Consider the following 72,089-nt stretch of genomic DNA (forward strand, 5'->3'; position numbering starts at 1 on the left):
AGTTTTGTATGTATTTGAATGCACAAAGACAAGGGTATAGAATAATAATACCAGGCTGTTAATCTTGACCCCAGAGGCTTGGGGATGGGTGACATGGGGAACATAGAATAAGGAGGGCATCCTGCTGGCTTGTGATAATAACCTTTTCTACAATAGATTGTCTTAGTATTCAATTGTTCAAAAAGTATGTGTTACTATTGTAGTTTAAATAACATCGATAAATGAAAAAGACATTGTGATGAAGGAAGAAAATAAAATTACTACTTAAGGTGAATGCTTTCAACATGGTTGGGGAAGCAAGACAGATCCAGGGAAATTATTTATTGTGAGTCCCTGGGGGGAAATTTCACGTACAAACATACACTGAAATCCAAAACAAACATAGTAAGCCTTTACTTTGCAATAGCCTGGGGACTAGCGTTTTTCACAATGTGGCTTTCAAATTACCTCCTTTAGGATCACTGGGGAAACAATGAAAAGGAGTATTCCCAAACTCAATCCCAGAATTTCCAAATTACAGCCTGGAGAGATAAAATCTAAAAATTTACATTTTTAACAAGTCCTTTTATCTCCCAGAGATAATTCTCATGAGGAAAAAAAGGACCTGAGAGACAAAGCTTTCACCCAGTGATTCCAAGAGTTGACAGATCATAAAAATCACCCATTTAAAAAAGTATGATCCAGCAAGTTTGGGCAACACAGCCTCAGGCAATGTCAGCAGATCCTCCTGCAAACAATCAGCACAGCCAAGAAACAGGACCAATGCTTTACTGCAACATGATTATAATTCTACAGTAATATTAATAGTGTTTATGCAACAGACACAGGAAAGTGAGATCACGGGTTGTTTGGGTGAGATATTTATGCTAATATTTTCTCACACTTAGAGTCTCTCTTTTCACAGAGTCCACCTTATTATAACTATTATCTTCTTCCTAGCACATAGCTAACTCCCCTCCCCATTATTTTTGGACTTTTTGTCATTCAGAGATTATCGAATGACATAGCCAGAAATTCTGTTCCTTCTATAAAATTTCCTGAAGGGGAACTCCTTGGCCTTTGTTAGCAACAAAATAAAAATAATCCCCAGCTACTAGAGGAACTATTTGAGCAGAATTTGGATCAGTGAGGACTTACATATTTTTCCTTGCTGAGCTCAGAGCATCATGAGTGATTCGGCCTAACAGCTCAGTTACCAATCTCTAACAGGTAGACAATAGACTGCAAATTCAGTTTAAGTTCTATCTCAGACTATAGTTTTGGACATGTCATTTCACTGTGCCTCAGTGACCTTGTCATATGAAGAATATGGACTTGAGGAACTTTACAGATGTATTTAACAGCCTTCTGTAAGTTTTAAGATATTTGCTGGAAGATAGTTCTACAGCAAATGCAATGCTCTCTAGAAACTTAAAGGATTTTAGTAATGCAGAGATAAATAATAAATCAGCAAGTATTCTGGTTATACTCTAGCCTTTATACCATATTTGGGGGGATTGCCTTTTTGCAACACTTTTAGCTGTGTAGTGTGTGACAGGAATTCTGTAGGGAGGCCCCCTGTCTGCATCATAACCCACAAAATTTGCAAAATGTTTGCTGGTAGGAGATTAAAAAAAACAAAGAAGGCTTGGAGCTTTGCATATTAAGTGGCAAGGGGAAGAAATGAGGCATCATTCTCTGCCGAGAATTTGTAGAAATTAGAAAAAGCATTCTGGCCATGCATTTGGTTGGGGCTTAAACTAAGTTTACAGAAATTCTCAAGGAGCAGAGAAACTCCTAAAGTCATCTAGCTGACTTCTCTGTATGTTAATGATCAAGAATTAATACAGTATTAAGAATCTGAGAATGTACATGTGGATCCAAAATAAATGACAGCACGTCTGGGTCAAATGCAGGCTTCCATACCAATAAGGAAATGTAATCATCTGAAGAATAACATCATCATACTTTACAAGAATGAGCAAATTTGGTTCTCTGATAGTTATGTACAAATCGGCTCCAGTAGATGGCAATATGCCAAGTCTGTACCTAATGTAAAGTGTTTTTGTCATGTAGAAAACATCAATTGGCAAAGCCATTTGTATTATTTCGAGAAACACAATTTAAGTAGAAATAAGTAATATAAAAGCTATTTCATAATTGACTTTCAACATTTACATATTTGTTCACCAGATATTTATTGAGCACCTGCTATATGCATTCCACAGCAGAGGGCCTACATAAGAATTTGTTCTTGAAGAAACTCAGTCAATAGGGAAGCAGAGTTTTTGACACATGAGAAAGTTAAAACGAAAAGGAAAATTCTAATATTTTTTTCATTGGCTAGAAGAGAATTTCAAAAGCTGAAGTGTCCTTGGTTATAATGTAGGGACTACATTGAACCTACTAAGTCACAAATAACAAAAGCTATAATATCTCATGTAACAGAAAGATCTCTCTGAATTTAGTAGTCAGTAAAGCCTTTACACAATGAAAAAGTTAGCTTTGGTTGGTATTACAGTGTAAACAATGATGTGGAGGTTAAAATGTTAGGACATCATCAGGTCTGCTAAGCTTTGGGGAAAGAACACTGAGAAATTTTGCAGACAGGAAAGGAAAAAGAACCAGGATCCTATGGTCTACACCTCTCTAACTACGAGACATTGGGCAGGTGCTTAGCATCTTTGAATGTCTGCTTTTGGATTATAAAGTAGAAATTATATCTACCCTGTCTTCCTCACAGCTGTGCTATAAAATCAAATAAGTTCTTATATATAAAAGTAAAACAAATATTTTAAAGTTTCATATAAATATAATTTTCTTTTTGTTACTATCAGAGATTGACCTATATTTTTTAAAGATTTTATGTATTTATTTTTAGAGAGAGGGGAAGGGAAGGAAAAAGAGAGGAAGAGAAACATCAATGTTTGGTTGTCACCCACACTCTCCCATACCCGGCATGTGCCCTGACTGGGAATTAAACCGGGGACCCTTTGGTTCACAGACCAGCACTCAATCCACTGAGCCACACCAGCTAGGACCAACCTACACTTTTAAGATGAAGAACCTCTTGGGTTCTCCAGGAAGACTTACTGGAGTTCATCTTAGCCATCATGCAGTCTAATACTGGTGATTTCTCTAACACTTACCTACTCTCTCAACTTCACCAGTTTAACTTTTCCTGTGCAGTTTAGGGTTTTGATATTTTAGTAAGAACACTTTTGAGGGTCCTTACCACCTGTTACCTAAACATGACACTGCCTCCTGCTATCCACTCATGCTCAGGTGACACTGGCTTGGCCCATGCTTAGACATAGGCCAAGCATGGTAGACCAGCTTGCTGGTAGACCATGCATAGCTCTACCATAGCTGCTATGAAAATTACCAAAAATAAATCTGCAGTGTAAAGTACATCCTCAACCCTAGATTGTGTGTCTAGCTTTATTTCATGAAGAAAAGGAACCAAAAGGCTTTTAAGCACATATTGGGAAGGTGGCAAATTACATATACAAAGTTTACATATATTATCTCATGAGTATTCCTAACACTCTTAATAAGTATTAATTAATTTATGGCATAGCTTATTCCAGAAAGGAATTAGGGCAGTTTTTAAAAAATGCATACAACATGATAAATTTAGATTTTAAAAATAGTAAGAGAAAATAAGATGAATGTAAAATGAAAGTAGGAAATATATGATATACCCAAGAGTGAGGTTAATATATCAAACCATGCCTCAGAGTTATTTATCTTGATTAAAGAGAAGCCAAAAATGTATCTGCGCATATTTTATAACATCCTAAAGAAAAAGAAAATGCAATCTATTTCATAAATTTTAATTTTAATATAATTAAAATTTTCATTTTCATTTCTTCCATAAATACATATTGAGTATCTACTATGTGAATGGTAAAGTAAGTGTAGTTTAATCAGCTACCAGTAGAGCAGTGATGGAAAAAATTTCTGCTTCTTGAAGTCTGCACACTTGTAATGGAGACAGGCGATACCCAAATAATTCTATACTATAACATCAGGTATTAGTGAATGATAGGGGGAAATTTAGGTGTGGAACAGAGAGTGACTAACAGAGGAGGTGTAGCGATTTTAAAACAGGTAGCCAGCCAATAAGGCATCTTTTTAAATTTAATTATTGTTCAAATAAAGTTTTCTGTCTTTTACTCCCATCCCAGCCCACCCCTCAGTGCTCTCCACCTCCCTCCCATTTCCAACCTCCTTAGTTGTTGTCCATGTGTTCTTTATACTTGTTCCTGTGAATCCTTCCCCTTTTTCCTGTGATTCTCTCCCTTCTCACCTCTGGTCCCTGTCAGCCTGTTCTGTATNCTCTTGAAGTTTGCACACTTGTAATGGAGACAGGCGATACCCAAATAATTCTATACTATAACATCAGGTATTAGTGAATGATAGAGGGAAATTTAGGTGTGGAACAGAGAGTGACGAACAGAGGAGGTGTAGCGATTTTAAAACAGGTAGCCAGCCAATAAGGCATCTTTTTAAATTTAATTATTGTTCAAATAAAGTTTTCTGTCTTTTACTCCCATCCCAGCCCACCCCTCAGTGCTCTCCACCTCCCTCCCATTTCCAAACTCCTTAGTTGTTGTCCATGTGTTCTTTATACTTGTTCCTGTGAATCCTTCCCCTTTTTCCTGTGATTCTCTCCCTTCTCACCTCTGGTCCCTGTCAGCCTGTTCTGTATTTCAGTGTCTTTGGTTATATATTTCGCCTGCTTGTTTGTTTTGTTGTTTAGGTTCCTGCTAAAGGTGAGATAACATTTGAGCAAAGATATGAGTGAAACTGATGTCATTTTCATTTGACAAGTAGCTAGTGAAGATTTTAAATAAGGAATGATCTGATCTAATTTAGATATAAAAAGAATCCCTCTAGCTCCATGCAGAAGGGACTGTGGGCACACAAGAGACAAAGGGAGGAGAGAGCTAGGAAGGTATCCTAGTAAGAGGCCATGATGACTTGGACAAGACTGACACCAATGAAGGTGATGAATGGTTGGGTTTGAAATATATTGTGAAAGCGTTTTACCTGTGGATTGGAAGTGGGGTGTGAAGAAAAGAGCAGTGTGTAAGAAGACCCCTAAGCTTTTATCTTGAACAAATGAGTGTGACCCTATTTATTGACAGGAATATGCTGGGAAAGAAATAGGTTAAGAAGAAAAATCAAGTCATTAATTTTGATATGCCTACTGGATATCTAAATGAAGATGGCTGAAAAGCACACATTTGAAGAAAGAAGAAGTCAAGGCTGAAGATACGTATGTGTCACAAATGTTTACATAGTATTAAATATTAAATTCACATTTTATATAGGACTAGATAAGATTCCTAGGGAGAAAGTACAGACAGAAACAAGAACATGCCTAAGTGCTCAGTCCCAGAGGCATTTTAACATTCAGAAATAGAGAAGGTATTTTCTCTTCACATATCATCTCCTGCTAATGTGATAAATCATTCCAGTTTGCTCAGGAATGAAGGCTTTCCCAGGATGCAGGGCTCTGTGCTAAAATCAGAAAGTCTCAGGTGAACTTGGATGAGCTGGTCACCCTAAACCCTCGGTCCACCAATTTTCCACTATTCTTTCCCTGCTCTAAGCCCCAGAAGGCTGACCTGTGCAGAATGCTCTACCCCCCAGCTCCCTTCTCTCGGTCTTCCTAGGGTTCAGCAAATGAGAAGCATCAGCAGATTAGAGGTGGGAGGGGAGAAAGAAATGTATGCATATTTATGCATTTATTTCAGTCCCTCCCCATCTCTCTGAAAAAAAAAATGACTCCTGTACAGCATCCCTTTTCCATGGACCTAAGGCCTGGCTGCAATTATGCACTCAGGGCTAAGGGTGGTAACAGCTTCTTGCTGATACGAATCATCAGGTGCTTCACAGGCCTTTACTGCTCCCTCTAACCTGTTTGCACTTCTCTAAACAGCCCCAGGGTTAAAGTTTCCGTGGGCAAACCTGGTTAAGGGGAACTAATGCACAGTTTGGGAAGCACAGGGCAGTCCAACACAAAAGAGGCCTGGAAAGTCAAAGAAACAGACAGACAGGACAAAGAGGCCAGGAGGGCTAAGAATTATCAATGTTAGTGATTTTCAATTTGGTAATACCTTCTTCTTAAATGTGTATTAGAGACCTGTGGGCATTTATTGTGGTCTCGTAACAGTTGGAAGGGTGCTACAGGCATTTAGTGGGCAGGAACTAGGAATGCTAGAAATTCTCCTATATTCCAGGTAGTCCCAGAGTATCAATTATTTTGGGTGGTTCCAATTATCAAAGAATTGCCTCATTTCTCAGTCGATTTTGTAATGTCCGGTTAAACATTCATGTGAGTGGGGGGTAGTGGAAAAATGTGATCTAAGCTTAGTTCCTATTTTAACACAAAGTATTTTTGCACAGATTTAATGTATATTTTACCTTTTCAATAAATGTAAATATCATGTAAATCAAAGGAAGGTTTTATGGGTTTATTGGGAAATTTACCAAAGTAATTTATCATTTCAGAATAAATTATGTTATGACAGCATGGTACTTAATTACCCATTATAACACAGCCATTTCAGTCTGTAATTCTGTATTTATTGCAAGCAGATTACTATTTGTTTATGTATTCTAGTACAGGTGTGCTTGAGCAGTCATATATTAAAGTACATATTATGTATATTATACATTCTTTTTTCTCATATTACATTTGGGTAATTATATTAATTTTTTACTACTGTGTATATTGTTAGATGATATCTATGAAATTCCTTTCAAAATAGTAAAGGGAATATAAAACATAAATATTTGTTATGGTGGAAGTATTGTTACAGTGGGCCCAATACAATTGAGAATAACTGATAAACATGGCATCTATGAAAATAACTGATAAACATGAAATCTATGAAAATGATGACCATTTACTGGCAAAGAGAGTTAAGTATTAAAAATGGTCAGTGAACCAGAAGGAATGGCTAGGACAGTGGCTCTGAAATTTGGCTTCACCATCAACCCCCTGGGGAGCTTCTGTAAGTCCTAATTCCCAGGCTGGCCACATTAGAATATCTCAGAGTAAGGCGTGGGCATCGGTACTTTAAAAATCCCTCAGTGCAGCCAAGTTTGAGAACCACTGAATCAAAAAATCAGGAGAAAATTACAACAAGGAGGAAGTGAAGGTGTTGAAGTCTGATGGTAAGCCGTTTTAAAAATCAGTGGCTTTTAGGATTGGGGGAAGAAAAGAATGGTCCAAAATTGACAATGGGGAGACAGGTGAACCCCCACTCCAATTCTGGGTCTGCAGAAAATAGCAGCCTCCTTTGAAAGGTCTTCTGGAAAACTGAAACCCTCAGGAGTGACAGGTTCCATTATGAACAATAATTGCAAATAAGAGGAATGAGGTAAGGGGGACATGTAAGGACAAGGTGGGGATATAGGGATGTCTGCTAAGTTCCAGGGGCATAGTAAGTAGAAGGACACAGAGTGGCAGGTAAGGGGACAAATTTAAGTCATATTAGGAAATGGACAGAGAGCGCATTGATAAAACAAAAAAATTGCCAGGAGTGGTCTGGGAGAGAAAGAAAGATGGAATACTGAGGGGGTCAATCTCGATGTCTTTAGAGGAAGATGGGCAACCCATTCTAATTATGTCTCCTGTAGCAGATACTGTCCATGTCCTGACTAGAGCCTCTGGGATTCCTTTGACCTCTCCTGGTATCCCACTCCTAGCTTCTTTGTGTTTTTGCTTATAGAGGCTGGAACCTGCAACTCTCTTCAATGGGTTGCCCTTGACTTAGGGGAGCCACCTGGCAGAGCTGAAAATGCCTAGGGGCTTACACTCCACAGGGATAGCCTTAGCCAATCAGGGGCTAGGGCAGAAACATGAAGACCAGGCTCCTTTGCCTCATCGGGAAAAACTCTAGGCCTTTATTTTTATTCTAGAGTTTTCCTATACAATCAAGCTGAAATTATCCTCCGTACTTGGCCTAAAATTGTTCCTTTGCTTGGCTTCTTCGCCTTCCCTGTCCTGCTTCTCCTACTTCCTTACCAGTTTCTCCTTGAAAATACTTTAATAAATCACTTGCTCTTGAGATCAGCTTCTGGGAAACTTTACCCAAGACAGCCTTTTCTTATGATGGTCAGGAAGCAGCATGAGTTAGCAGAATCAGGAGGTACCCTGGGAGACTCTCAGAGCACCCACTGAGGATGGTGTGTCACTGAGCACATGGAGGACAGTGCAAGTAGAATTACCAAGATGACAACTTCTGGTTCATCACATGGGTCCTTGTGAAAAGGGCAAAATTCTCAGTAACACCTTTCAGGGACGCTAACACCAACTTTCAGAAGGATGTTCTCCCCACCATCATTCATCATTCAATATAATCAAATGCTGTCATTCAACCTACTGTGTAGCCTGTGTACCCACCTATCCAATAGTGGGGCTTCATTTAGAGATAGATTTTAGAGTACTTAGAAATAGAGAAATTTATCCATCAGATAATCCCCCTAAAAGATAGCTTAAAGGAGCTAAGCTTTTAATAATATTGAGCATCAGTCAGTTCAAAGTTATAGTTTTCTGATTAGCATTCATGACTAAATCTAAGTTGCTGATTAAGTGAAGAGCAACACATTTTAAGCGTCAGTCAAGGTGGTGCTATAATTGTCAGAAATCATAAAATGGCATAAATGATGAAGCATATGTATTAAGAATTAATGCATCCACCTGATTTCTACTGTGTCTTGTCCTCTCCAATATTCAATGTTTTGGAAGCCGAGTTCAAATAATTGTATCAAAAGACAGACTTTGTATGTAAATTTCCAAAACTATCACAGGAACAGAGACTTTCACAACCACTGCTTCTTACTGGCTTTGCTTCCTCTCTCCAGTAGTGCACTTTACGTTCCAAAGCAAAGGGAAAGGAGAAAATATGTTGGAACATAGTATGTAAGTGGAAGAATTGGAGAGATAATGGGTACAAATAACTAAAAAAAACATTCTGGTGTGAGGGAATATCTTGAGACGTGAAGTGATGGCTCTAATGTAGATTTTTTCTTCAATAGATTCCAAGCTTAATACCAATACGAAGCCAACTTTTAATTACCAGCATGGTAATAAGAAGATGTGATTGCAACAGTGAAATTATCAAACTCCTTTTCTCCCTCTTCTAGTGGAAAGGCATTCCTGACACCAGAACTAGAAAAGTGATCAGTGTGAAGTGTATTATGTAAAGTTGCCAGACCTTCAGCTCTCTTACTACCTTTCTTCAGGAAACAGTTCACTGAAATGAGGGAACCCCAGCAGTAGGGCAGTGAAGGGTAGATTGCTGTCAGTGGAGCTGGGGATGGGGAGGAAGAATCCCCACTGTGGAGTGGGAGGAAGATGTCTCAATAAGACCGTTTACCCAGGGAACTAACTGCACAGGGAATAATCCTCCAAGGAGCCCGGAGGGAATGGGAAAATGAGCATTTGGCAGCCAACTGTAGAGTCACAGTTCGATGAAGGAGGAACAATCCTCAGATGAAGAATCCTCAGGTTCACCACTTTCCAACAGGTACTCCAATAGGCAGAACTCCTTCCTTGCTCCTTTCCACCCACCTCAATGCACATGCATAGGCACAGGACCATGGGATATGGAGGAGAGATGGGAAAGAGGAATCAGGAAACAACTGAAATAATTTTCAGCAATCTTGGAAGCCAAGTATAAACTGAATGCTGGGGCTTAGAAAATTTTTCAGTCACAATTGAAATAAAAAATTTGCTACCCAAAGTGAGCACAAGCAATTAAAGTGCCATTTGTCAACACTGTATCATCATCTCAATACACTGAAATTTGCCAGCCAATATCTGTTACTAGTGATAACAGGAAAAAATACCCTCTTTACAACGCCGAGCTACAACCTTGCTTTTCTGTAACAGTCTGACCTCTGTCAGTAACCTGAACTTCAAAAGACTTTGGCCTTTCATCCACCTGAGCTTTTACTAGAGGAATAGAGTTGCGGAGCAGCAAGAACTACACTGGTCTAGTGTCACTCTGGATCCATCATACACCAATTTCATGACCTCAGGCAAGTTTCTGTCTTTTATAAACATCTCTGAGTCTTAATTTTCTAATGTTTAAATGGGGTTGATAGTACTTATCTAAATAGTAAACACTAGAGCTCAAGAAATATTTGTTTATGCCTTGGCTGGTGTAGGTCAGTGGATTGAGCATGGGCCTGTGAAGCAAAGGGTCGCCAGTTCAAGTCCCAGTCAGGGCACATGCCTGGGTTGCAGGCCAGGTCCCCAGTAGAGGACACATGAGAGGGTACCACACATTGATGTGTGTCTCCCTTTCTTTCTCCCTCCCTTCCCTTCTCTCTAAAAATAAATAAATAAATAAACATCTTTTAAAAAAAAGAAGTATTTGTTTTCATCCCACCCTTAGCCTCTAGACTAATTCCAAACGCTACATTTTTCAAATAGTGGACATACACAGCACTGCCCTCTGTATTGTCTTTTTAATCTGTGAGTTGTTCCCTTTTTAATCATGCTAAGGAAGTAAACAGGTAGCTTCCCTCTACGATTGTTTAAAGTTTCCATCTTGAAGTGATATTTAACATTTAGACAGCTATTGTACTATATGCCTAGAAAGTGTGCAGTTTAGAGCCCCGAATTGCTGGAGCTTGTTAAATCTGTGCCCTAACAGCTTTGCAGAGCATGAACCCACGACTTAGTGTTACGCTTTTTCTGTGTGCAGATTTGTCTTCCTTCGCTGTTACTTGAGTTAGCCCGTTTAACCTTTTTTAAGACAACAGTATATTTGCATTTTGGCCTAGCTCCGTTATAACAAATTCTCGCTCTGTCTCATGACAGGTTTTCTCAGGCTGCCATCTAAGTGTCCTGTATCCTGTCGGATTTCCTACTTAAATATTTGCATTTTTCCTCTTCCTTTCTTACGGCTCATCTTCCTCCTAGTTCTTGGTGGTGATTATGCCCTGACCCTCAAAGGCTCTAATTTGCATGCCCCAGTAACCTTATAGTTAGCTGCTGTAATACTCCACAGCAGTGCCTGGAGTCCATAAACAGTTCCCTGTGGCAAATCATACCTATAAACATTTTATAAGAAGGGTAAGTCAACATGTTTAAACAGGCTCTCTCAGAAACGACCTGTATGATTTATGGAGTAGAATAGAAATACTGCTTTCCTGAAGCATTTTTTCATCCCACTGATACTATAGTTGCTTCATTGTCCAGTGACTGCTTTGCTCAGGTAAGAGATACAAGAGGAAAAACAGATTTTCAGTTATTCTTCTGGGATCTATAATCCATTTCTTTCTGCATCGTTATATGAGTATAAATAGCTCTGGGCCACATCTCTTGAAATCCCCTTCCAATTTTTCTTGACCTTGGGCTATCACATTAGTAAGTTACTTCTGTGCCTTAGTTTCCCTCATCTGTAAAATGAGGATGACAATAGCAATCTCTTTCTTCAGGTCATTTGTTTTGAAGGTTGAATGAGTTTGTAGATAAAATGTGCTTAGAATAACTCTGGCCCTCAGTAGGCACTCAGTCAGTGTTAGTTATAATTTTCACCCTAGTTATAATTTTCACTCCTTCTATAACCAGTTCAGTGCCTTTCTCATCTCCTCCACAGCCTGTTGAGTTAATAGGGCAAAGGAAGGTGGAGGGTAACAACCAAGGAGGGAAGCAGTCCTGTCGTTCAGTTCACTCACCTCGGGTTGACTGTCACCTTTGAGTATTTTGTTTCAGTCCAATGTTTAGCCACATGTAGCTGTTCATTACTCTCCTGTCCCTATCACCTCATGGATATCCTATATATCTCCTGAACCTCATTATCTTAAACAAAACATGCTCATTTTACTCTCAGATGTATTATTACTAACACAGGGGTGAAGCATCAAATTAGGAGGAATCAGAGCTAAAAGAAAGCAAGGTGTGAACAGGTAAGGATAATAAGTAAAACACCACTTTCCAGTACCAATTTCCACTGCTCATTGCCCTATATCCCTCTTTTAGTCGTAACTGTGGGAATAGCTGAGAGCTTTACTAGAAAGCCAAATAGATGTCCTGGCTCTACGGATGACACTATGTTCTGGTCATTAAGAGAGCAGCACACCACTCCCAGATGCAACAGACATCAATTGGAAATAATATTTCCCTAGATCTAACCTATTCAATAAGCACATATTGACTATCCAATATGTGCACTGAGGTGTGAAATAATAAACAAAATACAGTAATTTGCCTTCAAGTAGTTAGTGCTCTAGTAGGAGAAATAAGCCAAGTATGCAAATAGCCATAATATAAGGCAGAAATTATTAAGTGCTGTAGGAAATACATAAATAAAAATGTCTCCAGAAGAATCTGAAAAAGTGTAGTCAGTTCCCATGAGTCTACCATGAAATTTATTATTTTTGCATCAGAATTTCTACTGAAATAGCTACTTCCCCTTCAGATGAAAGTTGACAAAGTGCCTGGTCTGAACAAGCTGTCCTGAATTCTATGTCGGATGCAAAGGTTAAGAGATGACCTACAGTTGTGTCAGGAATGTAAGACATACAGACACACAATCATATAAAAGAATGAATGTTAGAAGGAACATTGGAACACAGAGGAAAGCGTTTCCAGTTCAAGCCCACCCTCAGGTCGTGAGTGGTCTACTGTCATCACTCTGCAGGTCTAATTGCCTTTGCTCTTTCCTCTGGCAGTGTCCCCTTCCTCACACTGTGGCGAGGATGATTTAAAATATAAAAACCAGACCATGGCTCTTCCCTGTCTATGGCCCTTTAAAGGCCTCCTATGGCCCATGAAGTCAAACCTAGGCATTTTCCACTGCCTCCAGAGCCAGTGCAGGGTGGGGGCCTGGGCCTGCCTACTTCTGTATACTCACCTCACACTGCCTGTCCTCTCCACTGCATCCATGCTGGCCCCTTGCTGGTCCTTGGTCTTGTCAAGCATGTCCCCTTGTCAGCACCTTTGTACTTGCTGTTCCCTTTTCCTAGGACTTTCTTCTTTGTACTCTAATCACAGGTTGTACCTTGAGTCCAGCCTTGCCTTTTGAGAGCCCTCCACTCCCTCAACCTGGTAATAAGCAGCTGCCAATGTTTCTTCCTGTACCTCTGTCATTGGCTTGATACTCTGCTGGCCTTTCAGGTGCTCTGGGACGGAGCTTTCCCTGTACTGCTCTTAGGACAGACCTCAGAGCAGGCTTCTTAAGTCTCTTATTGGGGTGAAGTAGCCACATGTACCATTGCTTGGGCAGTGGTTTAGACAGTGTCTTGTCAAAGTGTGGTGACGCGAGGGCTGGGTGTGAAACCTATGCTATATTTCCAATGCTTTCCCACATTACCTGTGTGACCTCAGTCAAGTTACCTAACCTCTGTCTTTGAATCTCCATAGGTCCACACTTCGTTCCTTTATTCCTCCATTTCTTCACCCCATGTGTACTTACTGACAGCCTACTTTACGCATGGTACCATGCTAGTCCCAAGGGCTAAGCATGAATAAGACACCCACCATTTATGTTTTTAGGAGCTTACATTTGAGCACATGAGATAAACATTATGCATTTTATCCCATGTACAGATGGAATAACAAACTTCCTCCCAGGCCACTGACTGGGTGAGTCCTCTGGAAAGGGGAGAAAATAAATACTGAATTTTTCCAAATTCTATTACAAAAACCAGAGGAAAAGACCACCCTTCACAGGAACTTAAAATGGCTCAAGGTACAGGGCAAACTGTCATTTCAAAGCCTCCATGATTGGTTATTTTGCTTGTTGCTTGTTATTTTGCTTGTCGTCCCCGAAGAGTAGATGGCTTTATGTAAATAGGCACAATAACAGACCTGCTTTTTGGACACTTATTTTGAACAGGGGAGCACGTGACATGCTCCAAAAGCAGGGAGCAAACAAAAGAAATGTGTAATCTGTCTGTACAAACCCGCATCTTCATGAGAAGTAAACTGTACAGAGTAAGTCAGATTTAGGAAAAGGTTTTTATTCCTTAATACGAACTTAAATGAAGTCTATGAGAATTTTTGTTTTCCCCTGGAGAAAGGGAGGGAGGGAGGGAGGGAGAAGTAGTCCAAAAATTCCTACCAAGAGATTTAAAAAAGAAAGACAAAAGTGGAAACTCTGCTGAGGTTAGGTGCCTTGAAATGAAAACCCTCTCTGAGTGGTTTTACAGAATGCCTTCATGATTTCATTTCAGACAGACCTCATATTTGAATAAACATCCCACTGGTTTGTATGCCTTGTCTAAATCTTGTAGATAAGAGAGGCAAGAATTCTAAAGCAAGATCAGCACTTCTGAATAAGGAGTTGAACAAATAAATCAAAGTTCACTCAGGACAGTCTGAGGAGAAGATTTTGCTCTCCCAAGTGCAAATGGCAGACCTCAAGACTGGAAAATCAGATTAGGAATGAAAGCGCCTATAGGAAAAATCTATGTGAAATGCTTTCTTACACTTTTTTAATAGTGATATTTCACCTAGAGGTTCAATATGCTTTTCTCCTGTACTATAATTTCCTCTGGTAATCCCTAAGTCTTCAGAAAAGTGAGCTCTCCGTGGACTGCCTTTTGTTAGTAGGACTGTGGGTAATTGGGTTAAATGCAGGTCAGTAAAGAGAATGGTGGCTTTTTTTACCTCCTACTGGGCTGGCGTCAAGTTCTGAAGGGGGAAGTGGCCCTAGCACCCCACAGTAGAGGCAAGGCTTTGCTGAGAATGGAAAAGAGGCGCCCTTGATCTGGTACAGCCAAAGCCAAGTAAGTGGATTCAGAATGGCCAGGAGCCAAACATTCAGTTTCCCCAAATACACCCGAGGTAGAAGATTCTCAAAAGGGTGAAGCTGACATTTAGGATACAAGCACAAACACAAAATTACATTTGTGGTGAGTATTCCCGGAGAAAGCCCAAGGTACTAGGGCAGAAAAGAATGGAGGGACTAACTTAATTCTCAAGAGTCTGAAAAATAAGTAGGATTTATCAAGCTGAAGAGGATCATACCAAGAACAAGACCCCTTGTGAGCAGAACAGGGTGAAAGCTGAGAGGCGTTCACAGAACTGAAAGAAACCCCAAATAGCCACGCCGGTCACCCTGAGACAGGATGAGTGCAGCTGGCAGGGACAGGCCCTACGAGGATTTGTAGGACAGTTTTAAAAGGTTGAATTATGTCCTAACGCAAGCAGGTTGAACATTTCCTCTAGGTCTCTAAGCAACGGTGCCATTAACAATGGGAAGTAGTGAATTAATGTTATGGCTTGCAATAGAAGGAACGCACAGCCCCTTGAGCGACCAGAAAGAGAATGTACACTCTGAGAGTGATCATGGAGGATTAATATAGAATTTATAGGTCAAGAGAGTGGAACAGAGTACTTAGACAAGAAGAAAGAGATCACGCATGGTCGGAAAGATGACAATGACCATTATTATCATAACAAGGCTAAGCTAAGTCTGTCTGTAAGGTACAACTCCTGACTCCCCCTCCCACTATAATTATTATTTGTACTTGAAAAATATCTCAATTAAAATTATTTCCTTTTCAATGTCATGTGTAATTAAATATTTTTAAGACAAAATAAAATTTAATTTTCTTTGACAACTCTATTGCAGGACAATTACTATCTTTATTGTCCAACCATTGAAATGCCTTCAGTATTGAAGGTTTACTCATTAATATAAATAACTTTTCAAGAAACACGGGTTAGATATTTTTCCACTTAATTATTTATGAGCCATATGAGTATAGACACAATTAAGAAAAAAATAATTCATGATTTCCTGCCCACTTGTCCTAGATTAACGGACCACTTATAATTTTTAAGAGTAATCTGAAGTGATATTTGTCAAGTGAAAACTTTCATTCTAGATCATTTTTATTCAGAAAAGTAATTCTCTGGGTTGGAATGCTTGGAGCTGTAAGTGACATAAAAGTAACTCTGTCATTTAATCAATAATGGGTGCACAATTGTACCTAACAAGACAGGTGGCTCACAGCACAAGGACCTCAGCCAGGACGTGGGTGCCCCCACCTTTCTGCTGGGCCACACACAGTAGGTCAGATACAGGTAGCAGGATGGAGACAGCAGCACCTAGCGTCATGTGCAGACACATCAGCACCTGTACTAGAAGAGAAAGGTTTTTTTTGAAGTCTCTTTTTACTGGGAAGAAAAAGTCTCCCCAAAACTCTCTAATGACCATCTTTCCCTTCATCAGACACATCAAGGTGACATGTCCACGTATAAATAAAGCAGTCACTGGGAAGATAACTAGGATCAAAGTGGTTTTCAAGACCATTGTGATTTATGTCCCAAGGCAATATAAGTTGTGTCTTTCCTGAATAGAAAGGAAGGTGAATGCTGGAAAAAAACTGATAATTTCCTAGAAAGGAAGAAAAAGGAAAAGACAATTTAGGGAATGGAAAGAGGCAGAAAAAGAATAATTCTGAAATTAGAGTTCCTGTTTAAAAAGTGAACACATTGTGTAAGGAGAACAAACAAGAGGGTGCTCTGTATCTCTAGGCCTGAAGGGGCAAGGAGAGTGATCCCCAAACCCAGAAGGAGGTCATGTTGATAGCCCTCCCCCTAGTTGAGGGTCCCCACTGGCCAATGTCCCTGGGAAGCCAGAGACAAGTAGTTCATACGTGCCTCAGTCTCATGTGGCAGGGTGAAAGGGATGGGGGAGGGTCTGTGTGCAGTTGCACAAGTAGCAAAATCAAGAGAACCAGTAACTAAAACCATTCTCCCTGTCTTTGGAAATGAAAACCATGCAACACATGCAGTTTCAAGCAAAAGACAAATCAAGTTACTTTTAACATGAAGTTTTTCTTTTTCCCTTCCTTTTCCTTTTACTCAAAGTATATCTAAAACAATCATTGTTTCCTTTAGTTAGCAACAATTTTTTTGCTTTATCATTTAGAAATATATTAGCAACCACTGAAAATGGTCATACACACGATCTAATAAAGGGGAACCCAGTACATCCATTGCACATCGTATATGTTGGACAAAAGACCTTCATAGAATAAAGTCATGGGAGACCAGACAGGTAAGGAACGGTTTGATTAAATTGTTAAAGACAGTTTACATTTTGAAATGGTTTTCAAAGACCTTTTCAAAAACCAAAAAAAATCCTAACCTACACAGAACAGTGTTAACTTATTTATGCCCCCCGCTGGATTTGTTCTCAGATTCTTTACAGGATCTTCTAGCATTCTTCAGATTAGTTTAGAGTTTTCTGCCCTCCAACTCCTGCAGCACCAGGAGGAACGGAAAGACAGGAAGGCACCTAGAAACCACAGGAAGGACAAGCAAAGCCCGACCCCGCCGGGTTTCAGGTCTGCAGCCAGCCACTCTCCCTTCTGCCCCTTGCTGCTCTGACACAAGAACAATAAACTCCAACCAGGACATCCGCTGGGATCCTCAACTATTACACTCCATCTGGGATCTATCAACTATTACACTTCACTGTGAAGAGCCTCATTTTGTCTCGCTTCTGACTGAACTACTATCGGACGTTTCATGCTGCTGGTATTAAGGTGCAGGTACCATGCTTCATCGATTGACTCCGTATTTTAAAACATGATGGTTTTAGGTGAAAGATCCAGAGAATGGATAAAATCGTTATTCAGGCCTCATTATGTGGTGCTAATTGATTTTTAGTACCTCTTTTAAGCCAAAGAAATTTAAATGGGCTAATTTGGGATAGCTGTTAGCAACACTTAATCTTTTCAGGCCTGAAATTCATACTTTATGGCTAAAATGAAGAAATCTCTTTGGAACGCTTGACATCAAATAAAATATAAAGAGATAAGTTGGACTTTATTTTAAAAACACTAATTCTCTAATAGTTATTTGGGTCTTTTTGCTAATAAAAAGGTGAGATAATCAGTCCACAAATGTGAGATCCACAAGAACCCATACTTTCTGTTTGCCCACTAATGAATTCTCAGTGCTGCAAACAGTGTCGGGCCCACCACAGCCACACAGTTAATGTATGCTGAATAATGAATGAATAGCTAAAGACCCGAACACTACCAAACAATTTAAGTATCAAAAATATAGTTAACCTACTTCAGGTGATAAATACTAAAATAATATAAATAAGAACTACACTTTTCAATATTTACTCTTTACCAACCTGAGCTGGATGTTTTATTCATAACACCTTATCGAATTCTTCCATTAATAGGTAGTAAAATTCCATTCATTAGAAGAAAAAGTTGAGATATATGGGAGCTAATATTCAATGAATCCAGGATTCATGTTCTTATCTGTCTCCGACGTCCAATCCCATAAGCATAAGCTACACCTGCATCTTGAATCAGAAGCCATTTCTGAGTTGGGCCCAGACAGGTTTAGATTTGAGTGTCTAGGAGGCCACTTTCCTCTGAGTAACAGCCCACAAGTGATTTAATTTCCCTGGGCTTCAGGTTTTGATTTTTTGTTTTTTGTTTTTTTTTATCTGCAGGATGTATTTAATCACCCTATTTCATAAGGAATTTATTAGAATTAGATGGGACATTCTTATGAAGTTGTCTAGTACATAATCGCAAAAACACAATGAAGTTGAAATATTATATTGTGAAATAAAAATGTATAGAAATGTGATCTATGTAATTCCAACATTGAAAACACTTACTGTCATGTGTTTTTTGTTTTGTTTTGGGGTTTTTTTTTGGAGGGGGGTGGGACTGAAAAAGATATCTTATTCGTAGGACCCTAGACTCCCTTTCAGTTGGCAACTCAGAGAGCTCTTTCTAGTCAATCTTCAAGACCCATTCTCAGGGAGTATTAGCCACTATTGATAACTAATCAAGGAAACATGAGCGGTAAGACGGCTATTCCTGTCCCATACATTTATAGCTGTATTTTTGAAGCCCGTAGAGAGCACAGAAAAATAAAGAAGAGAACATTGCCTGCTAATTTCTTTTTACTAACTCTTAGTTATTAGCTCTTTTTGTTTATTAAATTTTCCATTTCTTCATAAGACCACAGACATTTTCCTTTATTGTTTCATTTTTCCATATTATAGGTGAGCACTAGGCATCCTCTGGGATCTATCCTCTCTGTTCTACTTGTACTGAAGGGCATTTTTAATTACTTAAACCTTTCCATTTTTTTCTGAGAATTATTACATACCAGAGTAGAATGAACACAATGTCTAAGTCAGTTTGTCTGAGTTCCTCATTTCCTTGAGGGTTTCCAGCTCAGGGAGGGCATGCCGTGATGGACAGAAAAAAAAAATAATGACAACAACAAAAGATCAAGAGGAAGGAAAAATTAGCATACCCATTCTGTTGTTGTTTTAGGAATTATTAACTTCTTATAAATCTCTCACAGACGGGAGACAAAGAAGTGATGTATTGATATAATGGTTAGAAGAAAAAGTACTAATGGGGAGAAGAAGGCATAAGATGATAAGAACTTCCAGGTGCCAATTTTAAAAGTGTTTGCGTATGAACCAAATAGACGTAAAACAGGAGTCCAGGTGAGACAAAGGAGGGTGCTCTGGATTTGATGGAGAAAACAAGAGGATAATTCTAAGAATCCTTTCAGAAAACAAGTTGGATTAATGCACTGTTTCTCTACTTAGACTGGTTTCGATGATCACCTGGGAAGCTATTTAAAATGTTTATGAGGGCCCAGCTGCCCAGGCTCCCCCTCAGGACATTGACATCCGGATCTCTGAGCACAGGACCTGAGCACTCATGACGGTTAAAACTCCTGGTGATTCCCATGAGCGGCTGAGGATGAGAGCCCCTGGGCTCAACGGGGAGATTCAGTGCATGATTCCTCCGGTCACTTTGAGTTACACAGAAGCTTTTAATGGGCAAAGTCATTATTTTTTAAAGTGACAGTAATTGACCAAGCCCATTTTCTTGTATGAGTTCACTGACTGAGTCTCCAGATAACTCCAGCCCATTGTCAGTAGAACTGGTGACAATGCTGTGCGTAAGAAATGAATCGCAGCTCTGACAAACCAGGGGCTGTGGGATGTCTGCACTTTCTCTCAGCTCCTGAACACCTAGACCCCTGAGAGCAGCTGTAGGTAGAGTCTATCTGCCCTCTTTCCAGCTGCCCAAGGAAGCACTTGCCACCCCAAGCAGCTGTCCCAGGGCAGAACTGAATGAACCTCTACCAGCAATCACCAACAGCTGCTGCAGTCAGCGGCCACTGGAAGGTGAAGGGTGGTGGTGGGGAGCACTTCCGAAGTCCCTGTCATTTCTCGGGGAACCCCATGATCACATCCCAGTGTTCATGTGGGTGGATGGAATACAAAAAGGAAAAAGCTTGCAAAACAACTGCAAATAAATATCTACAAATAAAGTTAACAATTAAGAAGGACACATTTTGACAAGAAACTATTAATAACTTGCCATTTACTTGGAAACTTAAAAATCTGACATTTTAAAAAATGGTCTTGAAACACTGCGATATATTTCAAAGTCACAGGACTAGCTTATTCTTGTCCCAACCATTGTTCCTGTTTTTTAAAAAAATATGGGAATTAGTAAATTTTCTTTTTCATACTTGTCAGGTTTTAGAAACATGACCTAAGGCTTTTCATTTTTTAAGCTACAACGGTCGTCGGGGAAGGGTGGGGTGGAGGGATTGAGCAAAAAGGAAAAAGGACTCTTGGACATGGACAAGTAGTGTGTGGATCGCTGGGGGGAGGGGTTTAAGGGGACTAAATGGTAATGGGAAAAAATACAAACAAAATTAAGTAAAAAATTAAAAAGCTACTTTGAATGCATAATTCTTTCAAACAGTGGCAGTTTACATTATTTTTAAAAGGGGTTTTTTAGTGAATTGGAAACTACATTCAAAGGTGTTAAATTCTGGGGTTTAAGACATGTATTTCAATTTCTCTGGCACCTAATGAATGTTTCTACGTACTGGGAGTGAGTAGACTTCACAACACAGAAAGCACCAAGGTCTTACGCCTACTTTAACACTTAATTTTAATCTCTTACCCCATGATGATTGTTCTTACTTTACTCTCTTGCTCATAGATTTTTATACCTTTAACATCTTATCGCCTGAGTTTATCACATTTTTAGTTTATTATCTTTTTAGGTCAAGCTATGGCAGGTTAACTAACATAGCTATAGTTAAAAGTATAAATGAAGAATAGTTTTAAAGGAATCCCATAACTTCATGTACTTTTATGATTCAAGGTCTATAGTTTCAAAATGACACCTCTTGATTCTTTTCTATCTTAAAGCCTCAGATGTATCAGTAAAGTTGCAAATATAGTATTTTACCTCCACTACCAATGTCTTTTTGAGATTAATTTTTTTCCTCAAGGTAAAACATATTTTTTAATAAGATTGTCCAAGGGAGAATATATACTTACAAATACACCTTTGAAGTAAAGAAAAGCAGATTTAGGAAGAATCTGGAGAATTAAGGAAAGTTCAAAGAAGCATAAAGTAGATAATCAAAAGGCAGGAAATGGAACAAACATGGAGCTAGGGAGGAATAAGAACTATATTAGCCAGAACAACTTCTGTTACAAATCGTAGGATTCAACACAAAATGCTCTCAGCAAAATATTAAGTATTAATACTTTAGAAGGAGACATTCCTAGTTGAACCACATTTTTGAAAGCTACCTTTAGAAATCTGGTCCTTCCTTTCTCACCCCTGTTTTCCTTTGTTGGCCTTCATTCCCGGCCAGGCCTATGAAGTGATGACACAGGTTACAGGAAGACCCAGGCAGACAGGGCACCAGATTGGCCACCATGGGGAGAGAGAGCGCCTCTTTTAAATGTATCTACTCTAGGGACTCAATTTCACTGAACCAAATTGGATAAAAAGCCCTTCTCTGAGCTAAACTGTGGCCAGGAAATATACTGAAATATCTAGGGCACCTGCTGATTCCTAGATCTGGAGAAGGGTATGGTCATTTCTACCTGAAGCACGTGGATGAAAGTGGAGAAAGGTTGTAACCCAGAAGAAAATCTCTGAGTTATGGACAGGAACACACACACACACAGAGAGAGAGACACAGACACACAGACACTGATATCAATTTAGCACCACATATGGTGTCCTTAAAATAGGATAATTCAGGGAAGATTTGATAAAAGACCATTTACATAATAAAGACGTGAGCAGAATGCAGAAAAAAAACCCACAGAGAAATGAGAACAAGAGGAGACAACAGTGACCAGAACCTGGAAGAAGAGACTCTTCCAGAAATGATCACTTTGAGAGAAGCAATAGGCTTTGTCAAAGGACAGAGCCAGCACAAGGCAACGTGGCGCACAGGAAGCCAGGGGAACAGATACCCAGTGTTTCCCTTCTCCCTCTCCCCGATCTCTGCCAGGGATCCCCACTGGCCAAACCCAACAAGAAAGCCAGATGGCAAGGGAGCTCCCAAGGCATGATAAACACGAGAGAAAGTGGATCTGCCAGAGCAAACATAAGGTATTTAGCACATACAATCACTACAAAGAGATAGTTTATTATAGTGTTCAGCTTTAAATGTATAGCAAAACAAATTCCATTACAATAAGTGGCATGGAAATAAAGATATCTGTACAACTTAGAGGAAACCCAGCCTCAACCCCCTATCATCTCTAGTCCCAACATTTATTTCTCTATTTTTCCTCATAGCCAGTTTTCTTGAAAGAATAGTTAACATGCCTGCTTCTATTGTACTTTCTCATAGCTCTCATTGTACTCTCATTGTGGAGTGAATCTCCACAATAGCGATTTGGCTTCCCCCCCTACATTCTATAGCAGTGTTTTTTCCAAATGCAATCCCCAGACCAGCAGCATCAATATCTCCTGGACACTTGTTACAGGTGGAAATTCAACTGACTTCATCCAAGATCTGCTCCACTGAAAACTCTGAGAAGTTGGGATACAGCAATCTGTGTTTTAGCAAGCCCTCCCAGTGATTCTGATGCACAATAAAGTTTGAGAATCATTACACTTCAGAAAAAGCTATTTCTAAGATTTCGATGGACTCCACCATGCTAGAGTCCATGAATACTTTTGTCTTCATCTTGCTTGACCTTGACATTTCTGTATGAGATCTGGCAACGTGATATGATCTCTCCTGCAGGAGAGATCATGTTCTTTGTCCTCCCATACCTCTAAGGTCATAAAGCAGAAATATACATCCTTAGAAATATCAGGACGAAAACCACTGTCATACCCCAACTCATTATCTCCCAAACCTCCCTAATACTAGTGAGTGCCTGACTGATAACAAGCAGAATTAGTGAAGTAAAAAATAACACTTCTCATGGAAACCGCCCCCCTTTTTTTTAAGTTACTGGTCTGCAAGCTTTACTTTATGTTCTTCCTTTCTCCTGCTTCCTCCATGCACGGAACTCAGGATGACACCACGGGAAGGTGAAACCTATAGTTTTCCAGCCATTGTGCCTGCTAATGGGAAGAGTAGCATCATTCAAGGAGGAAATAAGAAAAGGGCCCATTTTGGCCTCAAGTCTAAGCCAAATTTTCCAATCTAACTTTATCAACAAATAATGCTGATATCCACAAAATAGAGGAAGAGTATGGTCATCATCCTAAATCCCTAACACAAGATGTACTGACTGGAAAATTGTAAGGGTAGATTCAAGACTTAATACCTTTTGATTAAAATAAGACAGGAAAAAAATGAACACTCTACTGTAGCTGAAATGAATACTTTAACAAGTGGTGTCTTCTTAGTTCTTTGAATTTTGAAGTCAGCAGGGGCATATATTTTAGTGGGAATATACATGAGGGTGGCTAGTGTTAACAGGCTTGGGCTACGCAGCTGGACTTGAGTAGACATTGACAAGTGGCCAGTCGGAGCTTTATGCATGACTGTAACTAGTGGGCTTGAGCTGAAAATCGTAACAGGGTTAAACCAGGAAAGAGATGTGTCTAAGTCATGATGGGCATTTCAAAGCCTTTGGATAGAACAAGCAGAAATTTGATCATAACTGCAAATGCAGTGATCTTTCCTGGGGCCAGGGAAGACTCCCTTCGGGATTTCAACTGGAGATTCCTATCATTTACTCTAGGACTTGGGTCCACAGAGCACAAGAAAGACCTTTGCTAGAACTAGTTAGGGCTACTATCAGAGTCAGCAGACTTTCTCTTTTTTTTTTTTGTCTAAATATTTTTATTTGAAACAAATAGGTGCACCAAGCAAGCATTTAATTTTCTCCACTCCAGATTAAAACAGAGCACAGTAGGGGCAAACATCATTTGGCAGGACAGTTCCAATACGTGAACATCCTCTACTCACTCACTGTGGTTGGGGTAACTTTACTTATAAGCTGTCATTCTTACACAAAGTATTAACCCCAAAGTACTAACATCAAACACAAGGAAGTGGTCTTAATTTCATGTGTGGGGCAGTATGTTCTATAAATGCCAAAAGGTGGGAGAAGCACAAACACAACTCACTCTTTAAAAAAACTAAATAGAAATCTTCCATCTGCCCTTTCTCCCATAATAGAAAGTAGTGCTGGAGTATGATACCCAGATTGAGTTTTTATCTGGCCCACTTACAAGGTGTTCCACATGACTTGCTTCATTAGGGTTATGGATAATAGTCCATTCACTATGAAGAGGTCTATCTATTCCTTCCTCCTCTTCTTGCCTTCATGCTCATGTTCCTTGGGGCAGCTGCTAGGGGTCTTTTAGAGTCACAGTGCTGGTTGGCTTCTTCCAAAAACTTGCCCAAACCAAAAGGATCTTCCTCAAACTGAACTGGTCCTTCTTGCCTACTATGGTCTGAACGAGAAAACTCCTTATCGGGAACAAATATGCTGGTCTTTATTCTGACTTCTAGGTCATCACCATATGTGGCCTTATCCAAATTTTTACTGGGTCTATAAATATCCTAGGCCATATCTTTACCACCTCTCTAGGCTTGATCATAAACATTGTAAATTTCTTCTTCTCCACCTGCAAAACCACTGTCCATACCCTTGGATTGGTTGAACACCCTTTGGTCATGTTGAACTTCATTGGAAGTCTGAGGATTGGGCACACCAAGTGCAATGGCCTCACTGATATCTCGATTTTCATTCCTCTGTAGTTTTGACCTCTTATCAGGAGATGCCCTGGAAAGATTCTGATCGTGCTTTCTTTTCACCTGTTGCAGCTAATTTCGTCCCTCTCACGTGCCTCCCCATCCTCTTTTTCCACATGAATTTTGACCCCAGCTCTTTTTTCCCTGGCTTTCTGGGCCATTTCTCAAAGTTTCTCTTCATGTTTCTCTTTTTCTTTTTGAGCCATCTTTCTCTCTATTTGAGCACACATTTCCACAGCTTCACGGGCATTTGTATCAGAGGGTTTCAGCCAGTTTGGCAAAATTTTCACTGATGTAAACGGTCTGCAATCCTCTTCCATCAGCAGCCAGATGTTTGTCTAATGGAATTGTACAACCCTTTGCATTTTTCAAGTTTAAAATACAAGGAGAAATCTTCCATTCTTGTTGTTTCTTCCCAGTCATCCTTTGGCTAGGAGAATGCATGACAGGTATAGGAGGAGAAGGTGGTCCCCCAGGGAATTTTCTTATTAATCTTGAACCTTGGAGGCTCCACTGGATCTTTCTGCATTTCCACCATCCGAATAACCCTCTGTTTTGCTCCAGAGTTAAAAGCCACTACTTGCTGAGATGGTATGTATCTGATATACTAAGCAGGAGCCAGTTTATCAGGTGCTTGCACTGGTGTGGCCACAACAACCTTCTGTGATACAGATTTTTCTAAGGCCACCCTTGTCTTTTTTGTTATCTTTAATAGTTTCTTCATCACGCCTTTGCAGGTCTGGGTCATCTGCATTCACGACTTCCTTGGGAACCAGGTCAGTGTACTTACTATAAATGACCTTGTTTTTTGACTGTCCTTGTCCAGCAATTGCATTGTATTTAATTTTTCCTTCAGCACCCACCTGAATGGCCAGTGCATTTGACATTTTTTTCTTCCATCCCATATCCAGTGGATACTGAGCCACATGGGTCTCTGGAAAAGCACCTCCATCTCCAAAACCCTCTAATAACCGAGGTATCCAGCCCTTCTGGTACCTGTACGGGGGAGGTTCCCTGCAGGAGGACACTCGGCTGTCATGATCTCTGGGATCTGGCCTTTTCTTTAGCCTCAAGCTGGTCCTAAGACAGCTGAGTAGGTGCAGATAAAAAGCTAGTGAGCACCATCTTCTCAGAATGAGCAGACTTTCATGCATGTACCTTTGCAAGGTAACTCAGCCTGAAATATGAAGCACAGTGCCGAATGAAGTAAGCATCTTCTAGTCTGTAGGGGTGAAGATTTTTGGAGTCCTGAACATTGGCAGAAGAAATCTAAGATCGTGTGTTCCCAGACTTATCTTGTTTCTTTTTTTTTTGGTTAATTTTATTTATTTTTATTATTTTTTTATTTTTTGGTATATTTAATTATTGTTCAAGTACAGTTTTCTGTCTTATATTCCCAACTTCACCCACCCCCCCTTGGTGCTCCCCACCTCCCTCCCAGCTACTGCTAAATGACCCATAATGAAAAAATAACCTAGTCCTGCTAAAAAAGAATATAAGTGTTGGGAGAACTGGACAACTATGTGCAAAAAAAAAAAAGAAACCTGAACACCAACTTACACCATATACCAAAATAAATTCAAGATGGATAGAAGAATTAAATATAAGCCATGACACCATTAAAGTCCTAGAGGAGAACATAGGCAGAAAAATCTCAGATATTTCACACAGCAACATTTTTACTGATATGTCCTCTAGAGCAAGGGACATAAAGGAAGGAATAAACAAGTGGGATCTCATCAAAATTAAAAGCTTCTGCATGGCTAAAGAGAACCAACTGTATGGGAAAACATATTTGCCAATGATACCTCAGACAAAGGTTTAATCTCTAAAATATACAAAGAACTTACATGACTCCACTCTAAGAAGACAAGCAACCCAATTAAAAAATTGGAAAAGGACTTGAACAGACACCTCTCCAAGGAGAACATACAGAGTATCCAGAGACACATGAAAAGATGCTCAATATCGCTAGCTGTCAGAGAGATGCAAATTAAAGCCACAATGAGATACCACTTTACACCGGTTAGAATGGCTATCATAAACAAAGCAATAAACAACAAATGTTGGAGAGGTTGTGGGGAAAAGGGGACCCTAGTTCACTGTTGGCGGGATTGCAGACTGGTACAACCACTATGGAATTTTCTAAGAAAACTAAAAATGAATATGCCCTTTGACCCAGCAATTCCACTGCTAGGATTATATCCTAAGAGCCCTGAAACACCAATCCAAAAGAACCTATGTACCCCGAGGTTCATAGCAGCACAATTTACAATAGCCAAGAGTTGGAAGCAACCTAGATGCCCATCAGTAAATGAATGGATCCAAAAACTATGGCACATTTACACAATGGAATTCTATGCAGCAGAAAGAAAGAAGGAGCTCCTACCCTTTGCAACAGCATGGATAGAACTCAAAAGCATTATGCTGAGTGAAATAAGCCAGGCGGTGAAAGAAAAATACCATATGATCTCACCTTTAACAGGAACCTAAACAACAAAACAAACAAACAAGCAAAATATAACCAAAGACACTGAAATACAGAACAGGCTGACAGGGACCAGAGGGGAGCGGGGAGAGAATTTCAGGGGAAAAGTGGAAGGATTCACAGGAACAAGTATAAAGGACACATGGACAAAAACTAAGGCGGGTGGGCTGGGATGGGAGTAGAAGACAGAAAACTGTACTTGAGCAATAATTAAATTTTAAAAATTAAAAAAAAAGAATGTAAGTGATACAGATGAAGCCACAAAAATCATAAAGATTAATCAAAAACAAGGGAATGAAAAATTTTAAAAGTTTCTTTTGAAGAAACACTGACACAGGTGATTGGTTTTCAAAAGAATTTTTGAATATTTGATAACTCTGGGCTTGCAGATACAGAAACTATTGATAGCCAACTGACCATTATTATAGAGAAGTTAAAACCAAAAGTATTTCTATCATTTTTTTTCTATCTGTCCTCCAGATACCACTAAATGCATGATTCTTGACTGACATCTGTGGTGAGAGTCTGTATGGTATTATATTCTAAACCTTCGTTGTATTATTTTCCTAGGATTGCTGCTGTGAGCCTATGGATTTTTTAGCTTTCTCAGTCATGTGAATGAGCAAGTAGTACTGTGATGATTCAGTTTATTCTATCGATTCTCAGCTCCTTTAAAGGAGCCAGTGGAAGACACTATAGGTTGCAGCTCCTGAGAACATCCTCACTTACTTAAAACCCCAACTCAATTGAAAATCATCACAATAAAATGTAGTGGAGAACCAAATTCTGCATTTTAATTCTCTGGGGATTTAATTTTTTTTCAGGACTAGACAATAACTTTATACACTCTCATGCCAGGTCCCGGTGCTAAGCTGCATGGGCACGGCTCCAATTCATTCATAAGCATCTCATCATAGAGCCTGCTCAGGGTCCTTAGGGCAAGACTAGGCTTCCCATACAGCCCAACTTATTGCAATACTGCTTTATTAAAAAGAAGATATATATGCAGCTTTGGGAGGAAAATTTTTGCAAATATCAAAAAGAATGATACTTTCCAACTCTTGGTGGGTAATGGGTATGCAAAGCAGAACAAAGTGCTCTTTGTAGGAACTGAAGGACTTCCAAGTATCTGAGAAGCATGTGAGAAAACCCTAACCATTCTACTTACACAAACTGGCCAGTTGGGGTGCTCAGGAGGGGCCAAGTGAACTGAGGGGTGGGGAGCAGGGGGCTGTCATCAGTATCCATTCGCACAAGCCTTCCAGCTCCAGGAGTGGTTCCACACAAGTCCTAGGACCTCAGCAACATCTGAGATGTCCATCATTACACAGCTGCCATCCTCCTCCTCTGTGTCTGCCTGGAAGCCATCCAGGTGCCCAGCTCCTACTTGCCCATAATGCCTGCGCTTCTTCGTTAACTGGGTGATGCACATCCTGCCCGCCGACTTCCTCTTCAGCAAGACGAGTGTCCCCTGGCTGGGCCCTGTGGCCAGGACACTGCCACTGTCCTCCCTTGTGGCCAAGGTGACCGTGGTGACATAACTCCACTGGCACGGTACAGGCAGGTGCTCCTGATCAAAGTTCTTTAAGCAATTGTGGGTGGACAAACCAGCACATCCTGAAATCTGGCCTCTTCTCACACACTTTGTTCTCAGAAATAATCCACTTGAGCCTGGCCTTGGAGGATGGTGTTGTCCTCACTGGTGGTGGGGTCTGTGAGCAGGAAGAGCCAAGGTTCAGAGGGCTTGCACATCTGTTCTCGGGGCTCCTGGTGTCCTTGCTGAGCAGTCCTTGGCAGCAGCACTCTTGGAACTCTCAAATGATCACTTTGCTCCCATTCATATTCCCGTGGGACAGAGAGAGCAGCTGGGCCAACTGTGCTGGTTCTTCTTCTCTCTTGGAGGCCTTAGGCATCAGCTCCTCTTCAGAAGGGACTGTCTTCTAGAAGGCATGCCACAACTGCTCTAGCACCTTCAGCTGGCGCTATCGTCATTGTCTTCAGCCTAGATGCAGCCAACCTTCATGGACTGGAGCACGTGGAACTGCTTTCCCTTGGCTAAAAACGCATCCCACTCCTTGGCCTTCAGCTTCTGAAGGACCTTGTGGTTCTCAGGATCAGCGCATTCCTCAGTTACCCTCTCATCCTCAGACAAGTACTCATGGGGCACCAAAACACCATGATCCTTATCTTCATCATCTCCTACTTCATCACCATCATCCACCTTCACTGCGAGACAGAGACTCTCCCAGCTCCTCCTCTTCCCACTGTCTACATCATAGTCCAGGAACTTCCTGTCTTGGGCCTGGGGGTCCCTTGGATGGATGACCATCACCCTCTTATTCCACATCCCCATTATGCTAGTCGGTGATTCTCAGAAAACCGTAAGAGCTTTATCCTGTCAAACTTCTTCCTTTCAGGAACACCACCTACTTTGCTGCTCTCCGTGATGTGCAGACAGCTATGGAGGTGGGGAATGGGCTAGGGCTGCTGTGCTGATTTTCAGAAGGAATCCATCCCTCAGGTGAGCTGGTAGAAGAGGAAGAGCTCGGGGATGAATGGCTGAAGACAGTCTTCTTCAGGGCCAGACTCCAGCATTTCACTCTCCGAGGGTATGCCCTGGTCCAGAGGAGTTGCTGGAGACTTGGCTCCAGGTTGGATACCCAGTATATCCTGCAGCACCACCACGGGCACCTCCCTTTTGACCAAGCTGTCCCCAGCTTTACTCCAACCATCCTGGTCCTTCTCTGAGCATGTTCTCAGATCATCTATCAATGTGGGGCAGCTTTGAGCTGCTTTCTGCCCATCTCCACTTCTTTCTGTGCCCCCTGAGCCAGCACCCTCCTCCGTTTTATACAGAATGTCTAAAGGAGTCTCCTCAGGAAACGCCACGCTGCCCTTCTCACTAACCTTTAGCAGCACTCGCTCATCTTCAGCTTCTTTCCTGACCCCATTTATCTCCTCCAAGGAGGCACAGGCTACCGAATTTAGTTAACTGCCGTCTGCAATGTCATTTGGCTGGTCACTCAAGTCCTCCCTCAAATCAATGACTGTGGTCTTGCCAACAGTGGTTTTGACTCTACTTCTTAAAAAGTTATCTAAGCCCTGGCTAGTGTAGCTCAGTGGATTGAGTGCGGGCCTGTGAACCATGCAATCACGGTTCGATTCCCAGTCAGGGCACATGCCTGGGTTGCAGGCCAGTTCCCAGCAGGGGACTCATGAGAGGCAACCATACATTGATATTTCTCTCCTTCTCTCCTTCCCTTCCCCTCTAAAGATAAATAAATAAAATCTTTTTTAAAAAGTTATCTAAGAGAAACTTCTCATTGAAAAGCTTTGGCCTAAAATCTAAGTCAGAACCCATATAGAAGTTGTTCTTCAAGTTGTCCCAAAAGGTTTCTACATCAGGAACTTGGCTTTGTGTGGGAGAACTTGAAGGGCTTTTTGTGTTGTCCGACCCATCCTTGGTTTTCTCCTTTGGGGCAGATTCAGGTGCTTGAAGGACAAACAAGCTAGGTTTCAGGTTTGATCTCTGGTCAGGATGCAAACAGGAAGCAATCAATCGATGTTTCTCTCACATCAATTTTTTCCTCTCTCTCTCCCTCCATTCCTCTCTCTCATAATAAATTCTTTACTGGAAACATCCAAATCCATTGCTGTGGCCACTCCCCTGGTGCCTGGTGCCCGTACACTGGCTCCTCCAGCATCATTCCAGCAGGAGCTCAAAGTCCTTGAGAATTTCATTTAGAAGCAAATTTATTCTGGGCATTAACTTCTCCTCAGTAATTTAATAATTAGAGGGCATTCTGATTGTGCAAATCTGGGTCATATTTTTACTGCTGGCATTGTGCTATCTGGAGCATTTTTGTATCAAAATTTGACTGAATATATAACTCCTATTGAATTATATAAGTGAATACAATTTGAAATGGGGAATAGAATAGGGAATACATTTATAATTCATCATAGTAGATAGATTTTTGAATGTATTCTCCACCTCTTTCATATCATTCTGCAGCAAAGTCTGAATTCTTCACTGTGGTTCAAAGACGATAACAAGGAACAACGGATGGTGATAGGGGCTGACTTCACAAAGATGGGAACAAGACTGGACTTACGAATTGTAGTTCTCTCCTACACCCCAAGTTTCTCACAGGCTTGGCTATCAAGCCAAAGTGTCAAGAGATAGAGAGCCGTGGAATATAAGAGGATCATTCTCTGACACATTATATTCCATCTTCAACCCCTAACATGGGAATTCCTGCCTCCTCCAATCTCATCACTCATTGTTCCCAATAGAGGAAAAAGTAACAGATATTGGTGAGAGCTACCCTTTCATGGGGAGAGTAAAAGTGATATTAAATTCCTTGTGAACTCCCTCATTTATAAAATAGTATCTTCCTTTGGCTCCTGTGACTCGATTCTCTTCAAATACTTCTCCCATCTCTTTTGTCTATTCTTTCTCAGTATCTCCTTCTACACATCAGTGGGTTCTCCAGAGCACCATTTTTGGTGTTTTCAGAGTGAACTTTTTAAAATGCAAACAGAGACAGCATTCTCTGCCTTAAAATTTTTTCCATGGATTCATTTAGCTTTCAGAGTAAAAACTAAACTCTTTAGCTTAGTCTGTGAAGCTATTCATGATCTGGTTCCTGATGTCCTCTTGGAAATAAATGAGACATGATCATCTTTACAGATTTGATATACCAGTTTGACAGCAATGTAGATGAACATAACAGGTATCCAGAAAATATTTGTGAATTAATGAATGAAAGAATGAGGATATGTGATCCTAACTGAAGGATGCATTGGAAAAAGTAAAGAAGGAAGAGGAACTAGAGATAATAAGCTGGTAAATCTGGAGCAAGGGTAAGTAATTAAGCAGAGGAGGGATATTATAGTTGGTGGTATCATTTTTCAAGAAAGAATCATAAGGAAGAACAATTTTAAGAAAGAATTCTTGAGTTCAGTTTTAGAAATACAGGTTTCCAATCATAGTCCAATATGAATTCTTTGTTCCACGCATTTGAAATCATCTACCTGCACACATAATTCATCTTTATCTATATTTCACTCCTATTCTGATGGGCTTGAGTGCACTTCCCCCCCTTTTTGTTCTTGACCATTTTTCATTCTTTGAAATTCATTTTACATCCTTTCCTCTTGATCCAGAGTCAAATTACATTAACAAATTTTACACCCGTCCATCCATTAATCTACTCAATATGTAAGTACCTACTTAATAATTTGTTAAATAATAATATTTATTAAGTACCTACCATGTGTCATGCACTGTCCCTGCTCTGTACCCCCTACTTCTAAAATAATGCTTAATACAAGACTATACTTTCAGGGGTCATTTCCATCGTTTGTTAAAATAATACTTAATACACTACACTATAGTACTTGATTTACAATACATCTGCCCCACAGATTATAAACTCTTTGAATGTAGGTACACTGCCTTATTTGACTTAATCTTCTAATCACTGAGCTTGTTACAAGCACATAGAAGCTGCTTAGAAAATGACTGTAAAAAAATGAATGCAAGAAACCTATGATAGTTATAGACGTTAATCTCTGGACAACATTCTCTTTGAAAATCAGATCCTAGTAGATTCTTCTCTGACAAAGACAAGAAAACAGACATAACATAAATGTCAAATGTCAGAAATCAAATCAAATTTTGCATCAAGCTGAATGAAGTGGACATTATTGGGGCTAATAAGTAAAAGAAACAGAAGAAGCAGTTGTAACAGGACATCTCTCCAGTCAAATTCATAACAGCTAAACCACCTGAAGTGTCTTTATGTACCATTAAGAGTGAATTTCTCCGAGCCAGAGTTGATGTCATAAAAGAATACAATTCAATTAAATAATTTTAGTGTTATCTTTAGTAGGCATTTATTGAATTGTGAATGAATCTTCCATTATCTCAAAATATATCACAACTTTATTATAACTGCAATTCTATAATTTTCTTTTGCTATTAAATATTACAGTCTTAAAAATTCCCAGAGGACTACTGTTTATCAAGTTATACTTTTCCCATATTGTCCAGATATAAATAAACAAGTTACATAAAAATTCCCATTTGATTTTATTGCTACATTTAATAGTAACTTGTCTAAGTTTCTCCAATGAAGATCAAGATCTTTTTTATTAATAACTAGTAAATTTGTTTAACTTAAAATTTTTCTCGTAGGCATAAGTTCACTCATTTGTTAGTATTTCTTTATTACAAATACTCCTGAAATTTGTCTCATTTATTTTTACATGTACCAATTAGAGAAGAGATTAAGCATACTCTATTTGAGGGCAGAATTGCAAACACACATAATATTGTACTACAAAAGTAGTGGAATTTAGCTTTAAATATAAGTTCAAATTACATTCATAAGTCAATAAAAATGTATAAATATATTTAAAGACCATAGCATTTCCACTGGCCTAAAATTCTCACTTATTGATCAGAGGGATTTGAAGATCTAGTGATGCATGAGGGAAATTTTATAGAGTATGACAAATTGGTTATGAGAGTCAAGAAAGGTTTCTAGTCTGGTTGACTAGGAAAAAGAATAGATAACAGAAAGATCGAAATGAGAAAGAGACAATTTTACTAAAACATGAATGAGTTTGGCCTTAGAGACATTGAGCTGGATGTTGCAGCAGGATACCAGAATGACAATAAACATTTGTACCATACGTAGAGCTTTGAGAGTGGAATCCAAGGAGTTAGCAACTGAAGTAAAATGCATGTCTGAGAGTCTATTATATAAGATAAGAATGTATAACATGGATGAGAACTCAGAGAGTGGTGGTTTAGAACAAGAAGAAGGCAGAAGTAATCATGGAGAAAGTAAAGAAGCAGGAATCAAAAAAACAGTGAATGTGGTCAAACAGCACTGGAAGAGGGCAGAGTTCACTCAGGTGAGTCTAGAGTCAAAAGCTGCCCAACACTTGGGCAACACTGGAGATTCTCAGCTCAGTCTGGGACATGATTGTCAACATACCACTTTCCTCCACTCTACCATCATCTTTATCAGTGACCCCTTTTCCCCTGATAGTAGACGGATTGCTAAGGTGCGGTTCACTCCATGAAACGCTGCACTCCAAGTAACTATACTGGCTACAGGAAGAGTTTTTTCTCCTGCAGGGGCTTTGCGATAATGATCCTCTTTAAAAAGCAGGAACTCTTTTCACTGCAAGAGGGCATCCTCTGTCGCCCTCCAAAAGAGACCAACCTTGCTTGATTTCCCTTGCTTTAAGGCAGGAGGGGTGTGTGAATCAGAATAGGCTAGGCTGCTCTAAGAACCCCAAACCTAAGTGGATTAACAAAACAAAAGTTCATTTATCTTCCTCTCACAAAGTCTTTGCACTTGGGTGACCCTCCAGGGCAACTGTCCTCTCTGTACTCACTCAGCAATCCAAGACACTTGGATCTCATATAAGGCCACTGTTTCAACATGCGGTCCATATGGACCTCACCACAGGAATAAAAAGAAGCCAGCAGGTTGCACAGGGGGGTGGAGGGTTTATTCTGTGTCCATTTGGCCAATCTCAAACTACGTTTTTCAGAATCCCTTTCCCCTTTAAGTTTTCCAGTTAGAGGTGGCCAACATAAAAATACCCCCCAAATTTAGAAGGCAGAAGTGAAAAAGCAGTGATTACACTCTGAAAGTCGTCATAGCTAGAGACAGTGAGAGACGGATGCAGAGCATTAGCACATCCCTCCTGTCTTTGCTCTCCCCGCACTGAAAATAGATGCAGAGGGGCAGAAGGTTTTATCTCCTTACTCACCTTCGCTCCATGTCCTGGCTACCAGCCTTTCTAATCAACAGTAATACCAAGCCCACAACCAGTCATAGAGGCACCCGCCTTCCACAGACTTTTCCTGCTGTTTTCCTTCACATCCCACACTGGCCGATGGGCGCATCCAGGTTCACACATTCTCTCACAAATACCAATTTAGCCACCTGTGCCGGCGCTTCAGAAAAACTGGTTTGTGGTTTTCACTGATCTCCAAATCGCTCTTTTGTTTTTTATTTCTTTATCTCCTGTAAGTGTTTAAAGTCTTGTTCCATTAATACTCAAAATGGTCCTATTTCTCTGCCACTAACTGCTATAATTATTGGTACCAAGAGTGGTTCCAGGGGAACAGAACTTTAAGAATGAGAAAAAAATTATCTGACTGAATAATAATAACGGCATTGATGACCCTGCTGGTAGTGATAAAGGGATCTCTGGTATTTTGTAACATGCAGTAGCAAAAAAAATACCACTTAAACTATCGTCTTTACTCAGAGGCCTATAGAAGGCAAGGCACTGAGTGACCAGCATTTGCTCTTATAGAAAATTACAATACAAATAAAAGTATAGATCTAAATGGTTGTTCCAAATGCATTAGAAAACATGGAGGAAAAAATGATGGGCTCAGGAAGTTAAATTTCCATCTCAAAGACTGGTAAGGAAACAAACATTTCTCCATCTGCTTCAAATAGGTACCCTGGTTTCCTTAGTTGTAGGTGAAGATTTCTGGGGGAAAAAGCCCAAATTCCAGACCCCCAGTTGACTGAAATACAACTCCAGTCAAAGTTCCAACTTGATAGGAAAGCATTAATTGTGACAGAGCAGGACCTAAAAAGTATGCTGGGCAGATTCCCAGGAAGTATGGAACCTCATCTCCCTAGACTGTGCTGGTCTTCCTTTGCCAGTAAGGGCAGCCCTTTCCCCTTGTTCAAGTGTGGAGATAGCCTCTCTTGATCAAGGGATCTACCTATTCAAGACCGACTCCCAACAGCTCTCCTTGCTTCTACAGCCGGACTTAAATCCTGGCAATCCCTGAGAGGTCAGGTTCAAACTAATGACCACATGGATGCAAAGATTCGTAAGGTATGGTAGTCATTTTTTGTTAATCAATAGAAGCCTGAGTAGATATTTATGACAATGGAGATATGTAAGCATGTTGAGTTGTAGTAGAAGAAAAATTACGTTTGTTTGGGCTAAATTTGTTGATGTGGCAGGGGTTAATTGAAACTTTTAACTATTACTATAATGAGCAGCAGAGCCAGAGCAGTAATTAAAATGATATGACCAACAGAGATCCTTGGCATTTGACAATTTATAATGTTGTACCTAATATGAGCCAAGTACTGAAGTCTTACTTGATTTGTATAAACAAAAATTATCTTGGAAAGAAGAATGAATGTCTGACTCAAATTATTAAAAGTCATAGCTTTTAACCCAGTCCAAGAGCAACCTGAGTGAAAGAAAGGCTGAGGCCCTTGAGGAAGGACCCTGGTATGTTGCCAAATAATATGTTATAAATATTTTTCTTAGCCCTTCCTGAGGGACATGGAGTGTTTTACCAGAGTGGCCATGCATTGTAGAGGACGGAATAACCAGATCTTGGGGGAATTATTGGACACTGGTTCTGAATGGAGAAAATTTCTAGAGAACTAAAACACCACAGTGGACCAGCCAGTCACAGCACAGGCCACTGAAGTCAGGCAATTAACGACATTTTGACTCAGGCCTCTCTCACCGTAATCCCAGTGTAGCCTTCAAACCAATCCATGGTTCTTCCCCGACCTCTGGACCACATTATTGGATAAAAACATAATAAGCAATTGGTATAGTCTCTGCAATGTTTTCCTTTTTTATTTTCCTTTCTTCTGTTCCCCTAACATAATATGTGTTAAAAGCAATTAACCTAATATGTTAAAATATGTTAGACGGTATCAAAGGAGTGTGACTTACCTAGCAAAAGAATGAACACCCCCAAAATGAATGAAGTGACTATGAGACTTTGTGTCCTTGTTTGGGAGAACATATTAAATGTCAGCATGTTTTCAGGTGCATGTAGATGCATCGTTTTAGGTAAAACCATGAGTTAGCTATAAGATAAATGTGGTTGAAAGCAGTGTGAATGGATGCCACGCTGACAAGAGCTGGTCTGCAGCTGTTTTGTATTTTATCAAGTGGGCTATTTGGAACTATAGTTCCCAGAATCTTCTCCTGTATGGTTCTCAGTTAGAAGGAGTCCAAAGGAAAATCAGTGTGATTTGGAAAGAGAAGTGAAGCTGTAGCCATTATTCTTTGGGTGGCATCCTAGTCCAAGGCGGTGAGACACACAAAGATCTCCCAGATCTCAGCTTGTCTCTAACCTTCTTGATGTCAAGAGACAGACGTAGACATACCAATAGACTCCACCAGTCCTCACTCTCCCCTACTCTGCATTCAGCTCTACTTCCACACTGCTAACTCTGCTAGTAGACAGGAATCCTAATCATCACCACACACAAAAACAGTAACCTTCCAGAGATTGTTCCTCCAGTTCTCTGTCACAGTTCTACTCTAGCAGCTATAGACGTGTCGTTTCACAAACTCTCTGGCAAACTGATTTGTCCACCCATGCCAGGGCCTCAGAGGGGCTGGTTAGCGCCTCTATTCCCCAGCTTCTCCCACAGTTGTGCAAAGTCTGTTCCTGTCACAAATCCCTACTCCACAGTAGTCAGGGAGTGTCTGTTTCCCTTAATGTGGCCTGGCTGATACAGGAGATTCTCACATCTGCAGCCACAGGGGGAGAGTCCAAAGGCCAGAGTGTCCATGGGGTACTTACCTGCCAGGGAGCTGGGGAAGATTGGAGAACTCTGACAAGCAAGCTATAGTGATGGCAACCATTTAGTTTTCATTTTTAAATGCTAAGTTATCATTTTAAAGAAAGAAAAGATAATGGCTATGTACTAATTATTTTTAAAACTGCCGGGAATATACAAGAGGGTAGCCCCTCAAAATGGAATTCGTTTATTAAACTAGTGTATTTATTCTTACATGTTTAAACTTCAGTCACCTTCAAAGTACTCTCCATTTGATGCAATACACCTATTGAGACATTTTTTTGCTGCTCACTGCTCAAAACAGTTTTTGAACTTGTCAATTTTGATGCCCTTTATGCTTCTGTTTTTTGTTTTACCTCTTCCACATCAGCAAAACCTTTCTTTTTGAGGACTTTTTTCATCCAAGGAAACAAAACAAACAAACAAACAAACAAACAAAAGTCTTCTGGGACAAGATTGGGTGAGTAGGCAGGGTGGAGCATGGGGTCATACCATTTTTGGTGAAAAACTGCTGAAGACTCGGTGTGGAGTGGACAGGTGTACTCGTAAATCACCCATCATGAAATGGACAAATGAGTTGAAAGAGTCTTTAAAAAAAATTCACTGAGGCCGAACACAGCCTCTCACAACAGCACCGGCTGGTACACTGATATAGATGGGTTCCTAGAACTCTAGCCTAGTGAGGTAAGTCTGTACTATGGGGGCCTGTCCTCCAGAAGATAGTTCTGGTCAGTTTGGTGTCCCCCTTGTAAAAGCTGTATCTTACATAATCAAGACATTCCTTTCATCCCTGCCCCCCAGTGATCCACTTAAAAGGAGCCCCCCCTTTTTTTCTACACAGGGAATAGAACGAAAGGTTTGGATTGAAGTTTTATTACACTTCTCTAGAGCAATAAAAACACTCTACCCCTATCCCATCCCAGGACACAAACTGTAAAGGTGAGTAAAAGGCCATAAAAATGCCTTTTGAGAGAACAGGTTTAGCATCCTTGTTAACAACAACAAAAAAAGAAAAGTAAAAATTAGGACTCAATGGTGAGTAAACAGAGCAAAGAGCATCCTGCTAACAAGCTAAACAGAGGGAAGAGAGAGGAAAGCTACCTAAGACAGAAATAAAGTCCTTATAAGATTTTCCTTATAAGATTTCCTTATAAAGTCCTTATGAGATGGGAGGATCTTAAAAGTGTTTATAGAACACAAGAATGATTTTGGTGAAATCAACTCCACAACAGCAAAAAAAAAATAACCAAGACTTCAATGGTTCATACATAAAAGATGAATGACTAGAATAAAGAACATAAGGAGAAGAGCTACTTAAAAATAAGAGACTAGCCGCGGCTGTTGTAGCTCAGTGGACTGAGCACAGGCCTGTGAACCACACGATCGCGGTTCAATTCCCAGTCAGGGCACATGCCTGGGTTGCAGGCCAGTTCCCAGCAGGGGAATCATGAGAGGCAACCATACATTGATATTTCTCTCCTTCTCTCCTTCACTTCCCCTCTAAAGATAAATAAACAAAATCTTTAAAAAAAATAAATAAGAGACCCCACCTCCCTTGTGAACAGAGAGGGAAAATAAGAGCAGGAGCAGGAATAGAGCAATTCCAAACAGAAAAAAAAAATTCAACTCCTCTTTTTCTATCTCTTTCTCTCTTTCTCTCCCTGCCCCAACATGAACACACACAAAGGGGTTTTTTTGTTTGTTTCAATAAGCACAATAAATCATTAACTCAAATCAAATTTTAAAAAGGAACAACTTACCTATCTTAAGGTATGTCCTGGTTGAATCTACATTAACATTAGAAGTGTGAGGCTAACAAAGATGCCCTCCCCTTCCTGTCACTACCATTACACCCTGACTCACAAACAGAAAGACAGATGGAAAGCATGAGAGAGGAAAGACAGACAGACAGACAGAGAGAGAGAGAGAGAGAGAGAGACTGACTCTGAGTGATTTGCATGGATAGAAACTGACCTGCACAGAGGAATTTGGGGGATGGAGAAAAGAGATATAAATAGCACAGTATCTCAATACATTAGTTAGGAAATTATCTAAACCCATCATCACTTTTAGTGTGATTTTATTTAATTACAGCCAACAAAATGTGATTTCCAAATAAAGGGAAAAACATAATTAAGAAGAACATTAAAATATAGCCTATTCTTTAGTGGTCACTCTAGAATATCATAACTAAACAGTCTATTGGCAGGCTTTGAAGAAAATGATGAAATTTGGCTTATAGCTGAAGCTCTGCTACCAAAAAAATCAAAGCATAATTATTGTAAGAATTATGATGTAACACAGTGCATCAATTTAACTCTTTGTCTTTAAAACCTCCATAAAAATCAATCACACTGTTATACACTATTTTCAGGTGGTAATAATAGTAATACTGCTAATAATAATAACGAACATTACTGAGAGAACCCTGTGTTAGGTACTTCACTAAGTGTTATACTTATTTCATTTAATCCTCCTTAACCCTAGAAGGGAAGCACCACTATTACCTCCACCTCACAGATAAAACTGAAGTTAAGATATTAAGTGATTCCCAGGTTTTCAGCCATTACCAAGGCAGGGTGTGAGGGTTTCCTCATCCACAAGGGCCTTGTGAGGAAGTGCTCGAACTCTCTCCCGATCGGAGAACTGTTTCCAGAGCAGCCCGATGTTCAGCTTACTGGGGATAAAGAGCTACAGGCCACAGTGGAGCGGGCTGGCCTCATTTCTTCTTCAGCCCAACCCTGTCTTCTTCCTGCTGCACCTGCCACGTGTCCTGCTGTTGAATGGTGCTGCCTGGCTCACTCTTTGGATCTTTGACACATCCTCGTGCCCCTCCTCCACTGAGCAGTGCTGCTCAGCACAGTGCCTGCCCAGGCTGGCTGGCTGCAGCATGACCTTGGCCGCCCGTCTGTGTTCTGCACCTCTGTGTGGAACCACCTGCTACACCATTTCCTGATTGGCCTCCTGAAGGGGACCCCTGCCAGCTGGTGGAGCCACACGCACTTTCAGAGCCATGCCAAGCCCCACTGTTCCCACAAAGCCCAAGATATCAACTTGTACCCTTTCTTCTTTATCTGGGGAAAGATCCTCTCTATGAAACTTAAGAAACAGACGAAAAAGCACATGCCATACACCCACTAGCAAAAATACTTCTTGATTGGGCCCCCAGCCTTGCTGCCTCTCTACAACCAGTAGTATATCTTCTATTTTGTCATCCAGTGGGAAAAGTGGGTGGGCTTGGCCTAGATAATCACCTTCTACATCCTCAGCTTCTTCTCTTCTGTGCCATTGTCGGGAGCGAAAGGCCTCCTGGGCCTTTTCTTCATGGTCAGGTTCCCAGAAAGTGACTGGTCTGTGTGGGTGACACAGATGAACCAAAGTCCCATGCACGCTGATCACCACCTTCACCCAGCTCCAGGCAACACACAACGTCCACAAGTGCACCTTCAATGACTGGTTCAGCAGACACCTTGACTTCCAGGCTGCACACCATCTTTTCCCCACAATGTTAACACAGTTACCACAAAGTGGCTCCCGTGATGCACTCCCTGTGTGCCAAGCACAGCACAGAGTACCAGTCCAAACCCCTGCACTCAGCCTTTGCTGACATTGTTCACTCACTGAAGGAGTCCTGGCAACTCTGGCTAGATGCCTATCTTCACCCATAACAAACAGCCCCTCGCCCCATCTGGAACAGGAGCCTTTAGAGCCAAAGCAGAGGGGAGTTTGAGGGACAATACTGCCACAGTTCCAATCTTCGGAGGCGGTTGGTTTGAGGAGCTAAAGACTTTGCCTCAAACCCCTCCCCTTTATCTTCTAGGTGGGTAGGTCTACGACCCAACGAGGGTGGGAGAGTATGCCAGCCCCCTGGGAGAAGAGATGGAGCTGCCGGGGCAGGCATGTGAGTTTTGTGTATTTTTTCTAGTGTGTCAAATAGAAATGGTTGGTGAGCAAAGAGGGAGTCAGAAAGGTGTCAGAATAGGGAGGATCGACTGAGCCCAGAAATCAGGAGGAGAATTGGCAGTAAAATTCCATCCAGGAAAGGGGTAAGCTCACGTTACCAATCCACTTCTCAGCGTCTCCCCCACCCTTGCTTGCAAACCTCAGATGTGCACAGGCCAGAGGGAACCTTCGGTTAGAGCAGCTGAACCTTTTGAGCGAGATTTAGAAAGGAAGCATTAGTGCTTAGAATTCTGAGGCCCAGCATAACGCAGTGTCTGGGAGAGCCGCTTGCTTTAGAGCTGTGATCTCTGTTTGCCTCAGGCTCCTGGAGAAGTGATTTCTCCACTTTTAGAAGCGGGCAGGGTAAAGGCCAGGACTGTGGTATTGAAGACATCTGGCCCTGAAGGACCCTGCACTACTGATTTTGGTCCCATGTCCCACCCAGCACACGAAGGGAACATTAGGTCCTCGATCTTGCCAAATGCCCACCAGAGAGTTGCTGATCATTAAAACTCCCTTCAGCTTTCGCTTCACCTCTTCTAACCAGCACCCAGGGAGCAAAACACTCCTACAACACGGAGTTCACTTCTTGTTCCATAAAGAAGTGAGCAGATGGGGCAACTTAATTTCCTCCTCCTAAGAAACAAATGTGGGCTCCGAATGGCTTCTCTCTACTTCCCTATGATTCCGAGTTTACTACTTATAGCAGTCGCTGAGCACAGGTGACCAAGCTGGGAGATAACTACCAGTCACGACAAAAGCACAAGTTCGATTGGAAAGAATATAGGGCTGTAAGAAATTTTCTTAACTTACGCTATTTACAGCAGTACTTTGGAGCAGGAGCAGTGGGGTTAACTGTAATCACTTGATAGAAATGGGAAGATAAAGGCACCAAAGCTTAGGATCACCTGTTGCTGTCCTTAGGCATCTTACTCTGTCAACTCTATTCAAATGCCTTCTCTGTGAGACAGCAGGTAGGGATTAGGATAATCTCTTATCAGTCTGATACTGAAATGCAAATTTTTAATCTCCTGTTTTTAAAAGGTAAAATTGGTTTCACCCATCTCTAAAGAGCAAGCACAGGATTGTGCCCCAGGCGTCTCACCTTAACTCCACAGGTTGTTGTCAGCATCCACACCCTCTTCCCTTCCCACGCCACTGGTCCAGGTGAGAGGATTATTCACCCATTCAACAGTATCCACCAGAAGCGTTTTGAGCATTTGGAATGTTAGGAGGAGGGAAGCTCTGATTAGATGGACGAAGCAGATCCCTGGGGGAGTCTGCATTTAGTTTGGGGAGAGAAAGGTGATCAGGGAGATGATGTGCCAACAGGAGTTAAGATGGCACTAGAGGCACCACCGATGGGAAGGGTGTGGTGGTTACTTAGAAGTTTATCAAAGCAAAAAAAAAAAAAAAAAAGACTGAAAAACCAAATAGATGGGGGAGAACAGGCTGCAAAAGAGTTTATATCTTTTTCCATTTGGGTAGGGCCTGGGTTAAATGAGAAGCAGAGTTGGAGCTTTCTATTTTCATTGGCTTCCTCGCTCCAGAACAGGTGCTGATCTTTTCCCACCCCTCCGTTCCCTGCTACCTAAGGTTTAGGTGAGATGTCCCCACGCTGTCAGGCTCTCTGGATTTGGGCCCAGGCTGAGCAAACCCCGTGAAGCTGACTGAGCCATATCCAGATCCTCTGAGCACCTCACACCTGTGGCCTCTCTCCTTGTCCTAGACCAGTGTGGTCTCACGTGGCCAAAAAGGGACACACCAGTGACAAAAGGCTCAGACTGTTACAATGGTAACATGAATGATCTCAGATCCAATGACAGATGAGAAAACAGGTTTATCTATAAGCTGTCTCCAGTCACAGACTGTGGCAGAATCCACATTTGAACTCGATTTTGGAAAACTCCAGGTTCTGTGTTTGTCTTTGTTACTTTCACCTTCCTACTCCTGTGACAGAGGTGTTTTCTTTAACTACGCTCAGCACGAGGATCCTTTCTGTAAGTCCAATTTTGTTATCACATCCTGAAAAAGTAAAGCTAAAAAATAAAGTTAATTTGGCCAAAAAAAAAACCCCCCCGCAAAAAGACACTAAGTGATTAACTCAAGGTTGCATAGTAAGAAAAGAAAGAACAGCTTTCTGACATGCAATTCCAGGTTCCCCGTCACTAACATATGCCACGTTCTTCCACTCTGACTTGCAGAAATGTTCATCCAACTATAAGCACTAGGCAACCCCCAGCAAAAATGTCTTTCATACAGATTTCATAAATTTTTCATGAAGGCAAATCTGTTATGAATCTTCATATATTATGAAGGCACTTTTGATTATTTTGATTATTTTCCTGGCCTTATCCTATCATCTTTCAAAAAGACAGTCTCTCTGAAGTCCAGGTTTAATTTAAATTCAGCCCAAGCTGAAAAAAGTTTGCCACTCTCCTGAGTACTACCAATTTCTGGTGCAGAACTGCTGATCTAGTTCTAAGTAAGAGACAAATTCGCATGTAATCTTTTGGGAACAAGATGAGTTACTGTTTATGTCCCATATATATATAGAATGTTGCCTTTTCAAATAAACCATGTCTTATAGCAAATGTTTAAGGAATAAAAATGCTTGTGCTACACTTTAGAAAAAAATGACCCAGGCCCTGGCTGGTGTAGCTCAGTGGATTGAGCACAGGCCTGTGAACCAGAGGATCGAGGTTCGATTCCCAGTCAGGGCACATGCCTGGGTTGCGGGCCGGTTCTCTGCAGGCCAACTCCCAGCAGGGGACGCACGAAAGGCAACCATACATTGATGTTTCTCTCCCTCTCTCCTTCCCCTCTAAAGATAAATAAATAAATAAAATATTTTTAAAAAATGACCCATACGACTTCAACCTTGATTTTTATATCTTATAGTGAATGCCTCATGTAGGTTCACTCTTAAGAAAATACTACAATATCACAGACTCAACCCTATATACATCTTCAATTTGGAAACTAAAATGGGTAGGTAGAAAGTAGCTGTCTCTACTTACACTAAATCTGATAAAGAAGAGGAGAAAGCTCATAATTATATAACCACAGGATATTAGATAATTTTTACTGACTATTGTATTGATGGCATATACACATTAATTTTGATTGATATAATAAAGCATCAGCAACACTAAAAAACCTACTGATTAGAGATATCAAAAATATAACTTGTGACACAAAGTTCAGATTTAGCAAATGCCCCCAAGATTCTTATTGTTTTGTAGCATTTATAAACATAAATTATTTAAAGGACTACTATAAAGTTCAGAAATTATTACAAAATATGGTATAAAACTCCAAAAGGTAAATACTGAATGGTAGAGAAAACAGAGTTGTAGCTGCAGTCATCTTAACTTTGTAAAAATTAGTGAAAAATACTTATACCCAATGTGATTAAGTAAGAGCTATAGGTTAAATAAAAGAAACAGACATGTCAAGAAAAATATTCAGGGAAGAGTGTAAAAAACTATGTTTTTAAATAAGGCATGCTCAATTGCAAGGAATAGAAATCTAAATCTAGCTAAATGAAAACAGAGCCCAGTATAAAAGTAAATATGCAACTCCCATGTGCATTCCAAGAGAGAAAATGAAGACTGCAAGGATCTCAGGAATGAAGTGAAGGCAGGAACTAAGGCACGTCTCGGTGTCTCTCAGAGCTCACCCATGTCTCTGCTCAGCTCCCTAGATTTGCACATAACCCAGCAGAGCCACATCATCATGATCTCAGCTCTCACCTTAGGCTGTCATTTCAAGTACAGTTGTCCAATCTTATCCACAGGGAACACGTTCCAAGACCCCTGGTGGATTCCTGAAACTGGGAATTCTACTGAATCTGATATATATATACTCCAACATTTCCTACACAGTCATATAATAAAGTTTGATTTATAAATTAGGCACAAAAGGTACGAGATTAACAACAATGACTAATGATAAAATAGACTAATTGTAACAGTATGCTATAATAAATGTGGTCTCTCTCTCTCTCAAAAAGCTTCGTATATTGCACTCACCCTTCTTTTCATGAGATGTGAGATGAGGGAAGGTCTAGGTGATGAGATGAAATGGGGGGATGAAGTAGGTATGATGATGTGCCATTAGACGATCTTCTGAGGTACCTCAGAAGGCAGATCAAAATGAGCACGAATTTCTTTTTCCTTCTTCACCATTTCACGGATTTGTTCTTACTGAAGGTCTTCGCAACCTCAGCATTCAGTGTTTTCGTTCCTCCTCGTTGAGAACTCTCACGTTTCCACTTAAAAGAAGCACTTTGCCGCTTCTCTTTGGCAAATATGAATTGCCGGTGCCTCCCAAGTTTTGGGGCCATCATTACGTGGACCAGGTGACTTGAACCGAAGTGCTGCAACACTGCCGCAGTTCACGCAGTGACCAGGACCGCTGCTAAGTGGCTAATAAGCAGGGCGTGTGCAGCCTGGACGCACTGGTGCGGACCAAGGGGTGATTCCTGTCTACCACGGGAAGGAGCGAGCAGGACATCACGTGAGATTTCATTAGGCCCCTCGGAATAGCTGCAATTTAAAACTTACGAATCGTTTATTTCTGGAATTTTCTATGTAATGTTTTCAGACCTCGGTTCACAGCAGGGAGCTGAAACCGCAGAAAGTGAAACTGAGATAAGACGGGACCCCGGTGCTCACTCTCCAGAATGAGCTCGCTTCCCAGCTGCCTCACAGGCGGGTCGTTAGCCTCTCCCCCAAGGCACATCAGCGGCAGCACGGGCCCAGCTGAAAAGCAGTTTTAAAGAAAGAACACTTTCATAGGAAAAACCCCACCAATGTGTACACCTGCCTCCACCTAAAAAAAGGACAATGGAAACAAACAACAAAATGCAGTCGTTAGCCCATACATTTAAAGTTTCGACGAGGAAAAAAAACTATGGTGGCAAATGGGGCCTGTCCAATTTCTTTTTAAAAAGCAGGGATGCCTAAAAAAATGCACTTGGTCAATTGTTCTCCCATTTCTAGGGCAAATAAAATAATTTAATTTTTAAATTACTGTAAGTTGAAAAATAATGCTTTTTTAAAAATGTGGGGTTTTTTAACATTGTAACGATGCTTTTGATTTTGGATTTTGAACTTGACAGAGGCTTTTTGAGTACCATAACTAAACTTAACAGCTTCAACGTACACATTTTCAAATGGACAGGTCTCTAAATAGCATGTAGAAATCACGAACACACAATTTAGGCCACTGTTTTAAAAAATACTTCAGTGATATACGGACAGTAGAATTTCTACAGTAGTTTAAGAAAAAAATTTAGAGTTTAATTTTAAATTGGGTTTTACTAGATGAACTCATGAAATATGAGTTATTAATTAAAAATCAAGTTTCTGATTATGCCTCTTTTGTTCATTTTTAATATTTAACTATCAAACAATGCATATATAATATTATACAGAGTAACTACCAAAGCCATATGAAACTGTCATAAGCACTTTTGGGTTTTTTTATTCATTGTAGAAATACTTCTTTTTTTTCCAGATTTTACTTATTTTTATAGAGAAAGGGAGAGGGAGAGAGGAACACTGACAGTTGCCTCCTGTACAGGCCCTGAGTGGGGACCAAGCCCACAACCCAGGCACGTGCCCTGACGGGGAATCCGGTGACCTTTCAATTTGAGAAATGACACTCAACCAACCCAGCCACACTGATCAGGGCTAGAAACACTTCTTAATTTTTTTTATTTTTTATTTTTTGCTTAGAATCTATATATTTTCTATTTTCTGCTATTTTCTGTGGATTTCTTAGCAGTATGTTTTCACAAAGGCGGCCTTTTAAATTCACGGACTGATTGTCATATTTGGGAGTCTATCTTTCCTTTACCTACAAGTCCATAGTTTATTAAGTGCCTAATTTGGGAAAAACACCTTGGTTAGTGAGGCAATTCAGTTTTAAAGTGACTTGTAATCCATGATTACACTTTCATTTTACTCTCTTTTTCTTCAATTCCCTAAGAGATGAATAAATATGTACATGAACTGGTAAGTCCTTAGGTAACTAAGAATTGATTACATCTCCTAACAGCTTACCTACTTTAATTGCTTCTCCTTTGCTTTATATTCTCTTTATTGAAGGATTCCTCCCTCAGCAATCTTTCTCTGTGCATGTTGAAATGACAAGCTAATGCCAAGAAAAGAAACCCTAATCTTTTATACATAATTAATTACAAGTGTCATCTGAAATTGATCCTGTTTATTTAAATGGGGTTAATTGTAGAAATTTGGATTTTTTTATTTTTAAACTTTGTGAAACTGAATTTACTGCTACTTTAGTTAAGAAATATTTCTGTGGATGGAGACATTACCAACTAGTATTTGCTAAAAGTGTAAAGTATTTAGTGGGTTACAAATTGTGTGCATTGTTGCAGGGTACAGTGTGAAAGTTTTACAAGTGTTATCTATTTGGAATTGATATCCCAGGTTTCTTCCAATTATTTGTTAGTGTAGACCTCCCACTTCCATTTCCCCTCTTGCAGTATTTTAAATATATAGTTTATTTTGTATTAACCACATTTTAAATACTTCTATACAATAATAATTCTAAATATGAAGCCCAATTATAGCAGACTAATAAAACACCACTGCCTACAATTTCAGATCTTAAGAGGTAGGAGCAATTCTGTGAGGATTTAAAGACAGAGTATGTGTGTCCAGAACAGGAAAGCTCTGGGCTAAAATTCTAGAGTAACTGACTATGAGTCAGGAGAGGACAAATCAGTTGTTAAGGCCAGATCAGAGCTAAGTGACCTGGCTCAGCTGTGAGTAGGTTGAAACCATTATATACTAAGTAACAAATCCAAAACCAAAACCTAAGGGAGAGGTCAGGGGTCAGCTCTTTGGTGATGGTTAACAACAATTCTTCAAAACCATGATTGGTGGCAGAATCAGAGGCAGGAATGGAGAATGGGAGAGATCTTTAGGGCCAAATAAGAAAACCGTAAAATAGACAATACTATTTCCAAAAAGACAAAGGCCTAGAGGTTAACAAGGAGCAGAAAGTACCAAGAATACTCTGCAGCAGTGGTGTCCAAAAGAATGTTCTGTAATAATGGAGAGTTCTACCCTTCATCATTCTAACAGCAGCCTATCCACAGGCGACCTTTGAGCACTTGAAATGTGCTCAACAGATATAGTGCAAGTAAGGAACTGAACTTTAAAGTTGTATTTAAATTTAACTTAAATTAAATTAAGTTAATTTAAATATCTCTGGCTGGTGTGGCTCATTGGATTGAGTGGCAGACTGTAAACCAAAGGGTCAGCAGTTCAATTCCCAGTCAGGGCACGTGCCTGGGGTGCATGAGAGGCAACCACACGTTGATGTTTCTTTCCCTCTCTTTCTCCCTCCCTTCCCCTCTCTAAAAATAAATAAATGTATATATTTTTTAAAAGATAATTTAAATAAACACTAAGAACTACTGGATTAGACAGTGCATCTCTATGGGTAGAAATATGACTGGGTCTGACTAACTCACGTGGACTGTGTCTTACTATCACGTGGTCTCCTTCAGTGGCCCTGTCACATTGCCACGCTTCCACCGGTGCAAAGAAACACAGCTCCCTTCGCCCAGCACCTGACGCCACCAGTCTTCCTTAACTCCCACGACTGTTGTATCCACCAGGGTAAGATTTTGATTTTAGTAGGAAAAAAGGAGAGGCTAAACTAAAGACTACTATGTCTAAAAATATAGGCATAAAAACCCTTAACAAAATTTTAGGCAACAGAATTTGGCAAAATACAAAGTGATTTTACACCATGACCAAGTAGAGCTTATTCCAGAGTTGCAAGGGCAATATGTACCTTTTTCTCATTTTGATGTCGAAAGAGCCTGTAGCGACATCCCCTGTGTCATTTCTGGTGATTTGTGTTTTATCACTTTTCTTGTTCTCTATCTTGCTAGAGGTTTGGATATTTTCATATGATGTTAGGAGACATCAGTGTTAAAAGCAGTATACTACAGACAGCTCAGTACAAAAATCTAACAACTTAGATGACATGGACAAATTCTTTGAAAAACACAGCTACTACACACATCTAATATGAAACAGGTAATTTAAATAGTTCTATAAAATCAAGGAAACTAAATCTATAATTTAAAAACTCTTAGGAAAGAGATTTCTAAGCCCACATGGTTTCACAGGAGATTTCTGCCAAATATGAAAAGAAAAAAGTAAGAGAGAGAAAACCACAGATCAATATGTCTCTACAATACAGACATAAAAATCCTTAACAAAATAATAGCAAATAGAATTCATCAATATATAAAAAACCATATACCACAGTCAAGTGGGGTTTATTCCAGGGTTGTAAAAGTGGTGGTTCAATCTTCAAAAATCAATGTATTCTGCCATGTTAACAGGCTAAGAATAAAAAATCGCACAATCTTATCAATTGATGAAGAAAAAGTATTTGATAAAATTCAACACACATCATGATAAAAACTTTCAGAAAAGTAGGAATAGAGAGAAACTTCCTGAACTTTGTAAAGATCTAAAAAACACCTGCGGTTAACATTATACTTAATTGTGAAAAACTGAGTATTTCCCCCCAAAATTAGGAACAAGAAAGTCTGCTTTCACAACTCTTATTCAACATAGTGCGTAAGTTCTAGCCAGTGCCATGAGGTAAGATAAGGAAAAGGAATAAAAGGCATACAGATCAGAAAGGCTGACATAAAATTATCCTATTTGCAGATGATCTGATTGAATGCATAGAAAATTCCAAGGAATCTATGAAAAACTTCTACAAATATGGAGTTCAGCAAGATTACAGAACATGAGATTAACATACAAAAGTCAGTTGTATTTTCATATATTAACAATGAACAGCTGGGCACCAAAATGTAAAATACAATTGCTAATAAAAACACTTCATTGTAAATCTAACAAAACATGTATAGAATATGTAATCTCTAAATACCTAATTCTCACAAGAGAGACCAAAAGAAATATGAATAAATGGAAAATATACCATGTCCATGTACTGAAAGTCTCAATGTAGTAAAGATGTCCATATTCCCTAAATGGATACACAGACGGAACACACATCTGTCAAAATTCCAGCAAGATTTTTTGTAGACGTTGACAATATTCTAAAATTTATATGGAAAGACAAAGGACTAAGTTAGCAAAAATAATATTGTAAAATACAGTAAAGTGGGAGAAATTAATCAATCAAATTTCAAGATTTACTATATAGCTATAGAAATTAAGATGTTGCATTGGTGAAGGAATAAACACAAGTTCAACAAAACAGAATAAAGACACCAGGAAAACCCTCACAAATATGCCCAACTAATCTTTGGCAAAGGTGTAAAAGCAAGTCAATAGAGTAAGAGGACCATTTCAACAAATGGTGCCAGACTAATTAAATATCCATTGGCAAAAAACGAACAAAAAACCAAAAGCAAACCTTAGCCCTGGCCAGGTTGCTCAGTTGATAGGAGCATCATTCTGTCCACCAAAAGGTTGTGGGTTCAATCCTGATCAGGGCACATATGTAGGTTGCACAGGGTGCATAGGGGAGGCAACTGATCAAGGTTTCTTTCTTGCATCGATGTTTTCTCTCTCTTTCCCTTCCTCTCGCTATAAAATCAATAAATATATCCTCAGGTGGGGATTAAAAAAATAAAAGCAAACTTCAGATTAAGTTTTATGCTGTATATAATAAATTAACTCAAAATGAACCATGGATTTAAATGCAAAATATAAAACTAAAAAATCCCCTGGCTGGTGTAGCTCAGTGGATTGAGCGTGGGCCTGCGAACCACGTGATTGCGGTTCGATTCCCAGTCAGGGCACATGCCTGGGTTGCAGGCCAGTTCCCAGCAGGGGACTCACGAGAGGCAACCATACATTGATACTTCTCTCCTTCCCTTCCCCTCTAAAGATAAATAAATAAAATATTTTTTTAAAAAACTAAAAAATCTTTAGAAAAGACACAGGAAACATCTTTGGGATTNGACACCAGGAAAACCCTCACAAAATATGCCCAACTAATCTTTGGCAAAGGTGTAAAAGCAAGTCAACAGAGTAAGAGGACCATTTCAACAAATGGTGCCAGACTAATTAAATATCCATTGGCAAAAAACGAACAAAAAAACAAAAGCAAACCTTAGCCCTGGCCAGGTTGCTCAGTTGATAGGAGCATCATTCTGTCCACCAAAAGGTTGTGGGTTCAATCCTGGTCAGGGCACATATGTAGGTTGCACAGGGTGCATAGGGGAGGCAACTGATCAAGGTTTCTTTCTTGCATCGATGTTTTCTCTCTCTTTCCCTTCCTCTTGCTATAAAATCAATAAATATATCCTCAGGTGGGGATTAAAAAAATAAAAGCAAACCTCAGATTAAGTTTTATGCTGTATATAATAAATTAACTCAAAATGAACCATGGATTTAAATGCAAAATATAAAACTAAAAAAGCCCCTGGCTGGTGTAGCTCAGTGGATTGAGTGCGGGCCTGAGAACCACATGATCGAGGTTCGATTCCCAGTCAGGGCACATGCCTGGGTTGCAGGCCAGTCCCCAGCAGGGGACTCACGAGAGGCAACCATACATTGATACTTCTCTCCTTCCCTTCCCCTCTAAAGATAAATAAATAAAATATTTTTTAAAAAAACTAAAAAATCTTTAGAAAAGACACAGGAAACATCCTTGGGATTTAGTGATAGGCAAAGCATCCTTAGACTTGACACAAAAAGCATGACCTATAAATGAAAAATTCATAAATTAAACTTTATTGAATTTTAAAATTTTTGCTCTGCTAAAGACCCTGATAAAAGGATGAAAAATAAGCTACAGAGCAGGAGAAAAATATTTGCAAACCACACATTTCACAAAGGACTAATATTTAGATGATAATTTTCAAAAAACAACTCAATATTGAACAGTAACAGGGCAAACAATCCAACTGGAAAAGCTGCAAAAGACATAAACATTTCACCAAAGAAAATACACAGATGTCAACAAGCACATGAAAGATGAGCAACGTCATTGGCCATTAGCTAGCACTACATACATATATCAAAGTAACTAATATCAAAATATTGACAACAAAATACTGGTCAGGACATGGAAAACCAGGATCACTCATTGATTGCTGGGGTAATATAAAATGATACAGATGCTATGGTGAAGTTTGGCAGCTTCTTAAAATATTTATTCTAGCACCACAGCGGTTCAAAATTGTACTCCTGGGCATTTATCCCAGAAAAATAAAGAATTAGGTTTATAAACAAACTTGTACCTGAATGTTTTTGACAACTTTATTCATAATAGTAAAAAACTGTAAACAACCCAGATGTTCTTCAATGAATAAATGCTTAAACACATTGTTACATCCATACCATCAAAATACTACCAGTAATTACAAGGAATTGAACTGAGTGAAATACATCAATCCTAAATGGTTATATAACATATGATTTCATTTATGTAACATTCTTGAAATCACAAAACTTTAGAAATGAAAAACATTAGAGAGTGACAAGCAGAGAGTAGATGTGATTATTAAAGGGCGACAGGAGGGATCCCTTATGGTGATGAAATCATCTGTATCTTGTCGGTATCAATGCCAATATCCTGGCTTTGATATTGTACTATAGTTTTATAAAATATTATCTTTGGAGGAAACTGGGTAATGAGTACATGTGGTCATTCTGTATTATGTCTTACAACTCCATGTGAATCTACAATAACTCAAAATAAAACATTTAATTAAAATAATCCACATAACTAAAAACAAGTGTAGAATGCTAGGAATGTTCAAGGTCAGGGTGGAAAACAAGGATTTTTCTTGAAGTTTTTTTTTTTCATTGTTTGATAGCTAGATGTACTTGAAGGTGCATCATATGAACGAGGAAGAAATTTTTGCTTTAAAGGAACAAACTAGAAAAACTATTACAGGAGTTAGAAGGAAAGAGACTAAGGCTCAGTGACAGAGAAAGAGCTTTCTAATAGTANTTATGTCTTACGACTCCATGTGAATCTACAATAACTCAAAAAAAACATTTAATTAAAATAATCCACATAACTAAAAACAAGTGTAGAACGCTAGGAATGTTCAAGGTCAGGGTGGAAAACAAGGATTTTTCTTGAAGTTTTTTTTTCATTGTTTGATAGCTAGATGTACTTGAAGGTGCATCATATGAACGAGGAAGAAATTTTTGCTTTAAAGGAACAAACTAGAAAAACTATTACAGGAGTTAGAAGGAAAGAGACTAAGGCTCAGTGACAGAGAAAGAGCTTTCTAATAGTAAACTAAGGGATGTCTAGCTCTAGAATGGGTTGTCTAGAGAAGTAAACTTCATGTAATGCATTCAAGTAAGAAAAATGTTGCAAAACGGGTTGCATTTGGTGGAGGCTGGACTTCGATTGGGAATCACAAACTTAGTGCCAACAGGCAGCTAGCTAGGTAATAAACCTGAACTACTAAAGCATTCTGGGAGAAAAAATAGAGAATAACAAGGAGCAATGGGGTTGTGGAAACTGCAGGGGCCATCTGCCATTCAGCTCAGAGAGATCATTTTCTGTGAGAATACTAACTTAAAGGAACTAGAGCTTCAAAGTTTTCGAGAAGCCAAAAGTCAGCTTTTTATATGAAATCTCCCAATAATCAAAATGCCTTTGCTAATTTACTCATTATGTTGAAATACAGTGAGGTCTAAAACTATGTAGTCCATATAACATTTATCTGAAGCCTATCCAGTTGTTTCAATTTTCACACTTTACATTCCTCACAAGAAAAGAGAGTGTCTATTTATTATTGCATCCCTGCCTTTCAATTTCTAAAACCTGGTATACTGGTATCTCATCAGAGATTTATTTTTCCATGAAAACATCTTGAATAAATATCACATTTACTTTAATTCATATTTGATACTAAGGTAGGAATTAGACCAATGTCTTTCTATCAAGCGCTGTATGTGATGGTCCATTCATTATTTTGGAGGTCATTCATGAATGTCCCAATTTTTTTTGCAGAATATATTATCTTTGGCACATATTTATTTTTTTAAAGATTTTATTTATTTATCTTTAGAGGGGAAGGGAAGGAGAGAGGGAGAGAAACATCAATGTATGGTTGCCTCTTGTGTGTCCCCTGCCAGGAACTGGCCTGCAACCCAGGCATGTGCCCTGACTGGGAATCGAACCGCGATTGTGTGGTTCGCAGGCCCACACTCAATCCACTAAGCTACACCAGCCAGGGCTTTATCTTTGGCACATATTTAGACATAAAATAATACATTTCATTGTTCAAATTCACTCCATGAAGGTGGGTGTTTTCCTCTAACGTGACTAACACTTCCTTTAAAGTGTCATCAAGTCTTACATTTTCTTCCTCGTCTTCCTATTGCTTACATCAGATTACATTAAACCAAGTGCTCAAAAGTAAATAGTTCATAAGACCCTGCATCAAATACTGTAATTGAAGATACTGCCTGCCAGAAGTCGGGATATGTGGGCTGGAGGGATTCCCTCAGCCCCACCTTGCACAGACTTACCATCAGAGCTCTCAGCACTTCCCAGCCTCTCACTGGGCCTTTCCTGCCTGAATTTTCAGCACCATGAGCGTTTCCCCAGGACTTTTAGCGAGCTCTCCAATAGACACTGGTGGGAGAGATCCATCCACCACTTGGAACTCAAACAGAAATAAAGAAAACAATCACACAAACTCTCTGTGTTCAGGCATTTTATGAAACTTTGGCTTCGGGAGGAATTTGCATTGTAGAGCAGCTTAACTAGGATACAGAAATGAATGAAGATAAATGGCTCACACTCATTTCCTTCCTCTTTCTTAGTTTCAAGCAGATGTTACAGAACGCTATGGCACGGTCCTAGAACAGACGCAGAGATGATACAAATTAGGTGGGGTGACCAAAAACACGGCAGGGGGCACCGGACAAGAGAGAAGAGTAGGGACTCCCCCAGCTTAGAGTCTTCAACTTTTCATTTATCCATCAAATACTGAGGTGTGGAGTGGTGAACATAATGTTGTATTTAAAGAACACAAAATTCACAGAATTCATGTAATTTTATGCTGAGGAGGAACACACACACACACACACACACACACAAAGGTACTCCTTTGTCCATCAAGTAAAGTAAAACATTGTAAAGAGCCACCCATAAGTCCACAAAAAAGAAAGAGTCTGAACCCAGGTGGTTCAGTTGATTGGTACATCATCCCATACAGCAAAAGGATGAGGGTTCGATTTCCAGTAGGCACACTCACCTAGGTAGGGGGTTTGGGGGGAGGCATATGGGAAGCAATCAATTGATCTCTCTCTCTCTCTCCCCTTCTTCTCTCTCTAAAAATCAATAAACATAACCTCAGATGAGAATTTTTTTCAAAAGAATCCGAGAATCAAAACCTAGTTTCAGAAATGCCCTTATGCGGAGAATAAAAAGGGGTGATGCTGTTGTCCTTCGGGCAGTGGGTCCGGGGCTCCTGACTTTTCCAGACGGCGCGGTTCTCACTTCACAGCTTTCTGAACTGGTTGAGACGTGTTCTGCCCTCCCTCCCAGGAAACTTTGTTTCCTTTCACTTATTTCTTTACCCCATCCAACTTCCCCACCCTTAGTGCATCTCCATAACCCACCCCGGCTCCAAGTAGAACACACCCCTTTCCTTCCTCTCCACTGATGTTCCTGAATGCATGTTTTCATAGAAAGAAAAAAAAAGACAAACAATTGTCTGTCCTACTGGGTATTTCAGTTTCAAAAATCAGTTCTGAGGACACAAGCTTCATTGAGAATGGTTGCCCAGGATTCTGGGGATGACAGTATGGGAACCTCAATACCAGCACAGTCTTCTCAGATCCTGAAATGCCACAGAGCAGAGCAAAGGAGAGAGCCATGCTCTATGCTATTTTAGGTAACCTTTTAGTCCTGAAAGAACAAAGATTACCAAACAATAGACAATTTCTCTCAGAGTGCAGTTTCTCTGCTGACTTTGATTGTTACATCTAAGTCTAGAAAATGCAGTAGCAACAGTGTTACTTGGGCTTTTCATTTTTTTCAGTCTACAGAAAAAAAGGAAGGGTATTTCTCCTTCAGCTGAATTACTGGATCAGCCTCTTAACTGACTCTGCCCCTATCTCCCTCTCCCTCCCCAGTTTATTCTCTGAGAGCAGCCTGAGTGAGCCTTTAAAACACATCAGAAACTAAATCTCTTCCACGCAAAAGATGCAATGCCTCTGCCTGTCAATCAGGATTAAAGCCCAAGTTTGACACCATCTACTCACGCATTCATCTCCCTTACTGTGCTGACCTCATGGACCACCCCCTCACACTCCTCACCCCACTCCAGCCACAAGTCACTTCGCTCTCCTTCGAACACACCTGGGAAGCTCTAGTCTCAGGGCACCTGCACGAGCTGATCCCTCTGCTGGGAACACCTTCCCACAGATAGCACTGCCTTCAAGGCTTTGCTTGAAGAGCAGCATCTCAAAAACACCTGCCTCCACCACCCGACAGAGCTCAAAATCCCTTCTTTCTTTTATTTCTACTATGCCTCCACCTCCTTTTAACCCCGATTTACTCTTCATTTGTCCATATTATTTATTATCTCTTTGGTGTACTGTTTGCTTATAACAGAAGTCTACAGAGGCAGGGTAGACACTCAGTTAAAGTTATTGAATAAATTAATTAGTGGATGAATTGGCTAGTATTTTTTTTGTTAGTATATTATTGTCACAATAATAAAGGTATTATCCTGGAAAGAAGAAAAATTATATTGATAACAAAGTAATTGCAATCCATTATTCAGAATTAATTATTCCATTAAAAACTACTTATTTTTTAAATTCAAAACCATGGACTGTTTTCCTCCCAAAGATTAATGGAAGACGCTGAAAATCCATAGCATAAAGGTAAGCTGTAGGGTGCCATTTGATTTTAAATTAGCAAGTGAATTGAACATTTGGAGAGCATTTTAAAATTGCCTTCATCCCGGGAACCAAGCCTACCTTTGCTGTTAGGCCAGGTTCCTACCCTCAGTGCAAAGCTATGGGAACCAGAATCTTGGTGCAGCATCGAAATTCTCTCCTGTTGTGTGGTGTATACGCAAGTTAGCAAAACTCCTTCCTGGATCTAGAGTTTTTCCTCACTAGATGGAACCTGGGTCTGTGTTCCCCTAGCTTGTACTTTCTGGTCTCCTAGTAATATTGTCAGCCCTTCTTTCTAATCTTGCTCTCTGGGTTTCTGGACTGTACTCTCATGCCCTCAGCTTGTTCCTTGAGCCGTGGCTCATTCTCCAGATACTGACCTATGTGACAGCTTCAGAGATGCACCCCTCAGATCCCTCGGATCCCCCTTTTCAGCGATACTCGTTGACGAGTGGTGGCAAGAATGATTGGCAGACAGTCTCCACCTGCCTGCCCCACTAGGGTCGGCCTCAGCTTCAGAGGTCTGTCTGCCCCACGGTCGCACATCTCCTAAGGCAGCATTCGCCTACTGACGGACCTCCTAAGGAGCAGCTCCTGCTCCAGAGCTCCCTTTAGATTGAGGTGTTGCCAGGCAGGATCATAATCCAACCCCTCCTCCCCCAATCCTGCTTGCACCTCTTTCCTTCACAGGTACCCATTTTGTATCCCCAAACACCATCTCACCATCTATCTGCTGTTGGAGAACCCACCTGGCAACAACCTCCAACAGAGGGTATGTGACCAACACTCAGGGAGTAACATGTGGTACATGAGACTTGTTTACGACTGGAGCAATGTTTCAATGGTAACGAGTCCTCATTGTATCATGCGTGCTTAATATCAGCTAATAACATAAGAAAGCTATTTTGCTGCCTTAAGTCTTTGCTTTTAAAGTAGCTTTCTTAAGGCTGAGTCAAAACTGTCTTCTAACTTCCCCTGTGGAATATTTTCATTTTAAATTGATAATTCTTTTATTAAATAAATAAAAACATCAAGTCTGGAGATAATCAGAGTATAATTTATTGGGTTGGCCAAAAAGTTTATTTGTCCTCCCCCACCCCCGTAACCACTGCCATAAGATGTCTCTAGTAGTGCTTAGTTGACTTAGGGAAAATGAACTTTATTATATAATTCATAAGAATTGCATCATAAAAACTTTTAAAGATTTTATTTATTTTATTTTTAGAGAGAGGGTGAAGGAGGGAGAAAGAGGAGAGATATATCAATGTGTGGTTGATATATCTCCAAATGTTCAATTCACTTGCTAATTTAAAATCACATGGCCCCCAATGGGAACCTGGCCCGCACCCCAGGCATGTGCCCTGACTGGGAATTGAACCGTCAACACTTTGGTCCACCCACAAGCTCAATCCACTGAGCTACACCAGCCAGGGCTCATCATGAAATTTGTATATTAACATCTATTTATACCAATTCACTTTTAACCATCTATCTTTGTTTTAAAACATCTGTCAGATAGAGCAGATCTAAGATACAGTGCATCTATTGTTAATATTTCTGTTGCTGGTTGGAATCACCTCATGTTGGCTAAAATAAGCCCCCCCTATTTTTGTTGTGATATTTCCATATATTATTCAAGATAAAACTGCATTTGCTCCAATGCATCTAGTATGTGGAGATATCTTAGCTAGATCCAATAGCATGTTTAGCCTCTGGCTTTCCTTTTCCTAAGGGTGAATATAGTCAGCATTTCCCAAACCCCCTCCGGCCAGCAAGCAGTCCTTTGGAGTGGCTGATTTCTGTGCCAAGCCCATTCGCCTTGGTCCCTTATGAGGAGTTCTAAATTCCAAAGGCTGCTTGTTTGAAAATTCATGAGCTTCTCAGTGATGCGGTTCCTTTTCTGGCTGCCCCATTGCTCAGTTAGTCCAGACCACAAGCTGTTTAGGGATGGATAATTTTTCCTTTTAGCTGCCAAAACCTACAGGGAGGTTGGTATTTGATTGCTATTGTGGAATTTTCAGAAGTTTGGAAAACAGAGGATTTTATTTTTTTGTTTTGTTTTGGTATAGGACATTTTGACAATGACTTTGGCAGAGATACAAAAATCTCCATGCTTGTAAGCCAGAGTCACATTTGCAGCCATCTGGCTTGCACACAGCACTCTGTGAGTGGGCTAGATATAAAAACAGTTAGCAATTAAGAGGTTTAAAATGGCTTTCCCATTAATCTCTGAACTGAACTATCCCATAATAAAGATATGAGGAGCAATGAAGGGGACGCTGGTTCTCTCTCAGCACACTTCCCATCATGATAAAAATTTTCTGACACCTGCATTCATTTCCTAGTTTCTCCATCCCTCTCCACCCTCGCCACCACCATTCGCCCAGATTTTTGGACTCAAACTTTCTTTTGTCCTAAATACCACATCCCCAATCATGCTAAACTTTAAAAAATCCATTGAAGGATCCACTGCATGCCCAGTTGTGATTATTATTCTTCCATTTGAATGTGATCGACGCTGGATTCCAAAGAACAGATGAAATCTCTTTAAACAGCATAATGTGACTTGCTGGCTTTTAATTTAAATTTCAGGCCTTCATCTTTATCTGATAAATATTATACATTTTATTAGGATGGTTTTAAACAATAAAACAGAAGAAAGTTTTAATTCTTGAAACTGAAAGGCATAATTTCTTTAGATCAGGAATTATTGATTTTGACCTCTAAAATTATGTCAAGGTCTCATAATAATAATTGGCATTCTATATCAAGATACATGAATGGCACTACACATTGTGGTCCTGTTTATTTGCAGCACAGTAATAGGAGACCAAAGTTATCAGTGACCTAGAAGCAAACTTTAAGAAGGTGTACTGGAACTGAAGAGTAAAATGAGACAGAGTGTAGCAGGAGTTGTCTGTCCCCTCCCACCCAGCTGGGCCCTCAGCACTCTCTCTGCCTGTCCTGGAAACATGACCTGATAGCAGTGACCTGCAGGAGCGGCTTTGTGCTGTCACTGATGATGCTCTTTTTACATACGGTAACATATTTTTACCCAAGGCTTCCAGAGATTTCTCACTGAGATGTCAAGCTCAGAAAACCCAGAACTGGAAAGAGATCAGGCAGGAATTTTCCCAGACAAATTATTAGCATGTTGAAGGAAGATGATGTGAATGGCAATGTGAGCACATTTTGCAGCCCAGCTAAGACATTAAGAAGTGATGGTTTCACGCACTTGGGCTAGTGATTTACGAAGTCGCATCCTGATTTAATAGAGTTCTAGAAAGGATTGTTGTTATCCAACTAAAAGAATCATAAAATGGTAATGAATGTTATGAAACTTCATGAATATTTCATCTGAAGACAGGCTGTCAGATTTATTTTGAGGTTAAAGAGCACACCAGCCATAAATCAGGCCCAAGATGGAGTTGCTTGAAGTTCATAGTTGGTGAGAACTTACCTGTTAAAGAAGGCTACCTGTGGGTGTTTATTACTTTAGCCACATGTTAGAACCAGTGAACTTAATGAAAAGAAAAAAAGTCAGATTTAAAATACACAACATTAAAAGAAATCACCACAGAATTCTAGGAAGCATTAGTGTTATTTTTGGAAACAAAATTGGTTTTATTATACTTTTCTCACTGAATTTATTAAGTATTCAAAACTATAGTCAATATTCAATAAAAAAGGTATCACAAGGCTATTGCTGTGATAAGATGAAATAATGAGTATAAGCCTGTTCTTTAGCTATGAACTACACATGTAGCCATCATTTACATTAAATCTTTACTATTACTATATCATTTGTTTCAAGGAAATTTCTCATTTGGAATATTTATAGTTAGTTTAAAATTCACTAGTTATTTTGTTAGATAGGTTTATTTTATTTCTTCCAATAGAACACAAAAATTATGCTTCCCCAGGCTATACTAAGTGAAATTTACTTCAGTGATTATGGGATTTCCCTTCTAGTTCTATAGCTAGCTGAGAGCAAGCCCCTTATCACCTTCAAATTAAGTTTTTCTCTTTTCCTATGTTTTTCAAAGTATGAGAAATGTTATTTAAGTATGGATATAATCTTTCTGAAAAGTTTTTATTTATCTGGCAGTGGAAATAAAAACTTAAGAGCTCATTCATTCCTTTGATCAGTCACTCAGAATAATTCTGAATGCTTAGTATATGACGTGTATTGCTAGGTGGTGGAGAAGAAATAGTGGATAAGTAAAATGTGGTTGGCCCCTGCCTGTAGAATATTTTGCTTCAAGACAGGTGTACATGAGTAAATAAGAACCTGTAAAAAGTGTGATTGTTAACATAGTAGCAGCTGTTACGAGAGCACATAGGAGGGGTACATGCCCTGGAATTTAAGGCTCAAAGATGGCAACGCAGAGAAAAGAACATTTGGGGTCAGACCTACCTGAACTGTGAGTAAAGGCATAATGAAGCAGGGTGTAGACTAGGAAGACAGAAAAGACACTATCTAACAGCAGCTGAGGAAGGCTGTAGCGGTTGGGGTTTCGTGAATGTGTGCTGTTGTGGAAGAGAATGGGAAGAAAGTGAAGGAGGGCAGGGACCATACCTAAAAACCCTGCAAGGAGTCTGAACTCTTCCCCAGGGCGAAGGCTTCTACTGAAGGGGCTACAGCAGTGTAGTGAGATCGCTGGACTTCCACTGCATCGTGCTTCAAGTTACATTTCTCATTTGGTAGAGAAAATGTTTTATCTTCCACTCTTCGTAGTGAGATGAAAATCAGGAATTTGATCAATGTTTCGGCCAGGGACTGATGGTTTAAAAGTAGTTTTATAAAGAAAGTGGGGGTGGGAAGGGAATCAAATTATGTATGTAGAAAATGTTGAACGTCACCAATGCTCTTAAGTGGTGGAAAAGAGAAGGATCAAATAGATACGTTTCTGGAATGAAGTCAGATAAGTAAATAAAGAAGAATTTTCTGATAAGAATGGAAATTTGCCAAGTTAGATCATGAGATCTTTTTTATAAAGGTCTGAAAATAAAAAGTGTCTTTCATTAAAAAATGAGTAGCTTACATTTTTAAAGAAATCATTCCCCCAAGGAGGTGTATTTCTGAATTTCTCATCCTCATCCTGCTCAATACCAAGAATATGTAGTATTAAAATAACAACTAATATTGATTAAAGAAATACAATGTCAGTTCTTGGGATTTTACATGCCTTAGTTTATTTAATCCTCACTTTTAAATCTACATAATAAATACTATAATTGTCCCTACATTAAAGATGAGGGAATTGGGCACAAAGGGTTAAGCAATGCACCTGTGTCATACGCTCAGGGAGCTGCAGAGTTGGACTCTGAACCCAGGCGGTTGGGCTCATAAAACACACAGTTGCCACAGAAGAAATCAGTAGGAACATCAATGAAAATTACCATAAAAAAGAAATAACTGTTTCTACTTTCCCTTGAATATTATTTTATGATTGTCCATGAGAGGTTCACATCTAGAGGGAGACGAAAGTCCCGATTTGATTTTCTGGGAGGCAGAGAGACTTCTGCAGATTTGACGCTTGTGGCAGTGCATCTGCACACTGATGACAGTCATCCTCTGCTTTTGACAGTGAGATGTCGTGAGAAATGCTTATTAGGCGATGTCGTCACTGTGCAAACATCACAGAGTGCACTTACACAAACCCCGACAGTCCAGCCTACTGCTCACAGGCTACACACCTGTCCGCATGTTACTGTACTGAATACTGTAGGCACTTGTAACACAACACTAAGTATTTGTGTATGTAAACCTATCTAAACATAAAAAGGTACAGTAGAAATGCAATAGAAAAAATAAAAATTATAAACTAGTATAGGGGACTGATCATAAACAGAGATTACAAGACTGAAAATTGTTCTGAGTGACTCAGTGATTGGTGGGTGCGTGTGAAAGCTGAGAACATTACTGTCCACTACTGGGCACTTTATACATACTGTACAATTAGATCATACACAATTTATAAAACACAAGATTAAATCAAGCACAAGAGAAAAATGAAGTCAATATGAATGAGGCTGCTGCTGGCACAACACAGAACACTGTTTTACAGAAAACTTGTTTTAAGTAGAAAGAGTATACAACAAAGCAATGATAAAAAGTATAGCGCAGTAAATACATAAACCAGGAACACAGCAGTTTGCCATCATTGTCAAGTACTATGTTGTGTACATAATTCTACGTGCTGTACTTTTATGTGACTGGCAGTACAGTAGGTGATGCTTTGTTTCCACCAGCATCACCACCAACATGTGAGTAATGTGTTGTGCTATGACGTTATTGTGGCTATCACATCACTGGAAGATAGGAATTTTTCAGCTGCATTACAATCTTACGAGACTACCACTGCATGTGCAGTCTGACGTTGACTGGAATGCCTTTAAGGGGCGCGTGCCTGTGCTGATGAATGCACTTTGTGTTCTTACTTGGTACCACTGCACAGTAAATGCACTGAGCCCGTGACATCACCGGTAAGGGAATAAATAATTTTTAAAACTTTCCTTCAAATAATGTCATACTGAACTGTCACCCTCATTACCCTAAACTGAGTTATAATGTTATTACTTAGTAGATGTCACATCCATCATTCAAAGCGGGAATAATGTTTTAATTTCTAGGGGAAAATGCCTTCCATGTTTAAGTCAGTATCTAAGGCACACTACCAAAGTCTCTTGGTCATTTCCCAACACAAAGACCCATTTGTTCAATTTCCTGACCTGCTACAGCTTAAAGAATACGAAGCACATAGGATGACAAAATGTTTCCAGCAGCAACAGATTAATAGTCAGAATCGGTTTCCTAGGTTTTCATTCATTTTGAATGAATACAGAGTGTAATCTTGACGCTAATACAAATGCAGCAAACTGAGTCATTAAATTGACAGTGTGATCTATCCCACTTCACACCGCTTTATAAGCAGAATGTATCATTCTCCGGAGTTTCCTCCTGGTTAAATAATTGTAAGAAATATATCTTTTGCCATTAATTTTATTGATAAAACACAGCTTGTCATCTTAATTCATCCTTCCACTGCTCTGTTTTATCATCTTCTACCAAGTGATTGGGATTCTGATCACTCTGTGTTCTCTCTCAGAGTGAAAGCTTCTATCTACTCATTTGTTATTCTTCACAAAAAAGCTCAGGTGTTAACATCTGTTTCCTAACTGAGTGTTCACAGAGACTCAGATGCCAGCAAGCAGGAACTCTGGGCTTCCCTCAGAAATTCTCGAGGGTCCCTGCCATGCCAGGGCTTGAAACTAAGAGAATTAATGGACAACGTGCCCTTATTTGATTTTTACTCCTAAATTTGATTTGGGGGGTTAGCTTGAGCTTGGGGATGAATGATAATGTTTTGCTGATCTTTGAGGCTACTCATCACTTGCTGAAAAGGTGTAGAAAGCTGGAAGCTTTAGCTCCATACCATTTCCTCCACTGACACTCAACTAAGTTCACACCTTATTGTAACCTCAGAACACAGAGAGCGTTTGTTTTGTCTCAATCAGGTACTTTTATGAAATTTCCCACTTCAAATACCAAGTGTCACCTTATAATCTCTAGTCTGAAAGTGTCATCAGTTTTGCATATTTTTGCATTTCTTAATGGAAATTGCTGAAAATTCATTTATCCACCTTATTCAAATTACTGAGAACAGGCTACAAATGAATTTATATCAGAAGCATATTTTGGTCACGAAAAAAGCCAAAATAAATATATATCCTAGAAAATATGTAGATATTGATCATTTTCATAACTACTCATAACATGCTAAAAAGCCAAACTATAATTTTAGACTAATGTGTACATGTGTAAATTAACACATAAACACATACACATAAATACTTAGATATATTTTCCTATACATATACACCATGTTAATAGAATTTTTTCAGTTTTCTTTCTTTTCAGTGTATTAAGGGACAACTGATGAATAAAAGCATCAGATATTTATGGGGTCCATTGCATGATTGATAGACATATGCATTGTGACAGGATAGCTCCTCTCTAGCTAATGAGCCCATCTATCACTTCACATATTTAACTTTTCATTTTATTTACTTATTTGTGGTGATAACATTTAAGGCCTACTCTCCTCGAAGATTACAATTACACAAAATAAAATGTTAAAGTCAATGTTAGAAGCAGTGAGTCACCTACTGTTTTATTAGCCATTACTACAAAACAATCCACCCCAAATTCAACTATTTCAAGAAATAATTATTTTTCACAAGTGTCTCAGTTGGCCAGGTTCTGGGCTTGGCTGGGGTCACTCAATTTTATTCAGCTGAAGACTGAGCTCGACTAGAAGGGCCCAGAAAGCTTTCCTCACCCATCTGGCACTTGGGTGCTCCTCCGTGTGGGCTGGCCTGGACTTCCTCGGAGCATCACAGTCTTGAGGCAGTCAGACTTTCACAAAGAGGCTGGATTCGAGAAGGATAAAGTGGATGCTGCCAGTCCCCTCCAGGTCTAGCCCAGGAACTGACATAGCATCATTTGAGCTGCCTTCAAAGCAAGGCACAAGCTAAATTTAAACAGGAAGGAATGGACTCTACCTCTCTGATTGGTAACGCAACATGAACGTAGGGGGAAGGAAGAAAGTGGTGACCATCTTTGGAGACTAACACACCTACCTCAAATCAAATTTCAAAGGCTTCTGTTTTTTAATGAGAAAAGAAATACTCAGTCTTCTTCGTTATACTAGATGATAACTGTCTTTTTTCCAAAATGTTAGTCTGTTCTAAATCCCATGTAACTCTGAATGTTTAAAAACCCATGGACTAATTTGCTTGTGATGCTGCCCTAAACATTTAATAATTTAACACTGAAATAGAACCTCGTATTTCAAATTTACCATTTCTCCCACTGTTCCGCCAATCTTCACTAGACTTTTATTCATCAGTTTATATTTTCCCCTGGGATAATAACTGAAACCACAAAGCAAATGAAAACTAAAGGCAAACTTAGAATATGTTTACACATTTGTTTACACAAATGGCTCATTTGTGTGAACTTATAACATGTTCACACAAATGAGCCATTCAGCCCAGCCAGACCCAATTAGCTGTGGGCACCAGGAGCCTGAAAGGGGCTGACAAGCAGTGTTTCCGCCTATCATCTCATTGAACACAAGGGCTCAGGTTTCCAGTTCCCACACCAATGATCCAATGATCCCCCACTGATGAAAGTAACTGAGACGTGACTTTACATGTAACAGGCATTTAACATATGTTATTCACAAAATATTCTTTACAGATATATCAAAGTGAATCATCTGACTATTTTGTGTGAAAAAAATTGATCAAGACCTCAATATATGCTAGGTATCGGGAAAATAAAGGTCAGTTATCTCTTCAGCAAAGTTTCAGAAAGCCAAGAAAACACAGAATATTTCCTGAGGTTTCTAGTTGTGTTTTTAATCTTTAATTTAAATGAAACAAAATGACGTCTCATCAAAGTCTCCATTCATAGCATTTTCAGTGTTTTTAAGCAAAACAAAATAAAGCTGCTACATTGACATACGAGGTCTGTCCAGAAGGTATCCAGCCACGTGGTGTGAAAAATAGAGGCATTTATTAAAATAGATACAAGAAACATCATACATAGGACAATGACGCCTCAGTCCCCTTCAAAGTAGGCACCTTGGGACCTCACACAGTTCTCCCAGTCACCATCAGCTGCCCCATTGTATTTTCCTGAATCTCATCAACAGTCTGAAATCTCTTATTTTTCAAAGGGGACTTTAGTTTTGGAAAAAGCCAGAAGTCACAGGCACCAAATCTGGTGTTATAGGGTCTTAGTCACCTGGGGGATATGATGCTTTACCAAAAAACTCTGTATGACACATGATAATAGGAGTGGGTACATTGTCCTGATGAAGCTGCCAATCACCAGTTGCCCAGAGCTGCAGACGTTTGAATCATCCAAATACTTTCCATGGAGGAATGTTCAAGCTTAATGCAAAATGTGATGCAGATTCATTACTCTACACCCTCAGTTATTTTGAATGTGACAGCCACACAGTACGCATGCTCACTCAATGGCGTCTACTGCCCCCACTGACTAGCACAGTGAAGTTGTCACTGCTCACACATGCACAGTCCATTCTCTTTGACTGCCAGGCTACATCGATGTCACAAAAACTGTTCTCATTCTATTAACAGTGGCTGGACTTTTTCTAGATAGACCTCATATAGTTAACAATAAAAGGTTTTTAAAATGAAGACAGAGAATGATTTTAGTGACTGATTTCTCATCTGCAGTTCAGTGATTTAAGATATATAAACCTCATGTAGATAAGTGCTCTGTAGATTATTGCAGATTGGCAAGTCAGCTCCTACAATATATAAGTGATACAAGGACAGTTTGCTTCATTGATTAATTCAGTACATATTTATTGAGCACTTATTATGGACCAGTTTAGTGCTAAGTATGCAACTGAAATAAAAAAGATGTAATCTCTGCTTTCACAGTACCTCTTATCTAGTAATAAATACAGACAGCTACAATCAAGTGTGTTGTATTTTAAGAGTGGCTAACATGAAGTCCTGTGAGAGCACACAATAAGGTCCTCTAGCTCTGACTGGTGTAGCTCAGTGGGTTGGGTGTTGTCTCACAAACTGAAAGGTCACCGGTTGACTACTGGTCAGGGCACATGCTGGGTTGCAGGCCAGGTCCCCAGCTAGGGGCATGCAAGAAGCAATTGATGAATGTTTCTCTTGCACATTGATGTTTCCCTCTCTCTCTCTCCTTCCCTTCCCCTCTCTTTAAAAATAAATTAATTAAATCTTTGGGTCCTTTGATCCAGGACAGGTTGTCAGGAACAAACAGTCTCAATAGAAAAGAATGAGCAGAAATGGATTAAATGAAAGATGATGGTTGGCGGGGAAGAGTATTCCAAGAAGAGGGAACAGAATGTGTAGAGGTTCAGAGTTGAGAGGATGTTTTCTAGGAACTAAACATCTTTAAGTCTGATGAGAGCGTAAGAGAAAACTGTGGAATGAGAGTGCAGCTTCGGCAGGAATGCTACTGATTCCTGGGGATTGGGAAAGAAAAATTTAGTTATTGAAGTGCAGTAACATCCCTATTCTAAAGATTTCTATTCATGGACTATATCAGGGACATTTTTAGCTTTGAACAGAATATGCATATGTATTTGAACATAACGTACACACAATGAGCAAGAAAATGCATCAATAGGTTAACCACACTGGATGGTAAAATTCCAGATGATATTTTTCTAAATTTGTTACTTAATACATTTCTTGTATTTTCAAAAATTTTAATAGTATTATAACAATATATTTAACAGAAAATATCCTTGTAATATGACTATAAGTGATGCTTCTGAACTTTTAAAATAAAGGCTCTATTTCTAATGGACACTTCTATACAGGCGGTCTTTCTGCTTGTTTTTTTAAAGAAATGTTTTATATTTGGAAGTTAAATAAGCTGAAATGAGGAACAAACTTTAGAATTGGATTCTTTATAAGTACAAAGGCAATATTAGGAAATACAATAAATACACATTTTAACAATGTTCCCTACTCACAGAGCATAATCCTTAAGTTTGTTTATACACACACACGCATACACAATTTGAATCCAACCTAGCCTAAGCTACTTTGAACATGCTGTGAATATCTTGAATATTGCTAAAGTTCATCTTCACACAAATTATTCTAAACTTCAGCAAGACAAATGGAAGTTAACATTTCTCTTGTTCTAATAGGCTTTTCCCAGTTTTCTATTAATTAGTTCACTCCACATAATGTTTTCTGCACTATTTCTTTGCTTATCAAACCCAAACCCACAAGACCATGGCTAGTTCCTCCAAGGAGGCAGGAACACAAACTCCTATTTGACCTTATCGGTGAGCCCACATGGGATGCACACAGAATAAACGCATCTGGTGACAACTGCAATAAAGATGGCAAGAGTGAGGCACATCCTGGAGAAGTAATAAAAACAAAAAGTGCTTTGTCCTCCCATCTCCATTTCTCAGTGCTGAGTTTGCGCCGTTCGCCATGATTCCAGGAATGACTGTCCACGTGGAAAGTGAACAGCCCAGTCCGGACTCACACGAAGACCTTCGGAGGCCCCTGGCATATGCAGGTCATCAAAATCCACACCTTAATCTGTTTACTTTAAGGGAACTCTCACTTGGTTATCAAACATGAAGGGTCTCAGAGCAAAGATATTCTAAAGTCTAACATGCCTGAATTATTAACAATCAGTGTACAGTTTACATCTCTACTTGGCAAAACAATTCATTTTTCAAAGATTATTATAACAAGTCTTGGGCAGAGCTGGAGCAAACATTTGTGTTTATAGTTAATCTGGCTATTTCCACATATGCTCACGGTGACTTGAGAAGCAGAGCAACAGGGAGAAAGTGAGGCTGAATTCAGTCACATTGTGCTGATAACAGCAATTTGGGTTGGCAGGCCAGATGTTTCAAAAGGAATACTAATATTAATATTTATAACTTGCACTTCCCCTGCCTTAAATCTACTATGGATTTGTCACATTTATCTTTGGGTTATTCTTGTGAGGAACACAGGTACCAATTTAAAAATAAAAAAGTATAAAATATGTCTCTAATCCTGTTCGTGGTATCTAGTTCCAAGTACAAAAAAAGATCACAGGTATCGGAAATTCCTCAAACTGATATTCCCTAATTGGATAAGAAAAAGCAATCCAGCTATGTATTATTTGTGGAGCTGCCCACCAAATCGAAAGTGTGACTGAAGACAGGAAGATCACCGACCAACTCTAAAGGAGAGCGACTAGATTTGCAACAATACTCGGCTTTTCATTTTCTCCTACAATAAGACACCTTGTTCCAGTCCTTTAAAGTCCAGGGGCAAAGCAGAACCCTGAGTCAAAGAGTGTATGGTAACCAAAGAGGCGGAAGGGATCTGGGGGTCATCTGCACCCGGCCTTGGAGGGGACTATCACCCAAGCAATGCTGGGAACAGGACAAGTCACAAGTGGTAGGACATGCTGACCTTGAGTCATGGGTTTTAATGAATCCAAACCCTGTGTTAAATGAATGTGTCTTAATGCTTCAAGTTCCATTTTTGGAACAACATTTTTGTACCTCATTCTTAGAAATTTTATGTTCAAAAATTTAGCTTGCCCAGTAAAATCTACAAGTAGCAGAAAAAGCACAAGGTCCACAGGCAATGAACTCAGATGCTTTCAGACTGAGTGATGCAAGCTTCATCTGGTTATGAGGGCCATCTGTAGTTAGAGAGAGGCAGCCTGGAATCATATTAATGATTCCAAGTAAGGACTTAAAGAGAAACGTATAATGTGTGCATGAGGCATGATTTACGGACATCGCTCTCAAAATTTTGTGTGCTTCAGAATAATCTAATGCATGTGTAAAAATGCCGATTTCCAGTGCCCTCTACTCTCAGAGAAGAAGCCAAGAATCTGCATTTTTAAGTAGCATCAAGGTAGTTCTGGAATAATTGGCCTATGGACCACACTTCGAGAAACAGAATAAGAATATATGTTCTGCTCTTAAGGAACATCAATAATAGTAATTATCATTTGATAATGTCCTGTGCCCAGAATTTAGCAGAAGACAGGGCACAAAACAAGGTAGACAAAGTCCTGCCTACATAGAACTTACACCCCTAACTATTTGACATGGAAGAGAAGAAGAAAAAGATGGCTACATAAAAAACACTAATTTTTATTATATGCTTCATCCCTGTCTTGCCTCTCAATACACTGTGCATTAAATATTATGACAACTCAGAGTCTGAGTTCTACTTAGAGACAGTGGACTGGAGGAGTCTGCCATCCTGAATCAGGTTGGACTGAGCTGCTTCACTTGCTTTCATGCTGGGCCAAACTGACGGGTGTGGGTGGAATCATGTGGCTTGGGTAAGGACTCTCCTGGGTTCGGAGAAGGTCTCGTGGGGGTCCTTAAGACTGATGCCTCGGGGGAGGGGATTGAAAACTCCTGAATTCTAGTAGTTATCTTACTGATCTGAATCTCTAGGAACTTCCTGTTGAGCTGGCAACCTAAATTTTAAAAACTAGACAAAAATAATACTAAAGAATA

At 39.7% G+C, this 72,089-nt stretch overlaps 3 pseudogenes; 1 reads left to right on the plus strand and 2 right to left on the minus strand.

The window, feature by feature from the left end:
- Positions 1-24,516: 24,516 nt before the first annotated feature.
- On the minus strand, positions 24,517-26,149 carry LOC118985642 (SNW domain-containing protein 1-like; annotated as a pseudogene).
- A 2,527-nt stretch (positions 26,150-28,676) lies between these two features.
- LOC118985145 (chromatin assembly factor 1 subunit A-like) lies at positions 28,677-32,875 on the minus strand (annotated as a pseudogene).
- Positions 32,876-34,304: 1,429 nt separating this feature from the next.
- Positions 34,305-41,823, plus strand: LOC118985146 (acyl-CoA (8-3)-desaturase-like; annotated as a pseudogene).
- The last annotated feature ends 30,266 nt before the right edge of the window (positions 41,824-72,089 follow it).

Source organism: Sturnira hondurensis, unplaced genomic scaffold, assembly GCF_014824575.4.
Source record: "Sturnira hondurensis isolate 20B ecotype Veracruz unplaced genomic scaffold, ASM1482457v3 Scaffold0004136, whole genome shotgun sequence".
Classification (NCBI taxonomy): Eukaryota; Metazoa; Chordata; class Mammalia; order Chiroptera; family Phyllostomidae; genus Sturnira; species Sturnira hondurensis.